This window comes from Nannobrachium achirus, assembly GCF_963921795.1.
Source record: "Nannobrachium achirus genome assembly, chromosome: 15".
NCBI lineage: Eukaryota > Metazoa > Chordata > Actinopteri > Myctophiformes > Myctophidae > Nannobrachium > Nannobrachium achirus.
In genome coordinates this window covers 36,355,181-36,427,269 of record NC_137822.1, presented here as the reverse complement: position 1 = coordinate 36,427,269, position 72,089 = coordinate 36,355,181, and the positions used below count along the sequence as shown (strand labels likewise).

The 72,089-nt window shown below is 42.9% G+C and overlaps 3 protein-coding genes across 3 annotated transcripts in view; 2 read left to right on the top strand and 1 right to left on the bottom strand.

The window, feature by feature from the left end:
- Window positions 1-35,457: 35,457 nt before the first annotated feature.
- Window positions 35,458-45,770, top strand: LOC308299812 (ATP-dependent DNA/RNA helicase DHX36-like; the record flags this gene model as incomplete). Its single annotated transcript, XM_080743597.1, has 2 exons — window positions 35,458-38,597; window positions 45,764-45,770. 2 exons carry the CDS (start codon window positions 35,458-35,460, stop codon window positions 45,768-45,770), a joined length of 3,147 nt encoding a protein of 1,048 aa, XP_080599723.1.
- A 7,142-nt stretch (window positions 45,771-52,912) lies between these two features.
- On the top strand, window positions 52,913-54,340 carry LOC308299811 (COP9 signalosome complex subunit 1-like; the record flags this gene model as incomplete). Its single annotated transcript, XM_080743596.1, has 1 exon — window positions 52,913-54,340. One exon carries the CDS (start codon window positions 52,913-52,915, stop codon window positions 54,338-54,340), a length of 1,428 nt encoding a protein of 475 aa, XP_080599722.1.
- A 6,445-nt stretch (window positions 54,341-60,785) lies between these two features.
- The window catches only part of shroom3 (shroom family member 3), a gene marked incomplete at both ends in the record, with an annotated part of 108,967 nt that continues 97,663 nt past the window's right edge, over window positions 60,786-72,089 (bottom strand). Inside the window, 7 exon segments of the mRNA XM_080743595.1 lie at window positions 60,786-61,220; window positions 61,590-61,708; window positions 62,160-62,325; window positions 62,754-62,847; window positions 66,942-67,087; window positions 70,387-70,675; window positions 71,376-72,089. The exon segment at window positions 71,376-72,089 is cut by the window's right edge and continues 178 nt beyond it. Coding sequence (XP_080599721.1) covers window positions 60,786-61,220; window positions 61,590-61,708; window positions 62,160-62,325; window positions 62,754-62,847; window positions 66,942-67,087; window positions 70,387-70,675; window positions 71,376-72,089 — 1,963 coding nt within the window.

Here is a 72,089-nt window from a genome sequence, read left to right as displayed (position 1 = left end):
TGCTCCATGGGAGAGGGAGCATGTGCAGTTTTCTCGAGGCCATTGGTTACTCTAACGGAGGCTCTCCATGACTTTTCCCACTCCGCAAAGTTACAATTTTGAACAGAAGATGATTGGTTGGATTTGTAGTGGAGTTGGTGGTTCATGAATTTCCAAGAACTGCTTGGCATATCATCCTTCGGCTTCTTGTCAACATGACCTTCGATGGGACCATTTGTTTGCTCAGTAGATGGTCCATGCTGACTTTCCTCTCGAGGCTTTGTTGCTTTCCATGAATCACTCCATTCTGACAAGCACAATGCCTCGTTTTGGTGCTGAGTCTCCACCAGTGAGCTGAACATGCCATATTTTGGATCGTCACTGCCTTTCTGTGAAGAGGAAGACTTCCCTGCTTCTGTCTGCCTCTGGGAATCTTTCCATGACATCTGCCACTCATCTGTGGACAGGTCGAGATCTAGGTCATGAGACTCGATCATCCTGTGAATATGGTTTTCCCAGAGGCTGAGGCCTTGGGGATCGACCAGATTAGGCCCGTTCGGCCAAGGTTTGACTGCCTCACTGTAGGGCTGCTGAACAGCGAGCCTCCAGCACTGGCCCCAGTCGGATGCGACCTCCTTCCCCTCTTCTGGCTTTGGAAGTGGCTTGCTGTACTTCCAGGATTTGGACCAAACCATGGTGGAAGGCTGGGTCTGGTCGATGGACGAGAGCAACTGTAGCTTGATTACATTCTTGTTTGGAAGCTTCTTCTTGTCCTTGCTCATGCTCTGGCTTGAAAGCGAACTGCTTCTACCCGTACTACCCAAGCTAGGTCTTCCACCGCCCCCGGAACTGGAACCTGTACTACCCAAGCCAGCTCTTCCACCGCCCCCGGAGCTTGATTTAAATCCTGGAGGAGGCTGCAGTGGCTTTTTGCTGGCGAAGGGATTGCTGTTGTTGTCTGTTTGCGCGACGTCTATAGTGGCACTTCTCTGCAGCTTCTTATTTGGTGATGCGTATTTCGTTCCCATTCTCACTTCCAAGCGTCCCTGCCAATCTGCATTAATGCTGGGGAGGTAAACATAGAACCAAAATGTTAGCAAGACCTAATACAAGAAAGTAGTGTTTATATTTTTCCTTTTTTTTTTTTTTTTTTTCAAATGAACATTTTAGAACATTTTAGAAGAAGAAGAAGAAGAAGAAGAAGAAGAAGAAGAAGAAGAAGAAGAAGAAGAAGAAGAAGAAGAAGAAGAAGGAGGAGGAGGAGGAGGAGGAGGAGGAGAAGAAGAAGAAGAAGAAGAAGAAGAAGAAGAAGAATGAACAAAATAATAATAATTATTAGTGTAATAAGGAATAACTGGAGACTTAAAGGGCAACCTTTTTTTTACAACAAGGGTTCATATTTTAGATTGTAATTAGAAAAGAGAAAAAATTGTTATAAAATGTTTTCATTTACAGCTTTCTATCGTTTTAACAATTTTAATTAACTTGATTTCAGTCAAAGTCATTAAAGTCTCTAAAATGATAGAAAGGAGTAAATTAAAACATTTTAACACTCATCTTTTCCTTTCTCTAATTACAATCTAAAATATGAACCCTTGTTGTAAAAAACTAAGTTGTCCTTTAAAGGAACACTTTCAGTAGCTCTGACTATTATTACATTTTTACATTTTGACAATTATGAGCTTAAAATGATTATCATAAAAATCTGCTGTAATAAGTGTGAATTCAGTTATAATACACTGAGCTTTTGGAGCTGAAGCAGACTGGGGAAGAGCCCTGCCGCTAGAGGGCTATCTCTCTCGGTCATGGCGGTAATTATTTGAATTGGAAATCCCATAGGGGAATCTTAGATCGCGTCGTATAAGAACTCCAAACGTCATCAAATGTAACTCAATGTCATAAATGACAGAGTCATTTTTGAAACACCATTTTTTTCAATCCAAAAAAAAGACTATATACTGCTGAATAAATATGCCATGTGGCTTCAGGCTCTGTTGTCCCCACATTCTAGATCTGGTAAACCACTGTGCTGTTTCAAATATAGGATGTCTGTTATGGCACTGTTGCTGTAAGTTATTGTTAGCTATATCCTTAAATAGAATGTTATAATCGATCACATTTAACTGCACCACTCAAATATACAACTCATGGTGACATGACTGCTTTGTAACTATTTTGAGCTGCCTGCTGTGTGTGTGTGTGTGTGTGTGTGTGTGTGTGTGTGTGTGTGTGTGTGTGTGTGTGTGTGTGTGTGTGTGTGTGTGTGTGTGTGTGTGCGTGTGCGTGTGTGTGCGTGCGTGTGTGTGTGTGTGCGCTACTAGACACACATCCTTGCAAATGACATCTGAGCTGTTCAACAGAATGCTCTACTTCCCAATCTCAGTCCTCATACCGACACTAAGTTTTCATTTCAGTCATTCCAGGGAGGGATCATATCATATCCCCTGCAGAATGCCTTACTTATCGAGAGACAGAGAGACAGAGAGAGAGAGAGAGAGAGAGAGAGAGAGAGAGAGAGAGAGAGAGAGAGAGAGAGAGAGAGTGACAGTGACAGAGAGAGACAGAAAGATCTATACATTTTCTACCTCCACATGAATCAAATAACAATTAACAATTAATTCGCTAATTAATGTGGTAGAGCCTATAAATAATTATGAAAATGGGGCATATATGCGCCTATTTTGATTATTGAAACAAATATGAGTAGGCTATACATACTTTCTTACTCTTACTCAAGCAATTATTGCAACAACTACTTTTTACACCTATCAACATCATTATTCTAAAGTAAATAATATTACTTGATTAAATCGTTTGGTATCAATACTGCAATGTTTCAAGTAAAATAAAAAAGATGACAAATGTATTGTTATCAAAATGTAATTAAAGGAACAAAAGTAATATCCTCTTTATGCAGAATATCCCATTTCAATACTGATGGTCTGGCTCAGGCATATAGACATCAAAGGGGGCTTAAGCCCCTGCCCTTTTATCTGTCTGTAAAAAGTGCCCTCTCCAGACCATGAATGCAGTTTTTACTATGGCGAAAGAAATGCAAATGCCCTCTTTCCATGCCATACCTGAAGGCAGCATTCTAGAGAATTGCCTTGTCCAAACTTGAATACAGCATCTTATGTTGAAAGAATTGCCCTCGATCTCTGTGTGGTCGGCTATTTTCGATATTTTCACCAAAAAGCCCTTTTAAAAATTCAGCCCCTGCCTCTCTAACATTCCCTGCACGTCCCCGGTCTGGCTATCGTGACCCACCTCTGCAGGGCGCTCTTTTGCACCCGCATCTCCTCCTGCTTCATCTTGTCTTCCGTCTCCTTGAGGCGGTTCTCCCACAGGTTCTTCACGATGTTGGCATCGCAGCCCATCGCCTCCGCCTTGTTGTCCCGGTCCCTGCTCAGTGACATCCTGGCAACAGCCACTTCAATCTTTCAAGGCAGTGGGTGAACCTACACAATTAATAAAGCATTGTTTATTTGGTCAGAGTCAGGTGCATTGTCACATCACATAAGTGTCTTGCTTAGGGACAAACATCGACATTGCTACCCTGGCCTGGAATCGAACCTGGGACAACCAGGGGCTCTTGGTTCCCCAGGCGGGCTCCCTAACCATTCAGCTATGCCACCCCTAAAGATATTAGAAATAATGGTGCGTGAACATAACAGCAGATGTATTACTTACTGTACAGACATCATCTAAAAAGGTCTTGTGCCAGGGACCCCCAGAAGAGAAGATGTATGTAAAAAATACAAAAAATCTAATCTTTCAAACATTTTCGATTACCTATCAAATATTTCCATGAATGGATAAAGTGGTTAAAATGATTGTGACACTACGTTAGCTACTTTAGCTGGGGACCGGAGTCGGACCCCCTGGATTCATATGTGACTCTATTTATAAGTCAGGAATGGTGCTGATCCCTGTTAATTAATAGCATCATTCCAGTCATGTTAAAAGCCCTTGATGCTGCAGTGTAGACAGTGTACTGTAAAAACCCTGAATAACTTCCACAGAGAAAGACATGCACAGCACTAATCACTACCAATCATGTCCAATATGGCAAGGATTAATTGGTTTTCAGTTGCTTACTAATTTAGCAAAAGTATGTGTTGTTAATATATACCACACCATCGCAATATATTTGCTGTGACTAAATAAAGTCAATGTATATTTCAATAATAGTTTTTTACACCAACATGAACTGAACATGCTTGCTATAATACCTACACACTGCAGACAGCAAGAACTAACATTTTCTTGTGTACAACACAAGCTCCCTTTCAGGGATTATGAACTCATTAAAACGGGGAAAGCATCTGTCTCATTTTCGATTTTAGCCACAGTATATTATCGTCTCTGTCGGGTGGCACACCTCATATGACCGAAACTGTTACTTACACAGGATTCAAATTCAGAAATAGCAAAAGTGAAAGATCTCCAACTCCAAGATTACGGATCTGCCACTTTAGATTATTTTGTGTGACGCTGTAGTTTGTTCAAGTAAGGCATTGCCATTTACTTAAAAGAATAATTAAAATACGGAGGTTTCTGCCCGACGATATAGGCTATAGCAACATTATTTTTCCAGAAAACTGTTAGGATTCAGAGGACATTAGTAGAGGTCGGGTCTCAATCGGTTGAAGTCCTATCATACATTCATGCAGAAGAACTACAGACATGCAAGTGCAAGTTCCTCCTTACCAGTGATTCCTGGCTGAGTGTGTGTGTGTGTGTGTTCTCTGCAAGATGTGTGAGTGCAACTTCAGCCTCGGCCCAGTGGTCACCCCTCCTATATACCAGGGACAGCACTTGACCTATAGCCGGCTGGGCGTGTCCTGACTCCTGACCTGACCTGACCTGATGGCGAGGGGTACAGCTAAAAATAACACGCTTGCATAGAAGGAACGCATAGAAAGCATATAGCCTACTGTACATACATGCTTAAAACCCCATTTAGAACGGGTACACATTATTGTGTATCATTATTTTATGCTTTAACTACTGAAAAATAGCAGATACAAGCTCGCAGCGCGGCACTCAGCGCGGCACCGAGTGCCGCGCTGCGAGCTTGTAGGTCTGCTATTTTTGAAAAAACGTGAAAATTAGAATTTTGACCCGATTCTATAAGTGTCTTTGGAATCCTTCTAAGACTTTTTGAAAAACCTATGTTTCTATGTCAGCAATCTGGCTGGCCATCATCAAAGAAAAGGTCCTTTTCACTTAACTGGAGCTCAGTTAGTCTGTTCTCGAGAGACTACTATGTCAGTGGTTAATGATATTATTTGGCCGCGGACCCCCATCTCAAAATGTCTAGTTCCAGGGACCACCCAGAAGCAAAATTTTAGTTACAAACGTTCGCTTTGAAAATACATATATTCAAAGATTTGCACACATTTTCACGACTTTTTCAAAAATAGCAGATCTACAAGCTCGCAGCGCGGCACTCGGTGCCGCGCTGTGAGCTTGTATATCTGCTATTTTTCACTGGTTAAAGCATTCAATAATTCTAGGCCTAAACTGATTCAATTGTATAGGCCAAATAGGCCAACATCACAAAAAGGTGAGTAACGTCTAAACAAATTCATACAGCACCACAAAATCTTGGTCACGGGGAAAGGACTTAATTATGTTGAAGTTGACCAAATTCAGTTGGGCCAATAGGGTAGGTATATGGCGGTGGGAATGGTACTGTAACATTCTGTGAACAGGCTGCATTCTTTCTGGCTGTCTATGTGCTTCTGAACACATTTTCTAGTTCCAGAATGTCTTAACATTGTATGAGGTTGTAAGTCATTATAATAATAACTCAATATCTTGTCATAATGACTAACGTTTTTGATAAAAAATAATTACCGGTATTTGGTGATCACAGTTATCTGAAATTGACAGAACACGAAGCCTGTGTTAATGCATATAAAGTCAACACACATGCATGCATGCACGCACACATGCACAAATAGTCTGCTCTGCACAACAGTAACCCAGCTCTGAGGTGGTATTTGGGAGAGGTCGTATTTAATGACCTTGGTCATAAAGACTTCATCTAGGCTAAAGTCAAAGGTGCATGACATCTCTAATACAGACACAGATGCCAGGCATCAGTTTGTAGCCGATGTCGCTTTGTCCCACTTGTGAACACAACAATACTGTGAATTCGGTTCCCACAAATCATACATGGGCAACTGGCGGCCCGGGGGACCTTCACTTAATGCGGCCCGCTGGTTAATACCGGAATAGTTGGAATACTTATATATTATTGATTTCAGCTGTTATAATTCCAAACATGACCGCTTTAATTTCGTCAGTCTATTTAGTAGCTTAATGACTAGTATAGTAGTATTAAAATGTTTGTTTTTTTTGAGCGGTGCAAACCGCTCCTATGGACCGCCTTTTTACCAAAATTATGATGTCACTAATGATGATGACATGAGTTAGCTAGACCAATGAAACACTTCGATTCTGTTGATTTGTCCATGATGTCATAGGCACAGAGGCACCCGATTGGTTCACCCTGATTTAGAACGCGCTTAGGCCGCAGAAAATACGTCATAAAAAATTATGTCATAGGCACAGAGGCACCCGATTGGTTCACCCTTTAGGTCGGAGAAAATAAACATGGTGTCCAATCAAATGCTTACTTGATTATGAATTGACCAAACTGAACAGACCAATGAATTTGAATTTCAAAATTGTATTAAATGAATATCACCCATAAGCGGAGAAAACAACCACACTTTTAGACAGACTGTGGATAATTTCACAGGTTGTGAATGATAGGCAAGTAATACAAGTTTAAAATACAAATAAACAGCTTTTGAAAAAAAATATGATGTCACTAATGATGATGACATGAGTTAGCTAGACCAATGAAACACTTCGATTCTGTTGCTTTGTCCATGATGTCATAGTCACAGAGGCACCCGATTGGTTCACCCTGATTTAGAACGCGTTTAGGCCGGAGAAAATACGTCATAAAAAACGATGTCATAGACACGGAGGCACCCGATTGGTTCACCCTTTAGGCCATTGAATTTGAATTTCAAAATTGTATTAGATGAATAAATATCACTGATAAGCGATAAAATAACCACAATTTTAGACAGACTGTGGGTAATTTCACAGGTTATAAATGACAGGCAGCTAATACAAGTTTAAAATACAAATGAACAGACTTTGAAAAACTAAAATATTCATCTTCTGGCCTCTTCTGGCCTCTCTGGAGATCGACTCTCTGTAGCTCAAAATTGTATTAGATGAATATCACTGATAAGCGATAAAATAACCACACTTTTAGACAGACTGTGGATAATTTCACAGGTTATAAATGACAGGCAGCTAATACAAGTTTAAAATACAAATGAACAGACTTTGAAAAACTAAAATATTCATCTTCTGGCCTCTTCTCGCCTCTCTGGAGATCGACTCTCTGTAGCTCTACTTATTTTGGAAAAGATAAGTATCCACACGCTTCCCCTCTGCTCCAAGGCTCCACCATGGTCACCTTGCCCTTTGGTTTCCTCTCCCAGTAACTACCACAGATATAAAGAGATAGATGCCTCGTTCGCCTCTACAGTTAATTGGAGCGATGTGCAAAGGTTCTAGTCCAGACATCCTGGAAAAACTAAGGGAACGCTGTCAGTCAAAGTACTATATACCATCTATTGTGATGTAGACATGACATCATGTATATGATTGAATAGAATTGGTTTGTATTGATGATATATATTGTGAATGTTAACCTAGTGATTGTGAATGCTAACTTGTCGATGCTGATAAATGCTGACTTGGTGATTGTGAATACTAAACTGCTAGTGTTGAAATTGGCTAATGTATTGTTAGAACAGCTAGCTATTGATTGATCATGGCCACACACACACACACACACACACACACACACACACACACACACACACACACACACACACAAACCATATTTATATGTAATGTGTGTAATAATACAAATATTATTTAATATCTTCAATTTAAAAGGGAAAAGCATTTATGATTATTTAAAGAAAAGGCTTGAAAATCGAAGTCCACAATATATCATACTCCCTAAATATTTTTGCACCGCTCACTTCGCACGGGTGCGATATTTTTTAGTATATAACAAAATGCGTTTGAAATGAACCCAAAATGTTACAAAAGAAGCAAAAATAGCCAATCTACAAGCTCAAAACGCATCGCAGCACGATGCGTTTTGAACTTGTAGATCTGCTATTTTTGCTTCTTTTGAATGAGATACTAGAATGACAAAGTAGGACAGCAATATGCAATGTGGCCCTCTGGAGTGAAGGTGGAAATATAGTGGCCCTTGCCATCATCAAAGTTGCCCACCCCTGCTCTAGGCTAAAGTCAAAGGTGCATGACATCTCTAATACAGACACAGATGCCAGGCATCAGTTTGTAGCCGATGTCGCTTTGTCCCTCAACAATACTGTGAATTCGGTTACCCCAAATTTTATGAAATAATCCTTAACATTGTGAGTCAGTTACTGTCAGTTGATTTATGGGGTGGGGTGTCTTCCTTGGCCTACTGGGTTACTGACCAGCTTGTTGCTGATTGGTCCAGTCAGTGGTTTCCAAGATTAGACAGACAGAGAGGGGCTGCTGGACATAAAAAAGAACGGAGAAGACCTTAAAAGAAAGTGACCGGTGGTCAGCATGTCCAGTGTACATACTGTACTGTACAGTATGTACACTGGACATGCTGACCACTGGTAAAAATAGCCCTTCGTTATCTCCAGCGGACTTACATGCATTCTGTACATTCTGACTTAGACCCCCTGTACATCATACATACATGTTTCCGCTGTATTTACATTACATTGACATGTAGGTCTATTGTTCATTAATATGCAGTGTCCCGTCTAAATGAATAAAGGAAGCTGGCTCTTTCTTTGTAGTACAAGACCAAAAAATTATTTTAGGCCCTAAACAATTCAGTGCTTGCATTATAAACCAGCCTTTTTAGTTACCACTGTGCTCTGACTTCTCTGGTGCATCCTCTTATTAGATCATCAACATTTATAGGCAATGGCTCGCACACAGTGACAAGAGTTAGTTTTCTCTTTCTTTATTGTATCTTTACATGCTTTATAAACCAAACAGTAGTACTTTGAAGTCAATTCAAGACAGGAATTCAGTGTAAATATCGGAGAACTAGAGTGATATGATGCAACTTTCTTGGTATTAATAAGGACTCGAGCAGCATGCAGAGACGGAATCAAATGCTGGAATTTATTCAACCCCTCGTAATGAAGACAGAACAGTTCATATAACAATGTCATTGCTCTTTAGCATCTTGCGTGCATGTTTGTGTGTGCTTCAGTGAGTGCGTGCACGTGTGCCTATGCTAAACAGCATCATGGTCTGATATGAATGATGTCACGCACCACACAGGCCAGGCATGTGTTCATGTGTGTATTCATTCATCCAAGATAAGGATAACTCTTTGTATTGTACCGTATATCCTCATGAACTACAAATGAATGATGAATGAGAGGTGTTCAGCACTCTGTTAACCGTAGCATCCCTAGCCTGGCATTGCCAGACTCATTCACACTGCGTGGGCCGGCAGGGGGGGGTGGATGAGGCGGTCTGGCAACTCTAGGCAATAGCATCCCTATTCTGGCCACGCCATAGGCCAGTCGTTCTCCACCTGTGGATCGGGACTCCCAGGGAGGGTCCCCAAATTATTTTGGGGGGTCCCGGTCCCCATATGATTAACTTAATGGGCAACATTGTTTTCTCACTCAACAGTAAACAAACTAACATAAAGTTTAAGTGTATAGAGAGTATCTGCACATTTCTAAAGTTACAATTTAAGGCCTTTTTAATACCTCTAAAATGACAAACTAAACATTTGCCAAATTGTTAAATATTAGAGACAGAAATTGTGAAAATAGTAGGACTGCTATTTTCACAATAGAACAGTGTTTCTCAAATGGGGTACATAGGGGTATACTACAGGGGGAAGTTGAGAGAAAATGTCAAATGGAAAAATGTATTTCACTGTTATGTTTAATGATGATGTATGTGTTTCTGCTCTGTAAAGCTTTAAACCAAATTAAGTAAGCATTTTGACTAGCACAACTGTTACTGAATAGAAAACAACGGGATACTTTCTTTTATATTCAACATATTGACGAAAAAACTGGACTTTTGATGTCTTTCTAATCAATACATTAGATACATTGATTAGAATGTACTGTATTTTCAGTAAAGGGGGTACTGAGGCCCAAAAAGTTTGAGAACCACTGCCCTATACTATTTGGTTTGGTGATTAAATTAAACCCCATTTGCCTGAATGTCTTTTTGTCAACACAATATTGTCTTGCACACTTTCACTTGTGCAATAAAACACATTGTCTTGTCTAACTTTCTGTTCATATGACCCATGCTCATGAGGTGCTTGTCCGTCCTCCAACATCTGATAAGAAAGGAATACTGTAAAAAGTCCTGAAATAAATTCCTTACAAAAAAAAAAATCTTCACCAATGTGTTTGTAAAGGTGTCTAGTAACACATCCCACAAAGACTGAAATTCAGTTTCCCTAGGAGAATCCGTTACAGCTGATGAAAGTTGGAGTCCCATTAAATTAACTATACAGGATAAAACACATCAAAATAAATATGCTTTAAGTAGCATGTGAGGGGTCAAACTAGGGGTTTTTAATGATTCTGAATCCATTGCAAGCATTTGTTTTGCACGGAAAACATTCCTTGGGGTCAAGGCGGCTCCCACAAAACTTTGAAAAGTGATGGCTCATCACTAAACAATAATTGTATGGGGGCTGTTTCTACCCCAAGGAATGTTTTTTGTGGGATGTGTTACTAGACACCTTTACAAACACATTGGTGAAGACATTTTTTGGTAAGGAATTTATTCCAGGATATGAAACTATTTCTGACAATATTCCCTTCTTATGATGATCATTAATGCCTTAGATTAAATAATGTTATTTTAAACAATATATAATCTATTCTGAACCTTGTTCATTTTAAAGAGATGGTCTTGGAGGAGTAAAGTAAGTACAAGTCAGACATTCTAAATACAGAAAATACAAAAGTATTGGTATCAAAATGTACTTAAAGGGATATTTCACTTTAAAAAAAAACTTTTGGTCATTTTATCGTCGAATCAGGCTTTTGTTGACCACCCTTGACAGACCACAGCCAGGTCACATATTAGGAGGTTAGTATGAAAACCAGAACAAAGTTTGAAGTTACAATGTTTGTATGGGATGAATATTAAATATCTAAATACTGAATCAAGCAACTTAAAATCTGTTCAGGGTGGTCACAAAACAGTGCAGCATCACTCAATGCTGCCACCATCTGGCGGAGTCAGGTTACACAAAACCTGATTAGTCCATAAAATTACCAAAAGTAGTACCAAAAGTAGGCTAAATATACTCATTATGCAGAATGTCCCATTTCACAAGTTTTCAAATGTATGAAGCTATGAGCTTGTAGATTGGCTATTTTCAAATGGACGAAATGTACAGTATATAGGGTTGAAGTGGTTGATGTATTGTTTTGTAATAATAATCAAAATCTAAGAAAGTAATCAGTTACTGAGATAAGACAATAACAAGGTAAAAGGATAATAAGATAACAAGATTGAATAAAAGAACGCAAAAACCTCACAAGTGAGCTGAGTTCCTTTAATTGACAGAGAAAGTTACTACAATATATTGTATATATCACACTTTGATGCCCAGGTGGCTGCTCAATAAAGAGTCCAGTGTACTTGTAGACTCAAATGATTGGCTTATGAATGCGACAAAAACAAGTCCTTTTTTGGGATAACTACTCTTTTAAACTCCGCCTTCCTGGTAAACTAATAAATGCATGCATATATAAACAAATCAGATACTAGTTGGTTCAAGTGCCAATACTGTGTTCAAAATGTTGAGTGGCCAGGCATAAATTTACTTTGAATTGAAGCTATTTAAACTGGAATACGTGTATGAGAAATTATTATAAAACGATAAAGCATTCACTTTCATTAGTTAACCATGTGCTGTATCTACATGGCCTTCCTCGTGGGTCCATTCTGTGTTGGGTATGGGGGCAGGAGGAACTTCCACGAATCGCCCCATCCAGAGAGGTTCTTGACAGGTGCCCGCATCTTCTGGATCTGCGGCCGAACAACATACCTCCAGGACTCATACCATTCTTCAAAGAACTTGTTATCTTCTGTTGGGTCTGCCTCTTCCGCTGCAACCTTCTTCACTGGGGCCGAACTCGTCTTGGGACGTGGCTGTGTTTTGCGAAGAAGGTGACCTCCGGCCCATTTCTTTGGGTCTGGTTTCCACTGGTTGATGTTGACATACAAGTATGGATACTTCATGATGAGATTTCTCGACATGAGAACCCATGGGTCATCTTGTTGCTTGGACTTGGACCGACCAGATTTGTCTGTGGCGTGACCGCTGGGGCCCATCAGGAACTTGTATGACTTCCCCCAAACCTTGAAGTATTGGGCGAAGAATTTGTGCTCCGAGTGATCTTTGCAGATGGAGACATAGAGGTGCTGTCTTCTGCTGCGCGTGCCTCTTATGAACATCACCATGTGACGGGAGGGATTGGGAGAGCATTCTACCCAGGATTTGTCAACGTGGGGCATGGGGTTGGCGATTCTAAATGACATTCCCCATTCAGATGCCTGCTCGATGACGGGGGCAACTGAAAGCTCATTCATATGGCTGTCCGTGCCCGAGGAGCTGCTAAGCAGGCATGTTGCCTTCCATGACTCGCTCCAATGCTTCTCAGGAAACCTCTCCCTGAAGATGTGGCTGTCAAACGATCTGCTCATCTTGTCTTTGGCTTTCTTTCCATGTCCAATCACCATCGACGCCTCTGTCCTGCTGTGCTGGAGCAGCTGCTCATCCAGGTGCTCTGTGTGGAAGCCAGACTGCCTCCAGGCGTCCATCCACTGGGTGAGGGATGGTCTGTCATGGTGGAACTGAGAGTCGGAGACCATCCAAGATTCCTGCCAGTCGGCTACAGACCTCTGCCTTCTTCTCTGCTCATGTTGGCCTGGTTGGTGGTGATGGTGCTGGACCTCTGGCTGGTTCCGGGACCTGGGAATCCTCCAAGACTCATCCCAGATATGTGCTGTAGTCGGGCCATTTTTGGGCATCATCATGGGCTCTCTAAAATGGATCTCCTCCATGGCACGGTTGGGACGGACTCTGGGAATAGTAGGCCAATCCTGCTGCCAAACCTCAGCTTCCTGAGCCAGGGGTTGATTGGTGTACTTCCAGGACTCTTTCCACTCAGACTCGTCAGGTCTTCTCTCACCACCCTTGCTAGCCTCTCTGAAGGGCCTGGAGGGCTGAGGCCTCGTTCGTCGTCTCTCCAGCCTCATGTAGTGTTTCAACGTCTTCCAGGAGTCTCTCCATTCAGTGCCAGAGGATTTACTTTCAAGATGTGTGAGGCGAAGCAACATGCTGTGCGTGAATTGCATCCTGGGTTGGTAAATCACCTCATGTCGTGGGTCTGTTCTCTCAGTCAGGGAAGGCTGCTCCTTTGGTTTCTCCACCTTCTCAACTTGTGTTTTTGCCGGCGCAGCCTTTAGCACTTTCTTTATTTCCTCACTTGGTTCTGAGTCGTTCTTGGTCATCTTCCATGAACTTTCCCACTCGGAAAGAGGCTTGGGTTTATCACAAAGCAGTGACTTCGACCAATCTCTGTACTTGCTCTCACGTGACGCGGACATGTTGATGATGACCTTGTGAAGGGGCTCTTCTTCGTTGTCGTGAACATCATGAATATCTTTCTGATGCTCCATGGGAGAGGGAGCATGTGCAGCTTTCTCGGGGCCATTGGTTACTCTAACGGAGGCTCTCCATGACTTTTCCCACTCGGCATGGTTACAATTTTGAACAGAAGATGATTGGTTGGATTTGTAGTGGAATTGGTGATTCATGAATTTCCAAGAACTGCTTGGCATACCATTCTTCGGCTTCTTGTCAACATGACCTTCGATGGGACCATTTGTTGGCTCAGTAGATGGAGCATGTTGACCTTCCTCTCGGGTCTTTGTTGCTTTCCATGAATCTCTCCATTCTGACGAGCACCACACCTCATTTTGGTGTTGAGTCTCCTCCAGTGAGCTGAACATGCCATATTTTGGATCGTCACTGCCTTTCTGTGAAGAGGAAGACTTCCCTGCTTCTGTCTGCCTCTGGGAATCTTTCCATGACATCTGCCACTCATCTGTGGACAGGTCGAGATCTAGCTCACGAGACTCGATCATCCTGTGAATGTTGTTTTTCCAGAGGCTGAGGCCTTGGGGATCGACCAGATTAGGCCCATTTGGCCAATGTTTGACTTCCTCACTGTAGGGCTGCTGAACAGCGAGCCTCCAGCACTGGCCCCAGTCAGATGGGACCTCCTCCCCCTCCTCTGGCTTTGGAAGTGGCTTGCTGTACTTCCAGGATTTGGACCAGACCATGGTGGAAGGCTGGGTCTGGTCGATGGACGCGAGCAACTGTAGCTTGATTAAATTCTTGTTTGGGAGCTTCTTCTTGTCCTTGCTCATGCTCTGGCTTGAAAGCGAACTGCTTCTACCCGTACTACCCAAGCGAGGTCTTCCACTGCCGCCGGAACTGGAACCTGTACTACCCAAGCGAGGTCTTCCGGAGCTTGATCTAAATCCTGGAGGAGGCTGCAGCGGCTGTTTGCTGGCAAAGGCATTGCTGCTGTCTATTTGCACGACGTCCACAGTGGCACTTCTCTGCAGCTTCTTATTTGGTGATACGTATTTCTGGCCCATTTTCATTGCCAAGCGCTCGTTCCATTCTGCATTGATGCTGGGGAGGTAAACATAAAACCAAAATGTTAGCAAGACCCTAATACAAAAAAGTAGTGTTTCTTCCCAGGTGTAGTGTTTGTGCCAGGTGTTCCACTACAAGGACCATGGGTAGAGTCGAAAATAGTTAAACGTGGTACTAAAAAGTATCAACTCCAGAGTAGATCTGAGCTATAGGCCAAAAAGGGCCAAACACTTCATAATGAATGATCACTCTGATTTTTCATTTAGACCACCAGGATATAGTTGTAATACATGATAATAGATTATATTGTGTTATAACCACTATTATAATCCATTATAGTGTATTATAATTAGGATAGTTGTAATGCAAATTTATATTGTAATATAATCACAAGTAAAAGGTTAATTTTGTTTCTTACCGATATAGGGGTACTGGTGTGTAATGGAAAATGTAGATGTTTTTATGTGGTGCGGTTTAGTGCTGTGTAGTGTTGTGCTAAAGCTGCAGTGGAAAAGGGGCCTTAGATCACGTTGTATAAGAACTGTGCTAAAAATGACTCATTTTGTAAGAAAACATCTTTTCTTTCTCCAAACGTCAACAAATGTATAGGCTAACTCAATGTCATAAATGACACAGTCTTTGTTTATTTTTGGAACACCCATTTCTTCCAATCCAAAAAAAAAAAAGATATATAATACTGCTTAATAAACATGCCATGTGGCTTCAGGCTCAGGGACGTGCTGGCCATTGGGAAAAGCGGGACAACTCCCGAACGGCCGGTTCATTCCCCATTAGGAAAAAATGTAAAATAAAATGTCGTCCTTCGTTCCATTTTGGGGGCTGGGCGGCCAACAAAGTAAATCGCTGTCGGGCAGAAACCTCGTATCTCCAAGTTTCAAATTTGTACATTTTTTCGCAAAGCAAAGCCCTGCTTCATCATACAAGCTCTACAAGCACACAACGCCTCGCGGTGCGAGGCGTTGTGTGCTTATGTAGATCGGCTGTTTTAACTAGTTTAAATCATTTTTAAAATGATAAATACAAAACATGGTTTGGAAATACAAGGTTTCCACCCGACAAAAACGAAATATAACTCATGTAATTGGCCCTCTGGCTTGTCACTTGTCATGATCTGAAATGGCAAATCTTTGAGTAGCAGCAGCGCTATAGAGAGAGATCTCTCTATAGCGCGCAATGAGGGGCCTCTCCAACTCTTTTCCTGGGCTGAATCAGGGGCCCAGCATGTCCTTGTTCAGGCCCCACCATAGGATACATGATGCCACTGACTGGACATTCTAGATCTGGTATACCACTGTGCTGTTTCAAATATAGGATATCTGGTATGGCACTGTTGAAGGAAGAATAGTTAGTGGCTGATGGTTAGCTATATCCTTAAATAGAACGTTAGAATCGATCACATGTAACTGTAACTGTAACCACTCAAATACACAACTCATGGTGACACGACTGCTTTGTAAATATTTTGAGATGCCTGCTGTGTGTGTGGTGCAAGTATCCTTGCAAATGACATCTGAGCAGTTCAGCAGAATGCTCTACTTTCCAATCTCAGCCTTCACACTAAGCTAAGCTTTCAGTCATTCCAGGGAGGGATCATATCATATCATATCCCCTGCAGAATGCCTTACTTATCAGCTATCATTGTTACATAAGATAGCTTTGACAGAGAGAGAGGGAGAGAGAGAGGGAGAGAGAGAGACAGAGAGAGAGACAGAGACAGAGAGAGAGAGAGAGAGAGAGAGAGAGAGAGAGAGAGAGAGATAATAGTGTTGTATTACATTTCCATCTTCCCCAAGAAATATTAAAAATAAATAAAAAAGTTATCGAAAAAAACATGGCCAGCTGACGTATTAGGAGGGTAATATGAGTCACCAGAAAAAAGACGGGTGTTTTTGATGAATCTATCATGGTTAAAATTGAGTTTGAAGTTACCAGTAAGACTCCCTAATCGGGAGATAAAATTTTAGAAGGCAATCGTAGCCAATCAGGAGGGAATATGGAAAATGGGACAGATCCATATTGATGACATGACTTTAGAGATACCGTGTACCGTGTGATTTTAGGCCAAAATCTGTTGGAGCAGTGTCAAAAAAAATGTTTTGTAAAAATCGGCCTGATGGTGGCGCTAGAAGAGTTACAATGGGCCCTGGACAGGAAGTGTCTGATAAAGTGAATATCAAATATCTAAGTATTTAATCAAGCAAATTTAAAACTGTCCAGGGTGTTCACAAAAGCCTGAGTAGAAGATAAAATGACCAAAATATTTTTTGAAAGTGGAATATCCCTTTAAGTACAGTTACTTTCCACCACTGATGGTCTGGCTACTATTACCCACTTCGACAGGGCGCTCTTTTGCACCCGGATCTCCTCCTGCTTCATCTTGTCTTCCTTCTCCTTGAGGCGGTTCTCCCACAGGTTCTTCACGATGGAGGAGCCCACGCAGCCTAGCGCCTCCACCTTGTTGTCCCTGTCCCTGCTGTGTGACATCCTGGCTCCTTCAAGAGCTCTGCAACAGCCACTTCAATCTCTCAGGGCAGCGGGTGAACCTACACAAACAATAAAGCATCGTTTATTTGGTCAGAGTCAGAATCTGGTGCATTGTCACATCACAGGTTTACAAAAGTAAAGTGGGTGAAATAGGTTTTCGTGCACACTCTATTGTTTTGTTATTTCCTTAAAAATGAGAAAGGGAAGAAGAGGGGGGGCAAGGGATCAATCAAAGAAACAAAGAATGTATCTACATATTTACACATAGTTCTTGAGATAAGATATAATGGTGCCTGAGCATAGCAGCAGATGTATACTGTATTGTACTGATACTGATAGGCCTCCTATGGACGTTAGTTAAGGCATGAGAAAACACACACCAAAAAAAGTCAGTGCGTTGTACATTAAGGTGCAAAATGGCAGAGCGTGTCGATCACATAATCCAATCCATAATCCATCATTGAAGTAATGTCATCTAAAGCAACAATTCTAAAGCAGCTGGTTCTCAAACCTTTTCATGTCAAGGACCCCCAAATTGATTATGAATTTGGCCAACAGACATCATCTGAAAAGGTTTTGTCCCGGGGACCCGCATAAGAGAAGATTTATGCAAAAATGCATAGAAGTCCAGATTTTTCAAACATTTTCGATTACCAATGAAATATTTTCAAAAATCCTGAAATCTTTATCTATTTCATAAATGGATAAAGTGGTTAAAATGATTGTGATGCCACATTAGCTGGGGACCCCCTGGATTCATATGCGACTCTATTTATAAATCAGGAATGGTGCTGATCCGGGTTAATTAATAGCATCATTCCAGTGATGTTAAAAGCCCTTGATGCTGCAGTGTTGAGTAGACAGAAAGACATGCACAGCACTAATCACTACCAATCAGAACAAATGAGCATTTATGAATATTATAAAGGATTAATTGGTTTTCAGTTGCTTACTAATTCAGCAAATGTGTTGTTAATATATACCACATCATTGTAATATTTGTCAACACATTGAGAAAATAAAGTCAATGTACATTTCAATAACAGTGTTTAGGCCTACACCAACATGAACTGAACTGAACATGCTTGCTATAATACTGCAGACAGCAAGAACTAACATGTTCTTGTGTACTACACAAGTTCCCTTTCAGAGATTATGAACTCTAAAACCAGGAAAGCATCTGTCCCATTTTCAAGCTTTTTTTTTGCTACAGTATATTATCATCTCTGTCGGGTGGCACACCTTACTGTTACTTTTCAGGATTCAAATTCAGAAATAGCAAAAGTGGAAAATCTACAAGATTACGGATCTGCTACTTTTGATTCTTTTGTGTGACGCTGTAGTATGATCATGTATAATTGGCATTGCCATTTACGGAAAGACATATATTAAAATATGATTTAAGAGGTTTCTGCCCGACAGCAATGATATAGGCTATAGCAAAAAAAAGAATTAGTAGAGGTCAGGTCTCAATGCGTTGAAATCCTATACATTCATGCAGAAGAACTACAGACATGCAAGTGCAAGTTCCTCCTTACCAGTGATTCCTGGCTGTGTTTGAATGTGTGTGTTCTCTGCAAGATGGTTGAGGGCAACTTCAGCCTCGCCACAATGGTTACCCCTCCTATATATCACAGCACTTGACCAACTGCCGGATGTACATGACCTTTAAGTAATTTAAGCAAACGATGGCGAGGTGGCAAGGGGATAAGGCTGGCGACTGGCGAGGGGGCGAGGGGTACAGCTAAAAATAGCATGCATGTATAAAAATGTAGCTCCTAAAGCTCCTTAGGATGTACAGTATGTACAGCCTGCATACTGTACATGCAGCCTATGTTCCCTCAGCCCTATATTTTGACTCTTGTCAGTCTGTCTGAATATATCTATTGTTTCAGTGGGCATGGCGGACGTATTCAAGCATATCTTTGTATGAGTTTAACATGGGCTAAGGAAGAACTGATTAGAATTGTACAAGCCAAATAGGTCAAAATCACAAAAAGGTAAACAAATTCATACAGCGGCACAAAAATCTTGTCCAGGAATGGTCACGGCCGGGGAAAGGAACAACTGATTCACTTAAATAAGTTAAAGTTGACCAAATGCAGTCGGTTAGGGTTAGGGTATGTGGTGCCGTGGTGGTATGGCATGGCATGGCAACATTTTGTGAACAGGCTGCATTCTTTCTGTCTGTCTGTGTGCTTCGTGAAACTGAATCTTTCCTGAACAGAACAGAAGTGAGCAGAGCTGGGACAGGTCTGGGGAGGCAGGCTTTTATAGGGCGTGTACACCGGGCCCAGGTGCACACCATCTGAGTAACGGCCGTCAATCAAGTGCTGCTCCCCAGAGGACAGAAATGAATACAAAGCAAATAGACAAATCTTAACCATAACCTATGAGTGCAACCTATCATAACCATACAATCTATGGGGCTTTTAAGCCGTGACATCATTTTGTAGTCAGACCTGAGACCTCCAAGCAGATGTATTGTCAATATCTGTCCCACGTTATTTCAACAGATCCGAGACAAAAATAACGACTAAAGTATAATTCTACCACTTGCCTTTCAACAACAAAGAGAAGAAAAATGTGTAAATAGTAAAAAGATTCGCTTTTTTGGGGGACAAAAGTTCTCCTCTGCCTACAAAATGATGTCAGACTTAACAGCCCCATAGTGCTCATAGTGAGGGGACCGTCACACAGTTATCTGAAATTGACAACACACACACACACACACACACACACACACACACACACACACACACACACACACACACACACACACACACACACACACAGGTACAATGATACAATGGGCATGTCACTCAGCAATCTGTAGGTACGGTATAAGTAACAGCGTCTCCGCCATATGTGGCGGCTGCCAATTATAGCAGACACAGCACAATACTTTGCCAGCCTTTTTGCCTCCTTTTTGGGCATCCCGAGTTGTTGAAACCCTCTAACGACCAGCCTGTGCCTGTGGGTATGTCCTATTAGGCCTATAACAGAGCTCTGAGATGGTATTTAGGAGAGGTCGTGGTTAATGAGCTTGGTCATAGAGGCTTCATCTGGGCTAAGGTCAAAGGTGCATGCCATCTCTTATACAGATCGGCTATTTTTGATAACGGCATCAAGCTGTGGGTGATGTTGAGGAACAAAATGTTCTGGTGAGTGTGTAAAGAATCCAAGTCTTAAAAAGCAATAAAAACTGTTAAAGAGAAGATTCCAAGTCTATTGTAGGCATGTAAATGTATACATAGCATGTGTTTATTTGGCAGGCTACATACTTAAGTGCAACTAAATATATCACTTTAGATGAGCTAATACTGTATATGCCCAAGCGAGGACACACATATCCCAACAACAAGATGTACTGTACAGTACAGTATGCTCTTTCACACACACACACGCACGCACGCACGCACGCACGCGCGCACGCACGCACACACACACACACACAAACCCACGCACGCACGCACACGCACACACACAGAGAGAAAATAACAGATCTACAAAGTGACACTGTGAAGTTTTTTCGCTCAGAAATATCTGAGCGAATTTCGGAGCATGTAAATTCAAAAATCTACCTTACCAGCCAGTTGCCCGAGAAATGCCTTTGCAACAACTATATTAATGGCAAGTATTTCCTGACCTACAGCTTTAGGTCTAAAAATCCAAACCAACACAAAACCGTAAAATCATCTGTGTCATGTTAGTTTTCAGCGTTGCCTATTAAAAAATAGATACAGATATACACGCTCACAGCGCGTCACTTTGTGCAAGACTGCAAGCTTGTACAGCTGCTATTTTTGTTTTATTTATTTTTTTCCCACCTGTGAACGCAACAATACTGTGAATTCGGTTACCTCAAATGTAATGAAATAATACTTAAGATTATGAGACAGTTACTGTCCGTTGATTTATGGTCCTTGGTCTACTGGCCTACTGACCAGCTTGATGCTGATTAGTCTAGTGGTTTCCAAGATTAGACAGACAGAGAGGGGCCGCTAGACATAAAAAAGAGAGTAGAGATAAAGTGACAGAGAGACAACATGCATCAGTATGTACAGTACTGTACAGTATGTACACATGAATTGCTACACAAAACCTATTTGTGTGGTAGTGGCTGTGTAGTCACGTGTAGAATTGTGTAGTAAATCTGTAATTTATACACTATATTCATGACACACCAGTAGAGTTTTGTAGTGAAACAGTAGTGTTTCCAGTTGTAATTAAGCAGAGAAGTGGGGAAAAACTGTTAAAATGCTACTGCTTCTTTAAATAGTGATTATGTAGAGATAGACAGTACTACTTGCTTGTGAAGTGAATATGTAGTCACAACAACACTACATATTTTACATAGTGATCAAGTTTTTTACTGCTTGCTCATATAGTGAATATGTAGTAACAACACTACAGAAACACTATATTTTAACTAGTAAGACGCCTCAGGGCGACAAGCGACCTTGCCATAAAGGGTGAGGTCGTGCCACAGTGATGTGGACATCAGTGAAGTGGACATCAGGGATCTCCATATATGGGCATAAAGGCATTTCTCCATATATAGGCATAACCCTGGCATCACAGGGATCTCACTAACAGGGCATCATTAATATCGATGACATCAGGGAACCCTATGGGCATGAAAGGGATTCTGTTAGTGTGACATCACAATGAAGCCAGAGCGTGATGTCAGAGTGATCAGAAGTGATAAAACACTACAAATGCAAGGATGTAATAATTCCAGGTACTGTGAAGAGATACAGCAGTACATGTGTAAGCATTGTGTAGTAATTCAATAATAAATGTGAAGGAATAAGTATAGCTTTCCCAAAAGCCAATAATAAGGCAATTAATGAAGTAATTAAGTAGCAGTCGTGCAGTGATTTGAATTGGCATTATGTAGTAATTATTCAGTAGTGATCAGTAGTCGAATCACCCAATTCTCTACTCATTACTATTGAAATCACTACATAAATCACTACACATTGGAATAGCAATCACGTAATGAAATGGTAGTTTTTGTGTAAATATTTAGTAGTAGTGATGATGAGTATAGTGATTCAATTGTTTTTTTGAAGAGGGACTAGCTCACAGTGCTATGGCTACCGTGGTAAAAATAGCCCTTCGCCATATCCAGCGGACTCACATGCATTCTGTACATTCTGACCTAGACCTCCTGTACATCAGTGGTTCTCAAAAATATGTGTCCACGTCCAGTGAATTTACATTACATTAATATGTATTATTCATTCATATGCGGTGTCCCAACTATAAAATAAAATAAAGCAAGCAGGCAATTCCCACTTTCTTTGTACAAGATCAGAAATGTATTTTAGGCCCTAAACAATTCAGTGCTTGCTTTAAACAAGCCTTTTATGTCACCACCGCGCTCTGGGGCATCCTCTTGACTTAGATCAACATTTATAGGCAATGGGTCGCACACAGTGACAAGAGTTAGTTTTCTCTTTCTTTGTTGTATCTTTACATGCTTTATAAACCAAACAGTATACTTTGAAATCAATTCAAGACAGGAATCCAGTGTAAATATCTGAGAACTTTAGTGATAATGATGCAACTTTCTAGGTATTAATAGGGACTCGAGCAGCAGGGATGGAATCAAACCCTTTGAATTTATTCAAACCCTTGTAATGGAGACAGAACAGTTCATATAACCATGGAATTGCTCTTTAGAGATTTAGAGATTTGGGTGTAGAGGGGACAAAGGAGGGGGCCAAGTATACACCCAGGCACGTGCACACATAGACATCAAAGGGGGCTTGAGCCCCTGCCCTTTTATCAGTCTGTAAAAAGTGCCCTCTTCAGACCATGAATATAGTTTTTACTATGGTGATAGAAATGTCCACTTTCCATGTCATACCATGTCATAGGCAGCAATCAAGAGAATTGCCTTGTCCAAACTCTCCTGAACTTGACTGAAGCATCTTGTCTTGAAAGAATTGCAATCTCTATATAGAAATCTATGCCATTACGCCACATCTCCAGTATTGACTTGATTGTGCTTTAGTGTGGTATCAAAAAAATAGCCAACCTCCAAGCTCACAGCTTGGAGGTCGGCTATTTTTTATATTTCCAACAAAAAGCCCTTTTTAGAAATGTCAGCCCCTGCCTCTCTAACATTCTCTGCACGTCCCTGGGGTCCCCACATGATTGATTTTGAAAGCGAATGACCTGAAAAGGTTGAAAACCACTGTCCTAGGGGACCCCGGACAATGAAGTGTATACAGTATATAGGCCAGGGTTTAGGTGATTAAATGAAAACCCCATTTCCCTGAATGTCGACACAATCGTGTCTTGCACACTTTCACTTGTGCAACCATGAAATAGAAAAAAAAACTGTGGTGTTTTGTGTAACCTTCTGTTCATATGACCCATGCTCTTGAGGTGCTTAATTGTCCGTCCTCCAACATCCGACATTATGCAATTTACATGGACCACGTTATTTGACACTTGCGTAGTAGTGTGCCCCTGTAGCTTAAAGTTATATTATTTACCTTTTCATTCATGCCTTAAATTAAATAATGTTTTTTTTCTTTTTCTTTTTTTTTATAATAAATAAACCATTCTGAACATTGTTTATTTTAAAGAGATGATCCTGGAGGAGGACGTTCAGACACTGCTGTTGAAGGCTAGTTATTTTGCAGTAGTGAAAAAAGTTCTCAATTTCTTTACTTGAAGAGAAGTATCAATACTGCAAGGTATAATCACTCTGTTACTACTTTGCAAAAGTCCAGAATTCAAAATGTATTACAAAGTACAAAAGTATTGGTAGCAGTACTCATTATGCAGAATGTCCCATTTCAGTTTTTTTCCTTCTTTTTTTTCCTTCACAAATGTATGACATAAAAAAAAAAAAAAAAAAAAACAGCAGATCTACAAGCTCACAACACGAATGTGAACTTGTAGACCAGCTATTTTCAAATGGCTCAAATGTATAGGGTTGAAGTGGTTATATTTCACTTTCAAAAAACCTTTTGGTCATTTTATCGTCTAATCAGTGTAATTTTGTGACCACCCTGGACAGTTTTTTTGTTGCTTGATTCAGTATTTACATATTTGGTATTAATTTCCTATAAAACCCCATTGTAACTACATTTTAAATATGATAGATTCATCAAAAACACCTGTTCTTTTTTTCTGGTGACTACTGATGCCCTCCTAATACGTGAACTGGCTGTGAAGAAAAGTTTTTTTCAAAGTGAAATATCCTTTTAATGTATGTTTTGTAATAATAATCAAAATCTACAAAGTAACCAGTTACTGAGATAAGACAATAATAAGGCAACAGGATAATAAGAGAAAAAAAGAACGCAAAAACCTCTCGAGTGAGCTGAGTTCCTTTAATTGAAAGAGAATGTTACAATACATTGTATGTAGATCACGCTTCCTTTTCTTAAGTCCAGGCCATGCAACTTTCTTTTGAAACTACACCTGGCAGACAGTTATCCTCGTCACTCCTTTAATTACTGTCATGACCAATATGTTTCCATCCTCTGTTGCAGGAATAAAACACTCAACACTCAAACACAGGTGCAGTAAAGGAGTAGTTTACCCAAAAAAGCTTACCCATAAAAATGACTTATTTTTTAACAATTACATGTCACGAAGCCTTGAATTCATGGAGATTATTATTATTATTTTTTGTTTGTTTTTATTTTGTTTTGGTCACATTCCTATGCAGATAATTTGATGCCCGGGTGCCGGGTGGTTGCTCAGTAGGAGACTCAAAGAGTCCAGTGGACTTGAAGACTCTGGTCATTGCCAGTCATCAAATAATTGGCTTATTAATGCAACAAGAACATTTTTTTTTTTTGGGTGAACTACTCTTTTAAGCTCTGCCTTTCTGGTAAACTAATAAATGCATGCACATGTAAACAAATCAGATACTAGTTGGTTCAAGTGCCAATTTACTTTGAATTAAAGCTATTTAAGTTGGAATACGTGTATGAGAAATTATTATAAAATTGTTAATGATATAGCATTCACTTTCAATAAGTTCCTCAAAATATAACCAGCGTCATGTGAGGCGAGTTAACCACGTGCTGTTGTCTACATGGCCTTCCTCATTGGTCCATTCTGTGTTGGGTATGGGGGCAGGAGGAACTTCCACGAATCGCCCCATCCAGAGAGGTTGTGGACAGTTGCTCGCTTCTTCTGGCTCTGCGGCCGAACAATGTACCTCCAGGACTCGGACCATTCTTCAAAGAACTTGTTATCTTCTGTTGTGTCTGCCTCTTCCGATGCAGCCTTCTTTACTGGGGCCGAATTCCTCTTGGGACGTGGCTGTGTTTTGCAAAGAAGGTGACCTCCGGCCCATTTCTTCACGTCAGGGTTCCCCTGGTTGATGTTGACATACAAGTATGGATACTTCATAATGAGATTTCTCGACATGAGAACCCATGGGTCATCTTGTTGCTTGGACTTGGACCGACCAGATTTGTCCGTGGCTTGACCGCTGGAGCCCATCAGGAACTTGTATGACTTCCCCCAAATCTTGAAATATTGGGCGAAGTATTTGTGCTCCGAGTGGTCTTTGCAGATGGCGACAAAGAGGTGCTGTCTTCTGATGCGCGTGCCTCTTGTGAACATCACCATGTGGTGCGAGGGATTGGGAGAGCATTCTACCCAGGATTTGTTGACGTGGGGCATGGGGTTGGCAATTCTGAATGACATTCCCCATTCAGATGCCTGCTCGATGACTGGGGCAACTGACTGCTCGTGCATATGGCTGTCTGTGCCTTGCTCAGTCATGCCCGAGGAGCTGCTATGCAGACATGTTGCCTTCCATGACTCGCTCCACTGCTTTTCAGGAAACCTCTCCCTGAAGATGTGGCTGTCAAACGATCGGCTCATCTTGTCTTTGGCTTTCTGCAAAGGCAGCTTCCCCCTCCAATGTCCAATCACCATTGACGCCTCCGCCCCGCTGTGCTGGAGCAGCTGCTCATCCAGGTGCTCTGTGTGGAAGCCAGACTGCCTCCAGGCGTCCATCCACTGGGTGAGGGATGGTCTGTCATGGTGGAACTGAGAGTCGGAGACCATCCAAGATTCCTGCCAGTCGGCTACAGATCTCTGCCTTCTTCTCTGCTCATGTTGGCCTGGTTGGTGGTGGTGGTGGTGGTGGTGGTGCTGGACCTCTGGCTGGTGCCGGGGCCTGGGAATCCTCCAAGAGTCATCCCAGATATGTGCTGTAGTCGGACCATTTTGGGGAATCACCATGGGCTCTACGAAATGGTTCTCCTCCCTGGCACGGTTGGGACGGACTCTGGGAATGGTGGGCCAATCCTGCTGCCAAACCTCAGCGTCCTGAGCCAGGGGTTGATTGGTGTACTTCCAGGACTCTTTCCACTCAGACTCATCAGGTCTTCTCTCACCACCCTTGCTAGCCTCTCTGAAGGGCCTGGAGGGCTGAGGCCTCGTTCGTCTTCTCTCCAGCCTCATGTAGTGTTTCAACGTCTTCCAGGAGTCTCTCCATTCAGTGCCAGAATATGTACTTTCAAGATGTGTGAGGCGAAGCAACATGCTGTGCGTGAATTGCATCCTGGGTTGGTAAATCACCTCATGTCTTAGTTGCTCGTAGCGGGGGTCTGTTCTCTCAGTCAGGGAAGGCTGCTCCTTTGGTTTCTCCACCTTCTCAACTTGTGTTTTTGCCGGCGCAGCATTCAGCACTTTCTTTAACTCCTCACTTGGTTCTGAGTCGTTCTTGGTCATCTTCCATGAACTTTCCCACTCGGAAAGAGGCTTGGGTTTATCACGAAGCAGTGACTTCAACCAATCTCTGTACTTACTCTCACGTGATGCGGACATGTTGATGATGACCTTGTGAAGGGGCTCTTCTTCGTTGTCGTGAACATCATGAATATCTTTCTGATGCTCCATGGGAGAGGGAACATGTGCAGCTTTCTCAGGGCCATTGGTTACTCTAACGGAGGCTCTCCACGACTTATCCCACTCCACATGGTTACAATTTTGAACAGAAGATGACTGCTTGGATTTGTAGTGGAGTTGGTGGTTCATGAATTTCCAAGAACTGCTTGGCATACCATTCTTAGGCTTCTTGTCAACATGACCTTCGATGGGACCATTTGTTGGCTCAGTAGATGGGGTATGCTGACCTTCCTCTCTGGGCTTTGTTGCTTTCCATGAATCACTCCATTCTGCCGAGCACAACGCCTCATTTTGGTGCTGAGTCTCCTCCAGTGAGCTGAACATGCCATATTTTGGATCGTCACTGCCTTTCTGTGAAGAGGAAGACTTCCCTGCTTCTGTCTGCCTCTGGGAATCTTTCCATGACATCTGCCACTCATCTGTGGACAGGTCGAGATCTAGCTCACGAGACTTAATCATCCTGTGAATGTAGTTTTCCCAGAGGCTTAGGCCGCGGTGATCGACCAGATTAGGCCCGTTCGGCCAAGGTTTGACTGCCTCACTGTAGGGCTGCTGAACAGCGAGCCTCCAGCACTGGCCCCAGGTGGATGGGACCCCCTCCCCCTCCTCTGGCTCTGGAAGTGGCTTGCTGTACTTCCAGGATTTGGACCAAAACATGGTGGAAGGCTGGGTCTGGTCGATGGACGCGAGCAACTGTAGCTTGATTAAATTGTTGCTTGGGAGCTTCTTCTTGTCCTTGCTCATGCTCTGGCTTGGAAGCGAATTGCTTCTACCCGTACTACCCAAGCGAGGTCTTCCACTGCCCCCGGAACTGGAACCTGTACTAGCCAAGCGAGGTCTTCCGGAACTGGAACCTGAACTATCCAAGCGAACTCTTCCGGAACTGGAGCCTATACTATCCGTGCGAACTCTTCCGGAACTGGAGCCTATACTATCCGTGCGAACTCTTCCGGAACTGGAGCCTGTACTATCCTTGCGAACTCTTCCGGAACTGAAGCCTATGTCGGAGCCTGTGGAGCCTGTACTGTCCAAGCGAGATCTTCTGGAACCGGAACCCCAACTATCAGTGCGAGCTCTTCTAACGCCCGTTCTATCTTCCAAGCGTTCCTGCCATTCTGCATTAATGCTGGGGAGGTAAACAAAACCAAAATGTTAGTAAGACCTAATACTACTATAGCCAGGAATATAATATATATTAACAATAATATTAACAATAATTAAGAATAAGAATAACGAATAAGAATAATAACAATGATGATTATTATTTTTGTTGTTGTTTTTATTTTTATTTTAGTGATAAGGAATAACTGGAGACTTAAAGGCCCGCTGTATGATACAGTAGGTCACATGGTCTCTCTGAAAACGGTCTGAAACAGTCTGAAACTCATGTAATCTGCCCCTCGCCCCCCAACAACAGCTGACTAGTACAGTAAGTAGTCTAAGTACAGTCAATTAATTTGATTGGCTTATAATTGCTCATTCCCACAATGACATCATAAAAATATTAACTTATATTTTAAGATGACTTCTTAAGGTGACAGTACCCCTTTAGGTGACAGTACCCCTTTAAAGACACACTTAAAGTCAAGGGAACACTTTCAGTAGCCCTAACTATTATACATTTTTACATTTTCAGATTATGAGCTGAAAATGATTATCATAAAAATCTTGTGTATACACTGAGCTTTTGGAGCTGAAGCAGACTGGAGAATATCTCTTTAGTGTAAAGAACCATAGAACACTGCCACTAGAGGGTGCTATCCCTCTGGGTAACAGCGTTATTCATTTTTATTTTTTAATCAGAAATCCCATAGGGGAATCTTAGATTGCGTCAGGTAAGAACTGTAGTATAAACTACTCATTTTGTACGATTCTTTTCTTTCTCCAAAAATCATGTAGGCTAACTCAATGGCTAACAACAACACAGAGTCACATAGGCCAGTGGTTCTCAACCTGCGGGTCAGGACCGCCAGGGGGGTCCCCAAATGATTTTGTGTATGGGGTCCCTAGATGATTAACTTAATGTGCAACATTGTTTTCTCACTGAACAGTAAACAAACCAACATAAAGTTTAAGTGTATATTTCCAAAGTGACAATTGAAGGACTTTTTGAATCCCTCTAACATGACAAATTAAATATTGGCCAAATTGTCAAATAGTTGAGGAAGAAATTGCAAAAATAGACGATCTACATGCTCACAACGTTGGTATGGCACTGTTGCAGGAAGAACAGTTAGTGGGTGAAGGTTAGCTATATCCTTAAATAGAACGTTAGAATCGATCACATTATCTGCACCACTGAAATATACAACTCATGGTGACTGCTCGTGTGTGTGTGTGTGTGTGTGTGTGTGTGTGTGTGTGTGTGTGTGTGTGTGTGTGTGTGTGTGTGTGTGTGTGGTACTACTAGACACACAAGTATCCTTGCACCTGTCATCTGAGCTGTTCAGCAGAATTCCAATCTCAGCCCCTCACACCTACACGACGTTGTGAGCTATTCATACTACTTCTTAAGCATTTGTTTTCTAATTTATGGAATTTCTTAAATTTTTCATTATTTAGAAAAATCATTGCATTTTGTATAAGATTCATCCGTTTTTTGAAAATGTTTTGAAATAATAATGCAAAACAAAATGTATACCAAAAATGAAGGGACCCATAAAAATGTGTGCGCTACCCACAAACCGGTCCCCAGTCCCAACCCAGTGTTTGCAATGGGCTACAGTATAACACTGTTTCCCAAACTGTGGGTCGTGGACCGATTTTTATGGGTCCCTTCATTTTTTGTTTCCTACATATTTGCTTTTAATTATTATTTCAAAACATTTTCAAAAAACATTCCCAAAAAAGCTAAATATTTCATGAATTAAAGACATTTCATTATTTTATTTTTTTCCCACAGTAATTTCATGAAGAAATCAAAGAAAAATCAAAGAAATTCCATAAATTAGAACACAAATGTTTAAGAAGTAGTGAAAATAGCCGATCTACAAGCTCACAACGCGTCGCTTCGTGCCGCGTAGTTAGCTTGTAGATCTGGTGTTTTCACTAGTTTGGGTCTCAGGGCAAACGTCTAATGTCTGTTTTGGGTCACAAGCTAAAAGGTTTGGGAACCACTGGGCTGTATGTAATACCCACTATTGCAGGGCGCTCTGTTGCTGCCGGATCTCCTCCTGCTTCTTCTTGGCTTCGGTCTCCTTGAGGCGGCTCTCCCACACGTTCTTCACGATGGAGGCTGCACAGCCCAAGGTCTCCACCTTGTTGTCCCTGTCCCTGCCTTCTGCCATCCTGGCTCCTTCAAGAGCTCTGCAGCTGCATTGTCACAAAAATTGTGAAATTTGATTTTGTGCAAGTTATATCGTCAGAGTCAGTAATCAGCTACATTGTCACATCACAGGTTTACAGAAGTAAAGAAAATGGGGTGGAAATTAGTTTATGTTTTATTTCCTTAGAAAGAATAAAGGAATCAAGAGAAGAAGAAAAAGGGGGGCAAGGGGAAAGAATGATCTACATATTTACACATAATACCTGAGATAAGATATTATTAAAGGAGTAGTTCACCCCCAAAATGACTTTTTTTCTATTGATTACTTATGCCATGGAGAGTAGAGTTCAATAATATTTTTTGTTTTTTTTTCACAAAAATTTGATTAGAGTAAATTTACCCCCATTGATTCCGGATGGGGACCCGTTTCGAAACAGGTCCCCATCCGGAACGAATGGGGGTACATTTATTATTATCATTATTATTGAACTCTAGTCTTCATGGCGTGACTAATCAATAGAAAAAAAGTAATTTTGGGGGTGAACTACTCCTTTAAGGTGTGTGTGCATAGCAGATGTACAGTATTCTGTATGATATGGACATTAGTTAAGGTGCTAGAAAAACACACAAGAAAAGTCAGTGTGTTGTACAGATATTAAGGTGCAAAATGGCAGCGTGTGTCGACCACATAATCCAATCCATAATCCATCATTTGATAAGTAGATTATAGCTGCAGTAATGTCATGTAAAGCAGTTCTCAAACATCTTCATGTCAAGGACCCTCAAATTGATTATCAGACATCATCTGAAAAAGGTTTGTGCCAGGGACCTTATGTAAAAAAATACAACATTTTCCATTACTTTTCAAATATTTTCAAAAATCCAGTGGTTAAAATGACTGACACTACGTTAGCTACTTTAACTGGGGGCCACCTGGATTCATATGTGACTATTTATAAATCAGGAATGGTGCTGATCCCTGTTAATAAATAGCATCATAGCAGTCATGTTAAAAGCCCTTAATGCTGCAGTGTAGAGCAGGGGTTTTCTAAGTGGGTGACGGGGCACCCTGGGGTGCCGTGACGGCAGTCCAGGGGTGCCGCAAGATAATTTGATAATATTTTGAATTTATTTGGACACTTATTTTCTGTCAGTTCTAAGCAAAATGGCTATTATCTCAACGTTTTCCTCGCAACATAATCACTAAAATGTCGTCACTGTCAGGCAGAAACCTCGTATCTCCAAGTTTCAAATGTGTAGACCTACGTCTTTTGGTGAAGCAAAGCCCTGCTTCATCATACAAGACTGTCACATGAGGCGTTGTGTGCTTGTAGATCTGCTGTTTTCACTAGTTGAGTACATTTGATAGATGATAAATACAAAACGAACGGTTTTGGACATTTACACCTTACAACGACGATATGCTATAAATATAAGGTGCTGGGAGTGAAAATTATAATGTAGGGGTGCCTCGGATTAAAACAATATTTATGGGCTGCCCTGAGACAAAAAAGTTTGGGAACCCCTGGTGTAGAGCGCGCACACACACACACACACACACACACACACACACACACACACACACACACACACACACACACACACACACACACACACACACACACACACACACACACACACACACACACACACACACACACACACAGTTGCTTACTAATTTAGCAAACGTATGTGTTGTTAATATATACCACACCATCGCAATATATTTGTGTGAAAGTCAATGTATGTTTCAATAATTGTTTTTACACCCACAATTGAACATGCGTGCTATAATACCTAAACACCGCAGACAGCAAGAACTAACATTTTCTCGTGTACTACACAAGTTCCCTTTCAAGGATTATTAACTCATTAAAACCGGGGAAGCATCTGTCTCATTTTAGATTTTAGCCACAGTATATTATCATCTCTGTTGGGTGACAACCTCATATGACCAAAACTGTTACTTTTCAGGCTTCAAATTCAGAAATAGCGAAAGTAGCAGATCTACAATCTCAGAAAGGGCCGATTCGCGCCATGTTCCGAGCTTGTGGTTCTGCTACTTTTGATACTTTTGTGTGACGCAATCAGTCATGTTGCCATATCTTTTTTCTTTTTTACTTTTACTGAACTGACGCCACTGCGCTGTAGCGTGATCAAGTAAGGCATTGCCTTATAAAAAAAAGAAAAAATGATATAATAGTATTAGAGAAAACTTAAAATAATGAGATGAGGTTTCTGCCCGACAGCAACGATACATAGCGACATAGATTTTTTTCTTCTTCAGAAAACTGTTACGGTGCGTGTTAACGGCGGGCGATGGACGGCCCTATTTTCCGGAAGTGCGGAACATCGTCCAAAAACATGAAAATATTCCATATCTTGATGAGGTAGGCGATAGCCAATCAAATTCATGTGTTGCTTTGTTTACGTCAGGAACGTCCACTAGGAGATTTTTATCGCCCAGTGTAGCCGGCTGTCGCCCGTTGTTAAAACGTAGGATTACATTCATGCAGAAGAATTACAGACATGCAAGTGCAAGTTCCTCCTTAGTCCTTACCAGTGATTCCTGGCTGTGTGTTTGTGTGTGGCTGTGTGTGTGTTTTAAGCAAGATATGTGAGGACAAATTCAGCCTCACAACAGTTTTATACCCCAGGGACAGCACTTGACCTACTGCTGGATATACGTGACCTTTAAATGTAAGCAAGTATACATGTACAGCTAAAAATAACAAGCATGCATAAGATGTATCTCCTACATAACACATACAGTAGCCTACATAACTGGGTAAAATCTCAATATTTCTACGTCCCAATAGTTCGACTAAAGGGTTAGGTTTAGGCATAGTCTTACTGAGGTTAGGGTTAGGGTTAGGTTTGGGCATATAGCATTTACCAGGTTAAAGTTCACCAGGTTAGCATTCACCAGCGTCAAACTAATGGGACGTCGAACAAATGTTACGTCGCAATATCGACACGCTCCCACATAACTGTACATACAGCCTGCCCCCCCCCCGGTCACAGTAACCCATATGTCCCTTGTGACGCCCCTTAAAACAGCTGACACTGGATGTGTGTGATATGGGTGTGATATAATAATGCCCATCCTCAAAATGGCCCAAATAATCGTAAGCTCACAACACTTCGCAATGTGAGTACGTAGAAGTAAACGTCTCTGTTCAAATCCGGAATATTACAGAATGCAGATTCAGGCTGCACAATAAAAGTGATGGAAAAAGTACTCGCATGTTTTACTTAAAGGAGCTATAGTCAACTTTTTCATTGTAGGGCCGACACTTTGTTTACATACTAGTCTATAGACTAGAATGTAAACAAAGTGTCGGTCTGACAATGGCCAAAATGATTATTTTATCATTATTTTACGCTTTTTGTGGTAATTCTTTAATAGAAACACATATATGAAGCTTATTTTTTTATAAAATATTTTCAAAACATTATTTTTATTTTAGCATCCGTTTTTCAAGAAAAAGTTGACTATAGCTCCTTTAAGCAAAAAGGAAACTGGTAACCGAAGACTTAGCCTAACCTTACCTCCCCCTGACCCTTCTATTGTAAATACCATTTATTTTTGCATCGTGTTTTCTGCATAGTAGGCCTACTGTGTTTTATCTGTCTGTCATTCAATGTTATATGAGTTAAAAAAAGGATATCAATGTAAAATATTGCTGCAAGCAGCGATAAAGTGGCCAAGCCAGGAAAAAGTAGTAAAAAAAAAAAAGCAGCAAGGGAAAAAATTGCAGGAAAAGTGGGAAAAGAAATCAAAGACAAACTAGAAGCAGTGTTCTTCCGAGAACAGGTCTCCGGCAGGTCAGATAGGTTGGGTTTTTTTTGCCTCTTGGTGGCACTATAATAGGCCAATGTGAAAAGGGCGCCACGTGTTCTTGGGCCTTTCATGGCAATCGGAAGCTGCATGCGTGATTTGAGTCATTTTGTTCCAAAAATGTGTTTTGCAAAAGTTGACCCGCTGGTGGCGCTATAACAGGCCAATGTGAGAAGAGTGGCATCTGTTGCGGTGGCTCGCTCAGCAGAGCTGCAAAAGACAGACTGACTGTTGGAGATACCGTTAATAAATGACAATGAAACAATACCTACAGTACAGTGTGTGTGTGTCCTGAGGCATTCTGGGTAGTCCGTCCCCTGTCCAATGCAACAGGATGCTACAATATGTTTGGGGTGGGGGCCTGCACTTGTCAACCGAGCGGGAGGAGTGGGACAGAGGCAGGTGACCCAGTAGGATATAACAGCAGTGACGACACAAAGAAATGTCTGGAGAAATTAATTGGCACATGACGATTAATTTGGGGATAAAAATAGTTACCCTACCCTATACTGTTACCCTAGCTAAATAGTTGGCCAGGGTAACCGTTTTTTTGGGCGGTGCTAACCGCTCCTACGTATGGCTCCGTGTGTAGGTCTCTATGTCCGTATGAGTGTCCGTATGAGCATGGAACTCCATGTATGGAGATAACTAATTTTTAAAGACATGGTCTAATAAAGGCGTGTAACTTCATATTGATGACATCAGTCTTGCCCAAATGTGGAGGGAGCCGAGGGACGGTAGGTTACTTCCTTGGCCTACTGGCAGAATGCACAAAAATATTGTGCTGATCGAAATTTGTGTGATTAGCTGTGGACACACACAGACATGACAGACCCTCTTCTAGATGGCTCGCCTACTTGGAGCTACGCTGTTAAAACAAGACAGGGTCTAATTCCCTGTGGATCTCTTACGCCATGTTGATGACGTCAGTCTTGCCCAACAATGGTTTGCAAGATTAGCAGTGGATGGAACGGATGGACACGCAACTGGTCTTCTAGGCGTCTAGAGGTGCCATGCTGTAAAATATTCCATAATGGCTGGTGATGTCATGGTATGTCACAAAATGTGTGACATACCATGACATCACCAGATCACCGGATCATTTAATGATCTGTATATCAGCTCAAAGGCCTCACCGCATACCATTTGTACAACACGGTAATAAATATGGGTGATGAATATAATGATGGGTGGGATAAGAGGAAAAGAAAAGGAAGCTCGGGATACAGGGACGGATACAGGGAAGGATGGGGAAAGGGTGATAGGGGTGGTCACCATGCTGTAAAATCTCCCTATCCACCATCTAGTTATCGGGGAGACCAGTCCAAGAGAGAGCGACAGCGTCCGCCACCACACCTGAAGGGACGCGAGATTGGTCTGTTTTACGCAAAGGCTGGAGCGGTCAGGAGGAAGCAGGATGATCGTAGCTCACGAGCGGTGGTGCAGATGGATGCGGCCAGAGAGCAACATATCAAAAATCTGCTTACCTCTATCCAGAATGACCACTCCGCCCCTGACACCCACAGCAGGGATGACAGACCCACCACATCTGCCGACTGGCACGCAACTCATAGTTATGGTCACAGATACTTTGATGGAGATGCCCCTGAAGAGAATGAACGGAAGATGGAGGTGGAAACAGAAGTGTTGGAAGTAGAACCGGAAGAGAGAGTTAGTGCAGCAGAGGAGAACAGACCTAACAAATCATGTTACTTCACTCAGATGTCAGTCAAAGATGAACCCCCTAACATGTGGGATGATGTTGCAGATGAGGACAAAGGGAACATCCTAGGGAAAGAGGAGGATATGGAATACCTGTTTCAGGATGTGGTCAGAAATGAAACACAGGACGACTACTTGAAGAAAGATCTGAACAGCAAGAGAGGAGACCCCAAGTACCAGAATATGCTGAAGTTCAGGGAAAAACTCCCGTCTTACAGCAAGAAAGAGGAACTGGTAGAGTTGATCAACTCTAACAGTGTCGTGGTGGTGAGTGGGGAGACAGGCTGTGGAAAGACCACCCAGGTCACCCAGTTCATCCTTGACAACTACATCAATCGAGGGATGGGCTCCCTCTGTAGGGTGGTCTGCACTCAACCCCGAAGGATAAGTGCTATCTCTGTAGCAGAGCGTGTGGCAGCAGAAAGGGCAGAAACTGTTGGGAAATCTTGTGGTTATCAGATTCGCCTGCAGAGCCGTTTACCACGGAAACAAGGTTCTGTGCTATTCTGTACAACAGGCATTGTTCTTCAGTGGTTACGCTCTGATTCATTATTGTCCACGATCAGCCACCTTGTTCTGGATGAGATACATGAGAGGAACCTCCAATCTGATGTTCTCATCACCATCGTGAAAGACCTGCTCATGATCCGACAGGACCTCAAGGTCATCCTTATGAGTGCCACACTCAATGCCGAAAAGTTCTCCAAATACTTTGACGACTGTCCAATGTTCCACATCCCAGGGTTGACGTTCCCAGTGGAGGAGTTCTTCCTAGAGGATGTGGTGGAGATGACCAGGTATCACCCCCAGAGGCAGGACAGATGGCCCTCAAGGAACAAAAGGTTTAAGCAGGGGCACCAGTACCGACCGGAGAGGGAGCAGATGGAGGCTGAATATGAATACGAGAGCTTCCCCTCCTTTATGCGCACATTACAGGGTAGATACCCTCACAAAACCATTGAGACGCTGGAGATGTTGGACAATAATGACAACATTGACCTGGAGTTAATCAGGGAACTGATTCGTCATATTGCACTCAACGAGAAGGAAGGCGCCATCTTGGTCTTCCTGCCTGGTTGGAGTGACATCAGTAGTCTCCATGACCTTCTAAAGGATCAGCAGATGTTCAGATCAGATCGGTTTGTCATTATTCCACTACACTCCCTGATGCCTATGGTGAACCAGACTCTGGTGTTCAAGAGGCCTCCCCCTGGTGTAAGGAAGATTGTGATTGCTACCAACATAGCTGAGACAAGCATCACCATTGATGACATTGTGTTTGTGATAGATGGAGGGAAGATCAAAGAGACCAACTATGACACAGACAATAATATCAGGACCATGGCAGCTGACTGGGTCAGCCTGGCCAATGCCAAGCAAAGGAAAGGGCGTGCTGGCAGGGTGTGTCCAGGAAAGTGCTATCACTTATACAACAGTCTGAGGGCTAGCCTATTGGATTCCTATCAACTCCCAGAGATCATGCGAACACCACTGGAGGAGCTCTGCTTGCAGATCAAGATCCTGAAGCTGGGGCCTATAGGCGAGTTCCTGGCGAAAGCCCTGGACCCTCCCACTGAAAAGGCAGTCAGTCTGGCCATTAAACACCTCACACACCTGAATGCCTTGGACCATACTGAGAATCTGACAGCACTGGGCTATCACCTGGCTCGTCTGCCTGTGGAGCCTCACATCGGGAAACTAATCCTGTTTGGAGCCCTGCTGGGCTGCCTTGACCCTGTCCTCACAATCGCTGCCTCACTCAGCTTCAAGGATCCTTTCTTCATACCTCTGGGCAAGGAGGAGGTGGCAGACAGGAAGAGAAAGATCCTGTCCAGAAATTCGAAAAGTGACCATCTAACTATTGTCAATGCCTTCCAGGGCTGGGAGGAGGCTAAACGTCGTGGAGCCAGATATGAGAGGGACTACTGTTGGGAAAACTTCCTGTCAGCCAATACACTCCAGATGCTGCACAGCTTGAAGGGTAAATTTGCCGAGCTCCTAATGTCAACAGGCTTTGTCAGTAGCAGAAACCCCAAAGACCACAAATCCAATGTCAATGCAGAAAATGAGAAGTTGGTCAAAGCGGTGATTGTGGCTGGATTATATCCCAAGGTGGCTATGATAAGACCGATGTACAGCAAGAAGAGGCCAGGGGTTAAGGTTTACACTCAGCCTGATGGGAAGGTGTGTATCCATCCCAAGTCTGTCAATTTTGAGGAAACTCAGTTCAACCATACTTGGCTCATCTACCACCTCAAGATGAGGACCAGTTGTATCTTCCTGCATGATTGTACAGAGGTGTCTCCGTTTTCGCTGCTGTTCTTTGGCGGAGACATCACCATCCAGAAAGACGGAGATGATGAGACCATTGCTGTCGACCAGTGGATCGTCTTCAGGTCCCCCAAGCGCATCGCTCATCTCGTCAAGAGTCTGCGAAGAGAGCTGGATTCGCTGCTTGAGGACAAGATGCATAGCCCTGCTCCTGTGGATTGGACTAACCGCCAGTCCAAAGACTGTGCCGTTATTACAGCCATTGCCGACCTCATCACCACCCAGAAGTCCACGGATGACAGCAACCTCTCAAGGTACAGAAGATCCAACCCGATCTTACCCCGACTCTCACGAATAGCACATTCTGACATACTGGATTTCAATAATGATTTGCTCTTCAAACCGAAATCTTGGTTTGGACCGTGGGTTTAATAATAATAAAAATAATACGTTTTTGTGTATGGGCAGGCCTTCTTTTTTCTGTACCTGTCTTTCTTTGTAATTAGATGATCTCGAGATCCCATGCTACTTTTGTGCCAATGCTTGCAATTTTGCTGTGGTGGTAGGATTTTGGGTGTCACTGTGTGTACCTGTCCTCGATGTGATATTGAAATTTCAATAAAAAGATTTGAAGAGAATCAATAATCAAAAATAGCTGCAAGCAGCGATAAAGTGGCCAAGCCAGGAAAAAGTAGTAAAGCAAAAATGCAGCAAGGGAAAAAAGCAGGAAAATCAAGAAAAGTGGTAAAAGAAATCAAAGAAGAATAGAAGCAGTGTTCTTCCGAGAACAGGTCTCTGGCAGGTCAGGTAGGTTTTTTGGCCTCCTGGTGGCACTATAATAAATAGGCCAATGTGAAAAGGGTGCCACGTGTTCTTGGGCCTTTCAACGCAATCGGATGCTGCATGCGTGATTTGAGGCATTTTGTTCCAAAAATGTGTTTTGCAAAAGTTGACCCGCTGGTGGCGCTATAACAGGCCAATAAAGGTGGCATCTGTTCCTTGACATAGTGGGAATGGGCGTGCAAAATTTCACGCAGGCTGTGAGGCATGATTTGAGACGTTTTTGTCCACTTCATTGCTGCTTGCAGCTATATTTATTATTAATATTATTATTAATCCTTAGATTGCATGTAGAACGTTTCATGCAAATTCCTCGAAAATCCCAGAATAAAAATGGGTTTAAGCGTTTTACAAACTGCTCAAAATGGCGGAAAACCTAAGGGCAGAGCTTACAGTATTTTCCGGACTATAAGGCGCACCGGACTATAAGGCGCACTGTCAATGAATGGTCTATTTTCGAACTGTTTTCATATATAAGGCGCACCGGACTATAAGGCGCACATAATAGACGTTGTGTTATGCATCCAACAGATGGAGCTGTGCTAAAGGGAATGTCAATGTCAATGAATGATCCATATATAAGGCGCACTGGACTATAAGGCGCACTGTAGTTTTTTGAGAAAATTAAAGGCTTTTAAGTGCACCTTATAGTCCGGAAAATACGGTACTTGACAAAGACACAGATGAGTCAAGGCACGCGTGTAAGCAAGTTGCATGTCTTCAAGCCAACGAGGCATGACTTAAGCCTGTTTAAAGTTTGAATTTTCAAATGCTTTGCATAGCGCTCCCCCTTTGGCCAATTGGAATAGGATTGGTTTCAGAGGTCAAAAGTCAGAGCAAGTCAGAGCATGAGCTATACCTGTTCAAAGTTTGCACTTTCTAAGGCTTCCTACAGCGCCACCCTTTGGCCAATTGTTGCGAGCTTCGTGTTTTCGCCGTCTGGCATAGTCCTCTACCATAGTTTTGTAAAAAGCGACTGCACCGTTGCGAAAAGTGGCGGAATAGAAACACCAATATCAATGAGTGGCTGCAGCCACTTCGTGGCTTGGCCACTAATAAGCCATGTGCTTTCCTGAGCTTATCCTTTTAGTTGACCTTGTAACAGTGTACTGTACTGTCATGAAACTGACCTTTTCCTGTATGCAAACTTCTAATAATTACTTCAATCAATCAATCAATCAATCAATCAATAGAAATTCTCTGTTACAAGTAAAAGTCTGTATTTCTAAATTTACTTGACTAAAAGTACAAAAGTATTGATATTGGTCAGTAAAAACAGGGAGATGTGTAAGGCCGCAATCAGACATACGCGTGAGACATCTTCTCCGTATCGTTTGAGAATGAGGGGCGGAGGGGGAAGTCCAATGCATTTTCTATCTAAGTCACGTGGTTTCATGTCATTGCCATCTCTCTTGCTCAATCGAAGGCTGTCTTTTGGCCAAGAGATTTGCAAGAGACAAAAAAAACATGTGACCTTCATTGACAATGTATTGGACCTCCCCTCCTCCCCTCATTCTCAGACGATACGGACATGATAGCTCTCGCAACTGTTTGTAGCGCGCCTCAGAGTGAGAGCGGTGAGTGACGTAATGTTGTAGTTTTCTGACATTAGAAAACTACACCACGGTGAGTTGCTACTCACCTCACCTTGGAGTATGAATTAAACTTATATCGCCTCTGTCCGGTGGAGGAATATGTCCAAAACTGTTACTTTCCAGTATTCAAATTCAAAAGCAGCAAATTGTAACAGATCTGTGGTCGGTCGAGCTTGTAGATCAGCTGCTTTTTATAATGAAATCAAGCTGGGTGCTTGAGGAACAAAATGTTCTGGTGAGTGTGTAAAGAATATCCAAGTGTAAAAAAGCTATTAAAAAACTGTCAAAGAGTCACATACTGTATACTCTTTTACACAGCACCTCAACTTCCCAGCTAGCATCCCTAACATTCAGAGAAAATAACAGATCAACTTCCCAGCTAGCACCCCTAACATTCAGAGAAAATAAAAGATCTACAATGTGAACTTTTAGATCGACAATTTTCATCAAAGACACTAGGTATGTAGACTGTAGAGGGACAAAATGGAGGGGACAAAGTATGGACCTGATCAACTAAGTAATATTTAAATGGTTAAGATCCAGGCATGCTATATCAAAATCTTCTTTTAAAATACCCCTTAATCCATTACAACCAGGAAAGCATCAGTGCCATGTTAGCGTTGCCCATTCAAAAATAGCAGAAGCTCAAGCTCACAGCACAACACTGCAAGCTTGAAAACATTTGAGACAACTGGGACCTGACTGTCAACTGAAGAAAGGAATGAACTTAATACAGGAGTTGACGAGGGAACAATTATCAGGTGCGCCTGTGACACAAAGGCCAAGCGTGGTTGGTTGCTGTTGGAAGTGTAGCCACAATGCATCATGAAAAGGGTAATGTCTCAGGGAACTGCATGATTGACTAGCTGCTAGACTTTGTTTTAATTCCATTTCCATTTATGCAATTGAGCAGGAATTGTGGGTGGGGGGTGCATCTCTCCATTCCGACATGTTTCCTTTCCGACAGACACTATCTATCTCTTACCCTAACCCTAACCTTAACCTCTATGGAAGTGTTGCCACTCCGACAATAAGAAGTCACTGTCGGAGTGGCGACATGTCAGAATGGAGAGAGCCCCCCGTGGGTGTGGTAAGAGAACAGGAGGGGAAATAATAGTGAAACAAAAACATTGAAGCACTGAAAACAGTTTAGGCCAGCTCGACTTTGTAATATAATCAGCTTTATGTTGCTGGCTTCCACAATAGCTGAAAATGACTTGTCCTGTAGCCTGTTGCTTTGTCCCACTTGTGAACGCAACAATACTGTGAATTCCATTCCCCCAAATCTAATGAAATAATCCTCAACAAATAACAGTATGAGACAGCTATCAGTTGATTTATTGGGTGGAGTGTCTTCCTTGGTCTACTGGCCTACTGACCAGCTTGACGCTGAATGGTCCAGTGGTTTCCAAGGTTAGCCGCGTGGACACAGCTGCTACTCATAAAAAACAGAGGAGAGATTAAAGAAGTGACAGAGAGAAAACATACAGTATATGTACACATGTATCGTACACTGGACATGCTGACCTACATGAGGCAGCACTACTGTAGCTCATGGTGCTACTGTGGTAAAAATAGCTCTTCGCCATCTCCAGGACTCACATGCATTCTGTACATTCTGACCTAGACCTCCTGTACATCAGTGGTTCTCAACGCCCCCAGGGGTACCCACCCAGATGGCAATGAATTGACAATTTAAAAATAAAACCATTACTGCATCAAAAGTAATCAACTAAATTGTCAAATAATATAAGAAAGAGGCAAAGTTATAGAAAATAGACACTACTCTACTCACAACGCCTCACAATTCTTTAATACGTTTTTAGCTCTCTATGTTTGCTTAGTTCTTGCTTTTTATGTATTTGATAAATGCAACGAAAATGTTTAAATTGGCCTTCACATTATTATGAATTGGCCCCGGTTTACTCGGGGACCATGCAAGTTGGGAATTATGTAAACTAGCCCTTACCCGTTCAAAGATATGAGCTCCAAAATGATGTGCAGTGTGTGGGTTATGGGATGTGCACTGTGCACACAGTATATGAGGGATGGAAAGTAACTTTAACTGGTGCTTGCATGATGTAGGAGCATCAATGTAAGAAACCCGCCTCACAATTCTTTAATACGTTTTTAGCTCTCTATGTTTGCTTAGTTCTTGCTTTTTATGTATTTGATAAATGCAACGAAAATGTTTAAATTGGCCTTCACATTATTATGAATTGGCCCCGGTTTACTCGGGGACCATGCAAGTTGGGAATTATGTAAACTAGCCCTTACCCGTTCAAAGATATGAGCTCCAAAATGATGTGCAGTGTGTGGGTTATGGGATGTGCACTGTGCACACAGTATATGAGGGATGGAAAGTAACTTTAACTGGTGCTTGCATGATGTAGGAGCATCAATGTAAGAAACCCGTTTCGTTTAATGGCTACAGAGATACTGTCCCCCCCCCCCCAGCCCGCCCGCCCACCCGCCTGCACACACACCCGCCTGCCTGCACACACACACACACACAGAGCTGGTTAAACATTTTGCCTCAAGCTAGATGCAGAATAGATGTGCCTCATGCTAGATGCAGAATAGAGAGTAGATACACCATAAAAATGCTAATATACAGCATACGATTTGTGAAAGTGACAAACGGGCTTCACAGTTATGTCAGGTGTGTTCATATGCTTATGGTGATGCGATTTCAGATCAATTGCTCCAGCCACTGAGGAGAAACGCTGTGACAGACACTCAGACACTCACTCAGACACTCACTCAGACATTCGCAAAATTATAGTATAGATGGAGAACGACTGGGAATGTATGCTCCACCCAGTTATGCAATACCTGTTGATTTGGCATGTGTCCCCAAATGTGTCCGTGGCAAAGACACTCATTGTTTATGTCAGTGGCAATGTTGACTGTTGTCTACCTATAGTAGCTAAAAAAACATCCTTAGATATACTGTACAGCAATGCTCTAAGTGTGCCAAATCTCATGTTTTTACCGTAAAATGCAAAGAAAGTTATTTGTATATCTGCTTGATTGTAAGGACATGTGGTGAACATAAGATTGCTGCCCTTAAGATTGGGAGATGTTTTATTCGCAATTGGACTTACCCTTTTTCTTAATTCCATTAAAACCGGTAAAGTAAAGTGTCATTTTAGATTTTTGCTATAATTTATATCGACATGAGTTTTTCAACAAGAAAAAAAGAAAAAAAGAAGAGTAGTTCTCACTTTGTGCTGCGCTGCGAGCTTGTACATCTGCTATTTCGTAACATTTTTGAAATGTCTTGAAGGTTTTTGGTGTCCGCGACCAAATATATCAATTTGGGGGTCTTGCCTTGGTGGCACTAGAATTGCCCCTATCCATGCCAAACTTTGCACACACACTCCTTGGCTGGCAAACCACAACCTCCGCCCCTGATTTCTCACATGCCCCTCTTCTAGCGCCGCCATGAGGTTGCTAAGGCCAATTTTTTTGTATACATGCGACCTGGCAGCCACTTATCTCTCGATCAGTGAGTCTTACTGGTTTTAATTTATTTTTGTATATGTTCTGTATCGTAATGTAGTTAGTTAAGTTAACTTAATTGTAATTTATTTTTTACATTAATGTTATTTTCCCCTACTTTTAAGTGTCTAATGTGTGTACTTTATTGTCTGTATATTTTGTCTTTTGTGTTTGTCTCGTGTCAAAAAACAAACCATTAATTAAATATTTAAAAAAAAAAAAAAAAAAAAAAAGAATGGGGGCACACACCAGAAAACAAGAACAAAATAAGAAAGACTATGGGGTCACCATTCATCAATGTCACTATAAGGTTCATCATGTACATTGATGTCATGTCTCCAATTCCCTGTGCAGTCCGACAAGACGTCTTCCAGCTGTTGTTTTGGTTGGACACTGGACAGACCAACCAACTACCATAGCCATCCTCAGACGGTCATCAAATTATTGGTTTTAGGAATGCAACAAAAACAACAATGAAAAAATCTCCACGAATTAAACGCTTCATGGGGTGTGTAATTGATTGTAAATAAGTCATTTTTTGGGGGTGAACTATGTCATGTTAGGTGGACCTAAACTCAGCAGATGTAGGCTAGTCTCTTTATGTGTAAGGCTATTGCCTTGTGCTGAACCACAATCGAGTCTTAGAAACAGTCAGTCAGTGAGTCCTAGAAAATGCCATTAATTCCTGTGGTAGGCTACATGTCCAGACCCCCTGATCTCCCCACCCCCTCCTATCACATGTTAACTCATACGTTTTACATACACACACACATGCATGCATGCCCAACATTCCAGAACTCCAAATAACTGCACCCAATAGCGTGAGGACAGGCTGTCTATTTTCAGTCCGAGGTCACCAAATGGCTTATCTCTAGGCAGAACACCACCGGCCACTGTAGGACAAACTGCTGTTGATAGGAAACTGAACTTCAGTCTAGGTGTGCAACAGTTAATCAAACTAATTGTTTATTTAAAAAAAGACAAAATGATAATAGATAAGAACAACTTCCCCCTTTTTCAAGCTATCTTCATATAATTGGTCCTCACTAATGCACATGATGAAATAAAAATGCCCACCCGGTCTGTGACTCATAGGAGGGCTGTGGACACTTTAGAAACCCGCCTACCAGTGACATCATAATCATTTTTCCTTTTTACGTGAGAACGTGAGAACAATGGCTTCTATTCCAGGAATAAGCATGAGGTTTCTATTAGCTTCGATTCACTGATAGGCAGGTATCTGAACAGTCCACATTCCCTCCTCTGAGACACAGAAAATGGTGCCATATATGTATTATGAAAATAATATGTTGAAAAATGTATTTTTATTTCTTGTGAAAGTTGTTTGGCAGCTTTCGGTGAATGGCAGTTTCATTTACTAGCTATTGTGAAAACGGAATTGCTTTGTGCCAACTGCCACTGCATAGTGCATGAGAACTCTCTCCCTGGCTTATACGAGATGCACGTGGCTCTGTGTCGGCATTGTTCATGTGTGTTTACGAGTGTCCACTGTGTCTAATGTGTTTTTGTTTGTATTGCAGATATTAATTCTATCACATTATGCTGCTGTAATGCGCCAAGCCTCAATTTCCCTTTGGGATTAATGTTGTATCTCTCATCTATCTCATCTCTTTGTCTGTCTGTGAGGAAGAGCCCTACTGTTCTGTTCCCGCAAACCAAGCACCACAAACAATGCTGTTACAGTAAATGTAGGAAAACAGGAAATGTGGGGACATACAGGGGCCGGGCGTCACACCAAATTCTGGGCCCTGGGTACAAGGATTCACTGCGGGCCCACCATGAATGTTAATTATTGAAAAATAGCAGATATACAAGCTCACAGCCACGCTGTGAGCTTGTAGATCTGCTATTTTCTGAAAAATCGTAAATGTGTGCAAGAAACCTATGTTTCCATGTATGTCAGTGGTGCTCAAACCTTTTCATATCAAGGACAACCAAAATGATATGTATTTGGCCACGGACCCCCATCTAAAAATATTTAGTTCCAGGGATCCCCCCAGAAGTGTAATTTGAGTTACAAATGTTCGCTTAAAAATACATATAGGCCTATTCAAAGATTTGCACACATTTTCACAACTTTAAAAAAAATAGCAGATCTACAAGCTTGCAGCGCAGCACTCGGTGCCGCGCTGTGAGCTTGTATATCTGCTATTTTTCAATAGCTAAAGTTACTAGGGCCCCTCCACCTTGGGCCCTAGTAACTCAGTCCTAAATACATATAGGCCTATTCAAAGACTAGGGCCCCTCCACCTTGGGCCCTAGTAACTCAGTCCTAAATACATATAGGCCTATTCAAAGATTTGCACCCATTTTCACGACTTTAAAAAAAATAGCAGATCTACAAGCTCGCAGCGCAGCACTCGGTGCCATGCTGTGAGCTTGTATATCTGCTATTTTTCAATAGCTAAAGTTACTAGGGCCCCTCCACCTTGGGCCCTAGTAACTCAGTCCCCGCCCCCCCCCCCCCCCCCCCCCCCCCCCTCCCTTGTGACGCCCCTGGGTACATATCCCAGATTTGCCAACAGATAGTACTCATTTCTTACTCGTTTTTTTTTTTTTTGCTGCCTGCTCACCTGGGGTTAATGTTCTCATCAAGCCCAGCACACAGGCCCCATTTACACTGGCAGCCAAATCCAGCCAGAATCAGCTCTGAGCCACATCCAGATATTTGTTAAAATGAGTCTAACAGGTCACATGACTCATTTAAACAAATCAGATTCCAATCTGGATGTGGCTATCTGATCTGCAGGCTGGATTTGGCTACCAGTGTAAATGGGGCCATAAAAGCCCTGGCTTCTCATTTAAGCCCTTGCCAGTTTGTTTAGTTGCCAATGGGGGAAATGATGGGCAACTATGCCTCAGCTTCTCAGATTTTGGCTTGTTTCCAGCATTGTTCTAACTCCTTTGTCTCCCTGTGTCTCAGATTGCCCAGTACCCCCACACCCGCTGCTTGCCTGCCAACCAGCCATGCATACAGCCATTCCATACTTTTATTCATTATGATTTTTATTTTGTGGAATAAAATATTATATTGCTTGTTAATCTGTTTCTGAGTTCTGCTTTTGGGTCCAGTATTAGAAAATGGACTTGGGTAAAAGTACAAAAGAATTAGCATTATGCAGAATGTCCAATCTCACATTTTTCTTTTTCTTCTTTTGAAAATAACCAATCTAATAGCCGAGTTATAGAGCTTATAATTAGTTATGTATGATTTGCATTCATAATCTAAATCTACAAAGACTGGAAAGTGATGGAAAATGTGTAATTCTATTAGACTGTAGCTATTTGCAGAGCATTTGCAAGTGCAAAATCTGCCATCTCTTGCTTCACTCTTCACTTTCACTTCTGCAAGGAAATAATGACGATTTCACCACAGAGTGAATTTATGTCTCGTGCGTGACTTCCTCACATTAATGTGGAATCTCCCTAATTTATCACACTGACTTGGACAATACCCAAGCTAAACTTAGTTTCACTTTTGCTGCATTTATGCTGATCTAGGCACTGGTTGTGCTATACGTCATACAGTGTGTGTGTGTGTGTGTGTGTGTGTGTTTGTGTGTGTGTGTGTGTGTGTGTGTGTGTGTGTGTGTGTGTGTGTGTGTGTGTGTGTGTGTGTGTGTGTGTGTGTGTGTGTGTGTGTGTGTGTGTGTGTGTGTGTGTGTGTGTGTGTGCGCGTGTGTGTGTGTGTGTGTGTGTGTGCGCATATCCAAAGATACAAGGGCATTCCAAAGCTGTAACAGTGGTAATATTTGCAGGCCTATTTTGCCAAGTATGCAAATGAATAACAAGAAGGGACTGCACGGACGAAGGTCCCAGTGATGTGTAAGCATTGTTGATGTGGGCTGTGCCACTGTGCCAACCATCAAGTCAGTTATAAGTCGGGCATCACACTGGCATCTTCCAAGCCAAGAAGACTCTCTCCTCTGACAACCACCTGCTGCTGTTACGTCCGGTGAGTTCACTAGAATATCGTCATTGTTGTTGGTACCTTGTGTTCGTTTAGTATTCATCATTTTCATGATTTAAACCAGTGAAAATAGCTGATCTACAAGTACACACCGCTTCGCACCACTAGTTTTGTGCGGTAGTCTTGCATGATGAAGCTGGGCTTTAATAATAGTTTGAAACTTGGAGATACGATGACTTTCAACCAGTGTTATTTTGACAGCACTTTGTGATGTCTTTTGAATAAAATGTAATTTAGTTTTAGTCATCTGAAATGTTTTATTTTTTGTTGACTAAATTAGGCGACTAAACCTGTAGTCATGTAGTTTGTGTTGTTAACACTAACTACCAACCAGTGAAAGTAACTGTGTTCATGTACTCAAGTATACTTAACTTAAGTACACTTTTGAGGATTTTTTGAGTATTTCCAGTAATTCACTTTTACTTCTACTCCACTACATCTCAAAGGCAAATATTGTACTTCTACTCCACTACAATTATTTGAAAACTTTAGGTAATAGTAAAAATAAAATAGACCTTAATAGTAATGTAGATTTGATGATTATTAGCCTACAAAACGTGCATTACCCATTTCAGTTAGGCTATTTGAAAATAGCCAATCTACATGCCAATACTTTTGTACTTTTACTCAAGTAAGTTTTGAACAGCAGACTTGTACTTGTAACAGACTAATTCTACAATAGGGTATTGACACTATTAAGTAAAAATGTGAGTACCTGTAATTCTTCCATCACTGCTACCAACTGAATTATTGCTACCAATGGCCATGTCATTTAATGTTTATCTTCTGCTTACTTCAGGCTGCATCAATAAGGGATGAAAGAGAAGATGCTGGCCTTCGCTGTGCTCTGCTCACTCTGCGTTTGGACTTTGACTGTGGATGCAAAGGCGGTGAGATATATAATACCTTAGAATAGAATAGTCCAACATTGACTCAGTTATTCTGATGAGTTAGGGAATGGCCGGAGAATATGTAAACAAAGCTGTGAACATGTATTCATGTGTGACCCATTAAAGGGACATATACAGTATATTACTTTTAAATCACAATAAACTTGAAGATGTACAGTATTTGTTATTTTTAATGAAAACCATCTGTTGTTGCTTTCTGTATATCATTAATGTGTAACTCGCCAACTAATGAGTTTTGTAATGTGTTTTCACAGCTGCTTATACAGGACTGGACAGAAGACAATTTCAAAAGACCTGATGTCTCCACACCGGTCCCTTTGATGACTACAGTACCGGACACTATGGAGGCCCCTTCAAAGGGCCCCCATGTCTCCACAACGGGCCCTATGATGACTCTAGTACAAGACACCTCGGAGGCCCCTTCAAAGGGCCCCAGTGTCTCCACACCGGTCCCTATGGTGACTCCAGTACCAGACACTAAAGAGGCCCCTTCGAAGGGCCCCCATATCTCCACACCGGGCCCTATGATGACTCTAGTACAAGACACCTCAAAGGCCCCTTCGAAGGGCCCCCATGTCTCCACACCGGTCTATATGAGGACTCTAGTACAAGACACAACGGAAGCCCCTTCGAAGGGCCCCAGTGTGTCCACACTGGTCCCTATGATGACTCTAGTACCAGACACCACAGAGGACCCTTCGAAGGGCCCTAGTGTCTCCACACCGGTCCCTATGGTGACTCCAGTACCAGACACTAAAGAGGCCCCTTCGAAGGGCCCCCATATCCCCACACCGGGCTCTATGATGACTCTAGTACAAGACACCACAGAGGACCCTTCGAAGGGCCCTAGTGTCTCCTCACCGGTCCCTATGGTGACTCCGGTACCAGACACTGTAGCTGTCCCTGAAGTGCATTTTAAGCCACATAACATGTCTATTAATGCGCCTGTTAAGTCCCCTGGTGTCACTATGCAGGTCTCCTTAGGCCACTACAAGCTCAGCAGCATCTCTCTGGGCATGGCTTCTGTCTCAGTCGATGACATGTATCACGGATGCTCTGACAAGATGCTCATCAAGGTGAAACGCAACTTCCTCCGTGAGAGCAGCAAGAAGGAAGCTCTGTTCTCCAAAGTCACGGAACGTTGCGCCACACAAGCCTTGAGGGTGAAAGACTCCTATGACTCACTGTCATGGGATCACCTAAAGGCTCTCTGTGCGTACACGGCAAGCGCTTACGCGGACTTGAACGAAGCCGTTCGCAAGAGCAAAACAACATACAACACAACGTTTGAGTTTCACGCGCTCCACTTCCTGCTGACCGATGCCATCCAGCGTCTGAAACAGAATCAAAGGAACTGCTACACTTCCTACCGAAGATCCAAGCGGGAATTCGTAGGGGAAGTGGGTCAAACCATGCGGTTTGGCTCCTTCGCGTCAAGCTCCCTCAGCACAAACCTGGAGCATTTTGGGAGAAAGACCTGTTTCGAGATACGCACGTGTTTCGGTGCCTTCCTCAAGTCCTACACAGAGTTCGGCGCAGACGAGCAGGAAGTGCTGATCCCGCCCTATGAGATGTTCACCATTGTCTCCGTCGACAGGTCAGGGAAGAACCATCTACGTTGTGACAATTTGTACAAGCTCCAGACGGCTGGCATTCACAGCAGCCTGAACTGTCAGGTTGCAGGATTGACATGACAGTCCAGTCGTCTCTTATCACCATAGAAGCCAGTTGAATTCTGCAGGTCTTTTGTGAAAATGTATTCACCCATTTGCTGCCAGTGTTTTGGACAATCAAATGTAGCTTGGTCTGAGGGCCAGAACAGAAAGGTTTCTATGTACACATGGGGTTCAGTGTGTGTGTGTGTGTGTGTGTGTGTGTGTGTGTGTGTGTGTGTGTGTGTGTGTGTGTTGTATGAAAAGAGAGTTTGTATTTATGTATTTATTTAAAGATTGACATATCCGGAATAGCTTTAGTATAGCTTTATATATTTATATTGTAACCTTTCATTATGACCTGTGGGACCTGGTGCTAACTTTTGGTCCCAGAGCTACCAGTCCTCAGTGTGGTTCTAGCCAGTGCAACCTGAGCTTGTAGATCGGGTGGGTGCGCCAGTGATTATCCATACCTTTTCACACCACCTAGCAAAGTGTCCAATGTCCATAGAGCAGTCTGCCCTGACCAAGACCAAAGCCTATACTTCAGAAAAAAAGAAATTAGTCTCTTATTTATTTTTGGTTAATATTATACCATCCTGTCCTTTTTGTGTAAATTGTTATTTAGTATCATTAGTATTAGGAGCATCATTATCTAAAACTCCCAACGTAGGGAAGACAGCTGGATCCATACTGTACATAGACTGTGAAATACTGTACAGTAGCTGCTTGTGAATGAATGAAATGATGTGTCTGACCACAGTACTCTCTGTATGTGTGATTAGATAATATATCTATACTGTCCACTGTACTGTACTCTCTGTGTAATTAAATACTATATATATACTGAGCACTGTACTGTCTGTATGTCATGTTGAACCTTATGGTTGTACTGCATATGCAGGAAATAACAGTGCCCTCTGTGGAGCCGTGAATTTGAGCAGTTCCAGGTCTATGTTTTTGATTGAAGTGATTTGTAATTATAATCAAAATCTACAAAGTATTTACAAAATAAATAACTTTTGAACGGCTCTTTGAAAAGAACGGATCCCAGAGATTCGGCTCACTTCAAAGTGACATAAATCCCATCCAAAAAATCGGCTCACTTCAAAGTGACATAAATCCCATCCAAAAAATCGGCTCACTTCAAAGTGACATAAATCCCATCCAAAAAATCGGCTCACTTCAAAGTGACATAAATCCCATCCAAAAAATCGGCTCACTTCAAAGTGACATAAATCCCATCCAAAGAATTGCGCATGGGCAGATCCTGTTCATTCTTGACTGGACAGACACAGACTCTGGTGAGACAGGACACACATTGCCACTCAGAGGGAGCTCATGTGCTCTGCACACGGCTCCAAAAACATACATACATTACATATTATTTAACTGATGAGCAGCTACAATACAAAATATCCTAAGTGACGTGTACAGTAGTAGTGTGAGTTTAGTGTAGTGTAGTGTGACTAACAGGAAAGGCAAAGAGGAGGGAGTTGGGGGCAAAATGATAATTGGCCCAGCTGGCCTCCTTGAGTCGTCTCTGCAGTTAACATCCTTTGTTTAAAATGGCTCGGTTTAATTTCAAAGGACCCCCATAACTCTGAGGAGAGTACAAATGGAACCAAATGAATTGTATTTGGTTCCATTTGTACTCTCTCTAACCCCCTCAACAACCTCAAAGTGCTTTTCAGGATGGGGGGTCAACAGTTCAAATATGATTATTTTGGGAAGTCCCCAGTTCAAATACGATTAATTTGGGGGGTCCCCAGTTCAGAAATTATTAATATGATGATGATGATGATGATGATTATTATTATCTTGGGAGGTTGCAGCCTGAAACGATTGAGAACCACTGGACTAATGTACCAGGGGAAATGGTGATGGCTACCCAGAATGCAATGCACAATGTCGTCTGTGCCTACTCTCTATTGTGTCTTCCCCCCGCAACAAGGTGTGGCAATAATGATACAGCACTGACGTGCTAGTGACGTATGGCTCATACGTCTGGCTGCATACGTCACTACGTGGGAGTCCATATATATATGTGTGTTGCTTGCTGGGGCAGAAACGTAGGGGACAGAGAATACGTGACAGAGAAGCATCCTGTCTCCAGTGTTAACAATGTATTACGAGATGTCTGGACCCATGGACGGCTTCCATGGAGCTATGGACTCAATGCCGATGGACATGGACACGCAGGACGACCAGGAGAACAACGCGTCGGACACCAACTACATCGTACAGAACACAACCCTGGACTTGGAGCAGTACGCTGCCAGCTACAACGGCCTGATGAGAATCAGGAGACTCCAGTACGTGGCCGAACACTGTCCCCTGCTCCGCGTCGAGGCTCTCAGGATGGCGCTCGCCTTCGTCCAGAACACCATGAACGTGGGCGTGTACGAGGAGATCCACCGCAAGCTCGTGGAGGCCAACCGCGAGGCCCAGGGCGTGGCAGACACCCCTCCCCTGGACACGGCCTGGATCGACGCGGCCAGGAAGAACGCCACGCACAAGATGGAGAGGCTGGCGAAGCTGGCCGGCGAACTCAAGAAGGGAAACCAAAGGGACACCAATGAGAGCATGGGGCAAGTGTACGATGACCTGACTGAACATTACCTCGACTGTGGTGACCTCCCTTCGGCCCTCAAGGCTTACCCCAAAGCCAAGGATTACGTTACCAGTGAAAAGCACATCATTAACATGTACCTTAACAACATCAGGGTCAGTGTTTACCTCAACAACTGGGTCCACGTGCTGAGCTACATCGGCAAAGCAGAGTCCACTCCAGCAATAGCTGACCGAAAAGGGGAACAACGGGACAGTGACCACCACGTGGTCCTGACCAAGCTGAAATGCGCCGGTGGCCTGTCGGAGCTGGCCGCTCGAAAGTACAAAGCAGCCGCCAAGTGCTTCCTGCAGGTCTCGTTTGACCACTGCGACTACCCGGAGGTGCTCTCTGGCAACAACGTGGCCGTGTACGGAGGACTGTGTGCGCTGGCGGCGTTTGACAGACAGGAGCTCCAACGGAACGTCATCAACAGCAGCTCCTTTAAGTTGTTCTTAGAGCTGGAGCCCCAGGTCCTCGACGTCATCTTCAAGTTCTACCAGTCCAAGTACGCCTCCTGTCTCAAGCTGCTGGACGAGATGAAGGACAACCTCATGCTGGACATGTACCTGGCCCCTCACGTCAGAACGCTGTACGCGCAGATCAGGAGCAGAGCCCTCATACAGTACTTCAGCCCTTACGTGTCGGCAGACATGACCAAGATGGCCCAGGCCTTCAACACCACGGTGCCGTCTCTGGAAGACGAGCTCACACAGCTCATACTGGAGGGGCTCATCAACGCACGCATCGACTCCCACAGCAAGGTCCTGTACGCCCGCGACGTGGACCAGAGGAGCACCACCTTCGAGAGGTCCCTCCAAATGGGGAAGGAGTTCCAGAGACGAACCAAAGCCATGATCCTCAGGACGGCTGTGCTGCGCAGCGAAATCAAGATCAAGAGGGAGGGAGGGGAGCACATGTCGATGCACTGGGAAAACGATTTAGATAGATAGATACCTTTATTATCCGAAATTCTTGACCCCGATGCTCCCCTTTGTCGGACATTTTCAGATATACTATGGAGTGTGGAGGAGGAAAGGGACAAGATTAGATTACATCAGATGAGATGCTTTATCGTCCTTGCATATTTTAAACGTCAAAACTTTGGCAGCAATCCACTCCCATGTACCATCATGAAAGCATAAAATCAAGGATGTACAAAAAATATTCATTTCATAATTGTCAAGTAAAAAGAGACTTTAAATATTAGCTTAAGTAATTTGCCCTTAAGCAACAATTCATTCCATTGCGGACACTTGTTAATTTTTTGTTTGTTTTGAGGAGTGGGGAGGGGCAGAGGGGTGTAGACAATCAGCAGGGAGATGTTGGTGAGGGAAATGGGTGGTGGAGGAGTGGGAGGTGAAAAGCAGGTGGAGCTACATTCTCCCTGCTGGTGCAGCAACAGAGAAAGCTAGAAGAACATGGACACAAATTAGTAAATCGGGTGATTATTATTATTAATATTTTTGAGCGGTGGTAAACCGCTCCATAGAGTGGCTGTGCGTGTGTCTGTAGCCTTTTTCCTCAGTGTATTGCCATAGTAAAACGTGTGTGTGTAGCATAGAGCTCCATAGAGTGGCTGTGCGTGTGTCTGTAGCCTTTTTCCTCAGCGTTTTGCCATAGCAAAACGTGTGTGTAGCATAGCCTGTACATCCTAGTCTAAAGACGTTATGCAAGCATGACCACCGCTCACTTCACATTGGGTGTGATTTTTTTTTAATGAAAGAACAGTTGAGTAGGGTCTGCTGTGCTGTGTGTTGGCATCATGGTAGACTTCTTGCCCAAATCCTTCAAAAAAAGACCCTGGAGCCTCAAATTATACCTCTCCGCCCTGTATAAAAAGTCTAGAAATGTGATCCACATTAAGGGACGTCCTTACAGAATATCACCCAGACCCTGGGTGTGGGTTCCACCCCAACTTCTGCATGGAACCTCTCTCAGGAAGCTTTCAGCTATATTTGTAGATTTTAACATTTAAAATCTAGAATTTAAAACATTTGCAATCAAGAAAGAGGGTGGGGAAAAACACGGTTTTAACTGTTTTAATATATATTCTCTATTACAGCACAGCATTGTGCAACCGTTGTGCATTTGGGTAACACTTGGACAAAAAGTGAAAACACATCAAAATACATTAAAACCATCATGACTTTTGTCATCCACAGCACAGGGCGTGTTGTACAAGCTGCTTTACAAAATGAGATATTCAGTGGAAATCTTTGGAGCACAGACATTTCAATTTGCACACCTTCATGTTTGACATTTAACGTCCTTATTTCTTTTAGGGTTGGGCTTGCTTTTGTGAGGCTGGACATATAAGGCATAGTTACGTCTTCCAAAAATGTATGCTTTATTTTTGAGAGTCCAATACAATAGAGAACAACCCATTAACCCATTGAGACCTGGAATAATACTATGCTTTAACTATTGAAAAATAGCAGATATACAAGCTCACAGCGCGGCACCGAGTGCCTCGCTGCGAGCTTGTGGATCATATATTTTTCAAAGCAAACTTTTGTAACTCAAATCTCTAGGTTCCGCGGCCAAGTACATATCTGGGTCACACGTTGGCTAGCATTCAAAAATAGCAGATCTAAAAGCTCACAGCTGCGAGCTTTGTACATCTGCTGTTTTTGAACAATCTTGAAAGAGTGAGACCTACTGATTTAGAAGGCATTTGTAGAACCTGCCCTCATGTCTTAATGGAATAAAAGGAGAAACAAAACGTCGGAGGTAGGAGAGAATGAACCCCTGGCGTTGCAATACAGCGGTCAATACACTAAAGCAGTGCAATCCAAACTTATGGGACCGCGAGGATAACAGGGCCCCCAAATAATTGGCAAAAGAAATTACGATTTTAATGATAATATATCATTAATATAAAAACATATGCTAGAAAATTACATGGTATTTCTTTATTCTTTAAAAACTTGAAAAATGTCTTCATTTGGATACCGATAAAATAGGAACTTAGCTACGTTGGCTCCATTGATCCATCGATCATTAAAATAAACATGAAAATGCACACGGTTGTCGTGTTACTGTGAGAGGTCAGATGGGTTTGGGAGCGAATGCTTTCAAGATATTCGAGTGTGCCCTGAATCTGATCCAGAAGAGGTTTGGAACTGCTATACATGTCCAATGACCTGAATATTTTCATCTTAATGCTTTTTTGTTATGCAATAGTGCCTGTAAGGGCTCAGTTAGGGCCGGGCCTTAATTTTCTGAGAAAGAGAACTCTAAATGATGACCCCCATATGTACTGTATTTATTGTTACAGTATGTTCCCCACATTTTAGTGTCTGTCTGCAGCTAATCTCGCAGACTACTACACCGGTCAGCCCCTACTGTCTTCGGCTTGCTCTAGTAGTGTGCTATCCATAGCTACAGATTGCATAGGGAAGACAAATTGTAAATATGATTTTTGTGTTGGCCAACAGTCGTTCAACAAAGTAGCCAAGCTAAAACCCCACCTTCAGAAGGCATTTTGATCACTCAGTGGAGAGAGACAAACTGCAAAAAAAAAGTGCTATAATTTTGACAAATACTAAACAGTAAAAGACAGGATAGAATTTAGTGTCATATAACAGCAGCCTAAATCAATAGACAGAATCATCCTGGCAGTATAGAGTAGGCCTATCTCAGTGCTAGAGTCATAGACAGCTTTGTTTACAAACATCTAGGGATGTGGGTGCTTGGGGTTCTTGAGGGGGTTCCATCGTTGCCCCCAGCAAAAGTAGTTTAACATAGCATCACAATAATTTTAACCACTTGATCCATTTATACATTGGGCTATTCAAAAATAGCAGATATACAAGCTCTCTTTTGAAACATGTTTGGAAAATTTGGAATGCTTTTGATTTTCGTTTAACATAAATCCGGTATCTGTCTGACAACAACGATTTGCTAACCAAATGGCCTTGGCCTAGCCTAGTAAACGACCAACTTCCGTTCTCCAGGAGGAAATGGTTTCCGGAAGAGGACGGGTACGAGGCTAGCCTTGGCCTGCGGGCTGAATAAACACCTGTGAAAGATATGTAACCCTACTATTTATTATCAGAGATCTGTTACACTGCCCTACAAAAACACACAAAGGCAACTACTTGTGTTTGTTTTTGGAAAGGCCTTAGTGTACTGTGAGTCGCGACCAGAGTTGCCATATCTGCCTTGTGTAAGTGACTTTAGGCATGTTTTTTCTGTTAAAGTCGCTTGTAAATATTGGTAGTTCTTGGGTTGAGTTTTTTTGGGGGAGATGCTTGTTTCCAAAGTGTATTTGCTTATTTGGACATGTTCTAAAACCAGCGGTTCTCAGACATTTTCAAATGAATATGTATTTGGTCCACGCACCTTTACAGCAAATCTACAAGCTCACAACACGACACATTTCAAATAGCCGATGCATATACACATAGGCTTAAAGTGCTCATGTGGCCATTCTAGTCACATCTTTTGGGCTTGTTTTCACTGAATAACAGATTGAATAACAGGCGTATTTCTCTCGCAAGATCTGGCAACGTCGGTCATGACTGGAGTTAACCCATTTAGGCCTAGGATTATTGACTGCTTTAACCAGTGAAAAATAGCAGATATACAAGCTCACAGCGCGGCACCAAGTGCCGCGCTGCGAGCTTGTAGATCTGCTATTTTTGAAAAAGTCGTGAAAATGTGTGCAAATCTTTGAATATATGTATTTTCAAAGCGAACGTTTGTAACTCAAATTTTGCTTCTGGGTGGGGTCCCTGGAACTAGATATTTAGAGATGGGGGTCCGTGGCCAAATAAATATCATTTTGGGGGTCCTTCACATGAAAAGGTTTGAGCACCACTGACATAGTAGTCTCTCAAGAACAGACTATCTGAGCTCCAGTGAAGTGAAAAGGACCTTTTCTCTGACGATGGCTGGCCAGATTGCTGACATAGAAACATAGGGTTTTTTCCAAAAATCTTAGAAGGATTCAAAAGACACTTATAGAATCGGGTCAAAATTCTAATTTTCACGATTTTTCTAAAATAGCAGATCTACAAGCCCGCAGCGCGGCACTCGGTGCCGCGCTGCGAGCTTGTATATCTGCTATTTTTGTATATTTAAAGCATAAAATATTGCGTCATAAAGTGTTCAGGCCTAAATGGGTTTAAACACATGAACCCTAGCATCCCTATTCTGGGCATGTCTTAATGGGTGAGATTTCATATCAACATATTTTATGGCAGGAGAAGACACTGCTGGTGTAACAGTGATACTTTTAGAGTGGCAAGAAGACATTTCTTCCCTCAGTTATCCTACTTTTGTAGCCACTGTTTTTTGAGTAATGTTCCTTTTCAGACGGGGCTCAGTGGCCAAATACATATCAATTTTGGGTGTCCTTGACACGAAAAAGTTTGAGAACTATACTGCTGTAAGCCAAAACCAACTGCACACTCCACAAAACAGGTACCAGAACCGGTACTGCAACAACCGGTGAAGACAACATGACCCGAAGCCTTGGCATCCTTGGATAGAGCGTGAACCAAGTGGTTAAGATTTCATATCAACAGATTCTATGGCAAGAGGAGACACCCACCACTGGTGTAGCAGTGATACTTTTAGTTGTGTCAGGAAGACTTATTTATCTTTTTATCCTACTTTTGTAGCCACTGTTCTTTTGAGTAATTTTGGAACAGCATGATCATTTGGCTCATATGGACACGTCCTTTTATCCCATTAAAACCGGGAAAGCATCTGTTGGGTGTCATTTTAGATTTTAGAACGTTAAGAGCACGACTGATTTAGAAAGGCATTTGTTAGAATGGGTTTCAGGTCTTAATGGGTTATGTAACAGGGTCTCAGACTGAAACTTAGGCACTATAGTGTAGCTGCAGTGAGACACATTGAAAAAACACTTGAAAGCATCTCATTCTTTTTCTTCCAGCTCTCGTTGTAGCAGGGAACGTTCAACAGCATGTCCATTTCCATTAGAAACAATAAATAAAAGAAGCCCGCGATCTAGAGAGAAAGGCTCCGGTTAAAATGAAAAATAAAGAGCGACCTCAAAGACCGCAAAATAGGTCAAAGGGAAAGGGAACTAACTGTGAACTATGAATATGGTGAGTACTAGACAATATCACCTTGGTCATACGACCACAGCACTCGCCAAAGAAATGACAGATTTTGAACTGAAAAGGCGAACCGTCATATTTTCAGAGAGTGGTTGTATGATTAATTATGGTGAGTAGGGGGGGCACGGTGGCACAGTCGGTAGTGCTGTCGCCTCACAGCTAGAAGGTCCTGGGTTCGATTCCTGCCGGGGGACGCTGTGGGCGCTGGGGGCGTGTGCTCTCATCTGCGTCATCATCAGTGCCCATACTGTACCCTATAGGTGGGGTTGGCAAAAGGGCCTTTCTGTGTGGAGTTTGCATGTTCCTTGACTCTATACTGCCTCCCCCTGGCCAGCCGGGGTGCCTAATGGAGGGGAAACAACCAGGGAAACTCCTCCCTGTCAAGTGAAAAGCAGCGACTTGGACTCCTCATGCATAGAAGTTGTCTCCCCAGGTTGGCAGAGGGAGTGTAGCGCCCAGGATTACATTCGATAATTGACAACGGGTGAAAAATGGGTTACAAAATCGTGGGTTTAAAATTTAAAAAAATAAAAAGGTATGACTAATAGCTCTCGGAGCAGTGGCATACAGTGGAACATTCCTCATTAAAAAACTTTAAAAAATTAAAATCAGCTGGAGTAACTGGAGTAATTCACCCGGCAGGCATCCCTGTTTTAGACATGCCATTCTGGGGCGAAAAGATCTCAGGAATGGCCTTATAGGCCTATTTGAAATCGATACTCCCTCTCCATGCTGGTGGGACCAGAGACATGGGCGTAGTGGCTAGACGACACAGAGCTGGATATTTTGACGATGACACACAAAAAGAAGAAGAAGAAGCCGGTGTCGCACACAGCGAAGAAAGCACACCATGCGCCAGCTGTGAGCGTGTCCGTCATCATGCGTGTTTAGAGGTCGAGGCACATTAACAAGGGCTCTTATGTTGGAAGAAGTGGTGACTCTAGTCAAGTGGTCGCCCTGCTTTTAAAGAAAGAATCCTTCATGTAATAATAAAAGAAGCTCCGAAGCAGACTCTGAACGTAATGCGTTTTCTTCAGAGCAGAGAAGGGGGCAGAGGCGTCAATTGGGTATGGCAAGGCATGGCATTTGCCATACCTTGGCTACTGTAAATGTTTTAATTCTTAAAGATAAATTCATCATGCCTGTTGCTAAGGTATGGCAACATGACTGGTGTCTTCAAGACACCAGTCCTGTTGCCATACCTTATCTTTTGCTGAACTGACGCCACTGGAGGGGGGGGGGATAGTTTGTCAGTTCTATGTGTACATTAGCGCCCCCTGTCTGTAGCAGCACGTCTGCAACATCACAGCGACGTCACCGTGGTGGTGGCACGGACCGAGTGGCCGTGGCCCGGAACTAAACCAGGAAGCAGCGACGACGAAGGTAACGGACGATGATGCTGGTGGTGGTCGATCGGACCGGACGCTATCAGCGACGCCGACCAGCCGCCGCAATTCCCCGACGACGACAGTTCCTCCGGCGGAGGCGGCAGGCTCTCGGACAGCCGCGTCAGGAGCTCCTCCCCCTGCCGGGCGAGATCGTCCAGGTGCCGCTGGCGGATCAGCAGCGAGGGCTTGGCGCGGACGTAGCGGCGGTAGTCGCGGAGGTGCGGCACGGTGGCGAGGCAGCCGGACAGGATGGAGTGGACGGCGCGCTGCCGGCGCTCCAGGTTCTCCTTCAGCTCCCTGGCGTCCTCCGTCTGGCTGATCAGCTGACTCCTCTTCTGCTGCAGAGAGTCCTGATGCACAGAGAACATCTGGAATGAGCACTTTTTTTTAATAAACTTTTATTTACACATGGTAAAAGTCCAGTTGAGCTACGGTAACACTTTAGTTAAAGGTCGCCACTATAATTAGGGATGCACCGAAATGGAAATTATTGGCCGATAGAATCAGAATCTACTCTCTTGGTAGGCTGTAAATAACTAACACACCAACATAGCGAGCACAAAATGTATGCTTATCAACAACAGATAAATATCGGTTAATGTCAGCTTTATTTATCGATATTGACCAATAATGGCAAACATTGACGGATACAAGCAGCCACAGACAGACACACAGACAGACAGAAAGGAAGACATAATAATCCAGGTGTGTTCCCTCACCTTCTGCTCAGTGTCGTCCTGGGAGGGTTCCTGTGTGTCCAGAGCTGACAGAGCTCTGTCTATCCGAGCCAGACGACCACACAACGACAGCAACAGGTTGACAATCTTCTCCAGGTCACCTGAAAGAGTGCAACACATCATCACATCGTCACTTTATTTCAGTGGTTCTCAACCTTTTCAGGCCACGACCCCCAAAAATAATCACATTTTAACTGGAGACCTCTCCACCCTGACGAGCACTAAGAGTTACATTTTTATAAGGTTCTATTGTGAAAATAGCAGATCTACATGCTCACAACACCTCGCAATGCCTATGACGCAAGGTGTTGTGAGCATGTAGATCGACTATTTTCACAATTTATGCCTCTAATATTTGACAATTTGGCCAATGTTTAATTTGTTATTTTAGAGGTATTATAAAGTCCTTAAATTGTCACTTTAGAAATGTGCAGATACCCTCTATACACTTAAAACTTTATGTTGGTTTGTTTACTGTTGAGAGAGGAAAACAATGTTGCACATTAAGTTAATCATCTAGGGACCCCCCAAAATAATGTGGGGACCACTGACCTATGAAGGAGCGGTATTTGTCCCTCTCGTTGGCCTTGCAGTGCTCCTGCACCAGGGAGTCCAGACTGGAGCCCAGGCTCTGGTGTGACCTCTGCTCCTCCGTCAGAGCTTCCTTCTCCTCCCGCAGACTGGCCATGTGCAGCTGCAGTGCCTCACACAGCTCCATCTGGTGGACAACGAGGGGAACGGCACGAGGATGAGAAAACATTAAGTCCAGACCCTTACTGGACAGGCTGCTGTATGTAACCAGTACTGTGTAATACCTACAAGCTGTGAGTTCTCAAAGTGGGTGCCTTGACGCAGAATACTTTGATAATGTTTGGAATTTCATATGACTTCAGTTTAACCAGTTAAACCCTCTATACCACTGGTTCCCAAACAGTGGGTCGGGGCCACTATAAATTAAAGTATATAACGTATCTCTTAGAGAAATAGCAAGCATGTGTGTCGCGATGAAGCCGGTCGATTTGACATAATGGCCCAAGTACATGCCACCAAAACCGTGGGAGGAATAACGCAGCAAAAAAAAGGTTTACTTAGAGAAGATGGAAGATGGAATAAAGTCGGACAAGTACTATAGTCTGGTTGCCCTACCTTCTGTGCGTTGAGGTCTTTCTCCTCCTCGTCCAAATCTGTCTCCAAACCTCGCTCTGCAACTGGACTGTGAGCACGACCGTCATCTTGGATTCTAAAGAGGAGGGATTAATAGCGTTTACAACACTCTCTCTCAACATCAGGTCTGATGACTGATTGAGTCCAGGGATGTGCAGACTGCAGAGAATGTTAGAGAGGCAGGGGCTGAAATCTCTAAAAGGGCCTTTTGGTGAAAATATCGAAAATAGCAGACCTCCAGGCTCACACGCAACGTGTTGTGAGCTTGGAGGTCAGCTATTTTCAGTGCTTAATGCCACACTGAACTAAGCATAATCAAGTGCATACTGGAGATGTGGCATAACGGCATGGATTTCTACACAGAGAGGGCAATTCTTTAAACATAAGATGCTGCATTCAAGTTCAGGAGAGTTTGGATGAGGCAATTCACTGGAATACCACCTTCATGTATGGCATGAAAAGAGGGGCATTTGCATTTCTTTCACCATAGTTAAAAACTGCATTCATGGTCTGGAGAGGGCACTTATTACCTCAGTCGGTGCCATATTCGCCAACAAAGGGTTAAAAAAATAGTGTGCACGCTGGTGCACACATTCGTGCACAGATCATGCACTATGCATGTGCATGCTTTTCACAGCTTTCAAACAAAAAAATCCGCTTGGAAATCCGTTCAGGCATTCAGGAGAAAGGAGCCCTTATGTTTTCTTCAAATGTAAACAAACATGGCTGCCATGTTTGAAAGATGGGGTTGGTATGGGGGTTAAACATGCAATTTCGCGATCGCGATCATGCCTAGTACACTGTTGGAGGTCCAAAAAAAATGTTTTAAAAAAAAAAAAAATCAAATTTTTTTTTTTTTTCTTTTTTTTTAAAAGACGTTCAGAAGACGTCTGGCAGGGAGGTCCATAGTGAAAAAGACGTTTTAAAGACGTTTTTATCATAGAAACTTCTTTTTTGGCAGGGTATGAGTTACAGACCGATAAAAGTGCTCAAGCCCCCCTTTGATGTCTATGTGTGATTGGCAGTGTTGGGAAAGTTCACTTTCAAAATGAACTAGTTCAAGTTCAAGTTCAACACTTCTAAAATGAACTAGTTCATTTCATAGTTCATAATTCTATATTTTGAACTAAAGTTCATGGTTCCCCAAAATGAACTAACTTAGTTATTTTTAGTTCTTTTTTTAACCATAATATGTTTATACTTTTGGCTATTCAAAAAAAAAAATATATATATATATATATATATTGACACAGCCCATATAGAACCACACACAGCAATAATTTCATCCAACTTAACATTGAGGTGCCCACAATATTTAGGTGCCCAGTGCCCAGTCTTCCTGCACCCTTATTGTGAAGGGCTGAAGGCAGAAGTTTCTAAACCTTGCGCACAGCAAGTTTCCGCATTGGTTAAAATAGCTGATCTACAAGCTCACGTTGTCTCGTGGATGCGACGCGTTGTGAGCTTGCAGATCAGCTATTTCCGCCGTGAACACACATACGACAAAGTATAGTCAGGCTTTACTTGCGAGACGTAACGAGGAGGAGATTCACAGTGCAGCTGCAGACAGCACCGCATATCAACGTTCACGAGGAGCTGCGTGCAGTGCGTGCTATTGGAGCATGTGAATGAAAAGAGAGACGAGAGGACAGACGGCCTCGGAGGCGCGGACCGCCGCATGAACGGCCGACGAACGCCGTTCACGGGCGTCAGAATGAATGCGTTCGACAATGTCGTTCATCAAGCGAAAACAAAGAACGTTCAGTTCACACGTTCGCCCAAAATATGAACGTGTTCATGAACGATCGTTCTTTGAACGCGTTCGGGTACAACACTGGTGATTGGGTCTGACAGGAGCTGAGAGGCACAGAATGTCAGGAAGACGTCATATTGAGGCCGAGCACCAAGCCATCAAGAAAGGGTCCACAGATGATAGAGAAGTGACGGTTTAAGGACTTTTAAGACCTTTTTAACCCATTAAGACCTGGAACGCATTATTACTTTGACCATTATTTTATGCTTTAATTATTAAAAATAGCAGATATAAAAGCTCTAGATCTGCTATTTTAGAAAAATCCTGAAAATGTGTGCAAGTCTTCAAATAATTTGACGCAAGTCTTCTAAATCCTTCTAAGGTTTTAGAAAAACATTTTTTTTCTATGTCAGTGCATGGTTCAAATATTTGAGTTACAAACGTTCGCTTTAAAAATACATACAGTATATTCGAAGATTTGCACACATTTTCACAACTTAAAAAAAGCAGATCTACAAGCTCACAGCGTGGCACTCGGTGCGGGACTCGGTGCGGCACTCGGTGCGGCACTGCAAGCTTGTAGATCTGATATTTTTCTATAGCTAAAGTATAAAATAATGAATGGGAAAAACATCTGTCAAATTGTCAAATAATAAGAAAGAGGCAAACATTATGAAAATAGACACTCTACAACGCCTTGCAGCGGCAACACGAGGCAGTGTTAGCTTGCAGACCTGCTATTTTCACAATATTTATCTGTGGAACCGAAAATGTAATGCCTCAACTCCTCCATTCTACAGCTCACAGCTCACAGCGACCGCACTGCCAGATGTAACTCACTGTAGCAGAGAACACATACAGTATATTAAGGTCATAAGGTCTGTGCACGTTCTGGCTGATCCACTCGAAAAGGCCCCAAACCAGAATATGTTCATCACAAGGCATCTAAAGATCAACTCTCTTCTCGCAAGCAGAAGCAGCTGTAACCCGCCTGTTACGCCAGGACTGTCCACCAGTCGGCGCCATTGTTCACATTTTGCAGATGGCTCTGCCACTTTTCAAGTCACTAACATGTCTACACTGTGTACATAGATCATCTATGCAGGATGTAAAGTAAGTACATTTACTTAAGTACTGTACTTAAAGGAGTAGTTCACCACTTTTCAACCTGTCTTCATATAATAGGTCCTCACTAATGTTCATGATAAAATATCACAATTTTTTTCTACTCAGTCCATGTCTCCTAGAAGAGCTGTGGGAAGTTCAGAATCCATCGTCTTGTGACATCATTTTCCCAAAAAAAAAAATTAATCAATATTTTTGAAAAAAATATTTAGATTTTTATTATCGCGAGAACAATGGCTTCCACTTTAACATTGCAACTTTTCAGGAATAGAAAGCCTGCAGTTTCTATAAGCCGGATTGGCAATCGATGATGTCACAATGATGTCACAAGACGATGGGTTTCTGACCTGCCCACAGCCCTACAGCCCCCCCCCAAAAAAAGAAGCTATTTTTGAGTGAGGACCAATTATATGAACGTAGGTTGAAAAGTGGTGGAGTTCCCCTTTAAGTACAATTTTGAGGTATTTGTACTTTACTTGAGTATTTCCAATTTCCAATACTTTTACTTCTACTCCACTACATCTCGGATCCAAATATTGTACTTTTACTCGACTACATTTATTTGAAAGTTACTAGTTATTTTGCCCATATAAATTATAATAATATAAAACATACATAAACCACTTTAGCCCTATTTTATACCATGGCTATTTGAAAATAGCCGATCTACAAGCTCACACCTTTTACTTCTAACTGAGTATTTCAATATTGCAGTATTGATACTAAGTGAGTACTTTTTCCACCACTGCATCGACGCCGTTACATCCTGAGCCGCGTCGCGTTTCGAGGCTTGTGCATCTGCTACTTTTGCTTTATTGCAGTATGATCAATCAGAGCATTAAAAAACACTAAAAGTTAAAATAATACGGAAATAAAAGGCTTCTGCCCGACAGCGACGATAAGCACACTAATTAAGTGGTTAAGAAAATGCTCCCTCCTCCCTCCTCTGTTTTTCTTTTACAGATTAAACCCTGGTGAACAGATGATGTCTGCAAAGAATGTTTCTTTTGATTTAAGGAGGTGCCAGACAAACACACGTCCACTAATGAGAATGTTCCTCACGGACAAACAGCAACAACATGGACTTGTTTCTTCTCCGTCTCCCTCTGCCTTTACTTTCAGACATACTGTTGTGCTCGAAATTATTCAACCCTCTGAAAATTAGGTTTATTAGTGTAGCCACTGTTCCTTTAACTTAGAACTTGTGAACTATGCTCAAAACTATACGTTTTGGAACATTCAGTGCTTTTGCAATTGTTTTATATAAGTCATAAGTCATTATTCAATATTACCTGTCATCCAATAGGCTGCTGTCCCTGCGTTGCCATGCCGACCTCCCGACCAATGGGCTGCTGGGGAAGAGCTGCTCCATGAGGTCCAGGGTGCTCAGCCCAGCCCAGGAGTCCAGGATGGAGGCCAGAGAGGGTTCCCTCTGCACCTGTAGGTGTCAATGTTATGATTAGAACTAGTTCATTCAGGATGGGGGCCAGAGAGGGCTCCCTCTGCACCTGTAGGTGTCAATGTTATGATTAGAACTACTCATTCAGGATGGAGGCCAGAGAGGGCTCCCTCTGCACCTGTAGGTGTCAATGTTATGATTAGAACTACTCATTCAGGATGGAGGCCAGAGAGGCAGACCTGCCAACCCTGGCAATTTTTTTTGAGTACTCATGCGCGGGCGGCGCCCGCAGCGCCCGCGCAGCGCCCGCGCAGCGCCCGCGGTGCAATTTTTGTTGTTTTCCCGCACAAAACAGCGTATATTTTGGGGGGTTCCATGCACCTTTTTGGGTGGGACCTTTACCAGTTATGTTAACGAAATTTCACACCAGAAAGGTAGCACATTGCATGTCTTGACTTACACTAGTAATAATGGAGGCAAGATGTTATAACAACCTTTTAAATAAAAATGCCATTTGGTCCTGAGAAAAAGTAGGCTAGTATTACCAGGCAATACAATAATGTTGCATTAGCAATTCTGTTGACAAATCTTCAATAAAATATACTAACTGCCCTTGCTCAGAGTTAGTTAACAATAGTCTAGCAAAACAGTCTATCACCAGTGACTATATGAATGAACATACATCAATATAATCATGTTATTAAAATTGCAAAATAGCTTTTCATTGTCAAGTAGGCTATTTACATAAACCTGTGTCTTTGTTAATTGAGCAGCCTAAATAAATCCACATTTCTGTGCATGATTTGCATCATGAAGTTGAAAGTATTCAACTCATGTAGGTTTCTATTCCATCCATTAATTGATATAATAGGCCTACAACATTGTGTATAGCTCACATACAACCTAGTCTGTATATTCATTCATATAGGCTGCAGGCTACTCATTGTTGATAGACCATTAATATCTTCATAGATTCACAGGTGATACATAATTTGTTCACTGTTAATGTTTTTGACAATACACATCGGCATAATTCATATACTCGAGTTAAAGTGGAACAGGCAGCCCAGTATTTTATCCAATCGTGGCCAATGTATGCTTCAGTTCATTGTACTAAGAAAGAACTGGGTCACACGTTTTGACATTTTCCGACTGGTTGCTCGCTGCAACACCGTCGCATGACGAAGTATAACACGGACTTCATACACAACAGCTCCAGGCGGAGCCGCAGCCGCTCGTTTCGTTTCACCAGCGTCGCAAGATAGGTTTAGGTTAGGCATAGTACAAGATTTCACCAATTCTCACCATCGTGGCTGCTATGACATGTGAATTCACCTCAGAGGAGGGTTTTAAAACTTTATTATTACCTGTTAGATCGTTGGCAGCACTGAGGGGGGGAACAGTCGATGTGCATCGACTCGCACGAAACCACGGCCCTTCTCCGTATCATCTTCGTTATACATTAATCTGATTAATATCGCCGTTATGTATCCGATCGATAACTCGTCGGCGCCGCTGTGAGATGCGTGCATGCTGAACTAAACCAAAACCTTCTTATTATAACCAAAACAAACAGACTCCGTTCGCCAATAGGTTAAATTCTTCTTCTATCGACAAAACGAGCATCGCTTCCGTTCTAGTGCTCCCCAGCGCCATGCGCCCCATTCACACACCATTCATGTGGTGCCTGGGAGGAACTACACGGCAGGGAGATCTTTTTTTTGGCCTCACTTTAAGCCACAACACAACCGAACACAACGCAGAATGTGTTGTGTTACCATCCCACGATAATGCGTAGCCGTTAGAGGAGTTTGCGTACCTGCGTACAGAGACTAAAAATGCGTGCTTACTACGCAAAATGCGTACAGGTTGGCAGGTCTGGAGAGGGCTCCCTCTGCACCTGTAGGTGTCAATGTTATGATTAGAACTAGTTCATTCAGGATGGGGGCCAGAGAGGGCTCCCTCTGCACCTGTAGGTGTCAACGTTATGATTAGAACTAGTTCATTCAGGATGGAGGCCAGAGAGGGCTCCCTCTGCACCTGTAGGTGTCAACGTGGTGATATTAGAGTTAGTTCATTCAGGATGGGGGCCAGAGAGGGCTCCCTCTGCACCTGTAGGTGTCAACGTTATGATTAGAACTAGTTCATGTTGTTCTGAACTTGTTTGTCAATTTCGTCTCATTTCGTTTTAATTTGTTTTTTTAAAGCCAGTTTGGTTAGTTAACTCTTATTGTGCCAATCTAGTTCGGGATAGTTTGGACCTTATTAACGTTCAGGGTGCCAATCCCGAACTAGTTTGGGAAGTTCTTTTTTTTTTTTTTTTCGAGCCGGGCCGCCGGCCGTCATCTGTTTACACGGCCCGCGAGAGCGTCGCGCCGCCGATATTTGCCATCCACTCCAATGCAATCCAGGATCTTTAGAGCTAATTTTCTCTGTTCCATGCATATCCATGAGGTGTGCAAGGTTTAATCACGGCTAAATCGCCGAAAATAGGGCTTCTAAAATGCTTGGTAGCCAATAGCTAACTTCAAGCTAACTTCATCCTGTCCCTGTTCATGCACAAAGGAAAGTGTTCAGGCGCATCATGGCTGCGCACGGCTTGTGCATATACAGCGTATGTCTATGGTGGATTCTATGGCCATTGGGTGCCCTCTAGTGGTGATTCTGGGCACTGAAAGGGTTAAGTTTAGTTTTTCGTTTTGTGGAAAAGGCTTAGTTTTAGTCTTTTTTTTTGGGGGGGGGGGAGTATTTAACTGTTTACACTGGTACTGTATGTTTTTCTTACCCATTAAAAGAGGGAAAGTGTGGTTTTAGATCTTAGCATTTAAAAAAGCAGATCTACAAGATCACAGCGTGTCACTTCATGCAGCACTGCAAGCTTGTACATCTGATTTATTTCAATTGTATTTTTTTACATTTTTGAAAAATCTTGAAATTACAACAGGTCGCGGTGACGCTGTTGTGAGATTGTAGATCTGCTATTTTAGAAAATGTACATATGATATGACACCTTGTGAAACAGGCCATCCTGCATAATATTATGTACTTTTACTTTTGTTCTTGCAGTGTTGATACTTTTACTTAGGGAATATTTAAGGGATATTTAACATAAAAAAAAAAAAAAAAAAAAGTTTGGTCATTTTATCCTCTAATCAGGCTTTTGGGAGCACCCAAACATCAGATCATGAAATATCTAAATAAATACTGAATAAAGCAACTTAAACTGTCCCGGGTGCTCGCAAAATCCTGATTAGACGATAAAATGACCAAAATGTTAGTGAAATATCCCTTTAAGTAAAGAAATTGAGTACTTTTCCCCTATAGAGATAGATACCTACCAGCTGACTGACCAGCACCTCCACTCGCTGCTCCCCCGCAGACCTCTCCCTCCTGGGCATGGGGAGGTACTGGAGGAGACCCCCGCTCTCTGGGTCCTCCTGGGAGGAGTCTGGGCCGGGAGGAGGAGGAGTGACGGAGGAGGAGGAGGAGGAGGGGAGGCGTGAGGAGGGGGAGAGCAGGGGCTGAGGGGAGGCCGGGGGGAGGAGGATGACCACAGGGGAGGAGGGGGAAGGGGAATGGACGGAGGGTCTCCTTTCTGAAGGCTCCAGGTCACCAACGCTCTCACAACTGATTCACGCAGGAGGGGAAGAGAGGGGAGAGAGACAGAGACACACAGAGAGAGAGAGAGAAAGAGAGAGAGAGAGAGCTAAGTCAGTGGTTCTTAAACCTTTTCATTTCAAGGACTCCTAAATTGACCCGTTAACTTAACGGCTGTTAAGGCTTGAGGCTGATTTGACCAAACCCCATCTCAAAAAGTGTTGTTCCAGAGACCTATTTCTTTATTATTATTCATGAATTTTTTTATTTTTTTTTATGAAATATGATATAATGAAAAGTTGTGACTTTTTAAGTTTGAATTTTTTTTAATCCTTTTGAAATATCTTTGAGGCTGGACTCACACATATGCGTGAAACATCTTCTCCGTATCGTATGAGAATGGCCACTGGGGGCGCCGTACTAATGCATTGTCAATGGTATGTTGTTTGGTTTTTTGTCGTTGCCGTGTCTCTAGCTCAACCACAGGCTGTCTTTTGGCCAAGAGACACGGCAACGACAAAACACCAAACAACCTTCCATTGACAATGCATTAGTACGGCGCCCCCAGTGGCCATTCTCAGACGATACGGAGAAGATGTTTCACGCAACTGTGTGTATGGCGCCTAAGGGGATATTTACTCACGACGCGACCCATACGAATTTGGTCTGCGACCCAACAATCCGTGCCGAGTCCGACCCACTGTTTGGGAACAACTGCTCCTAACCATACCTGTCACTGATTAGCTGCCCAGCGTCATGCCCGGGAGAAGTAGGAGGAGGGGGCAGAGGTGGGGCGTAGTCCTCTGTGATGTCTGTCTCTCTGATTGGTGGAGGAGGAGGAGGAGGCGGAGGCTCAAAGAACACCTCGTCAAAGCTGTCCCGAGACTGGCCTCCACAGGGCTCTGCGGGGTCCGAGTTGGACTCGGAGATCCGCAGAGAGGAGAGGCGGTGGTGGAGGGAATGCGGGGACACGCTGTGTCGCCAGGAGGGGTCCTGGGGCGCCTGGGCCGCCCCTTCCTCACCACGGCCTTCGTTCCCGCTGTCAAAACCGAGCGATCTTTCCTCGCGTAATCCCCCCCGAGCGTCGACTCCGTTCCCGGCGTCGCCCGACGTCCGTTCGGCGCGAGCGTTCAGCCTTGTCGTCTCCGTTTCTGGGTTCTCCTCCGCCGGTCCGGCGCTGAAGGCACTAGCTCCGTGAGCGTTGCTGTCACTATCGCCACCGCCAGAGAGTACTACCACCGTAGAGGAGGTAGCCTCCCCGCTGACGGCGCCGCAAACCTCTTTGCTGAAACCGCGGCTGTCGTCGCCCTCCACCGCGCTCATCCGCGGCGAACACGGGAAGGCGATGGCGTCCAGGTTGGCTTGGCTCAGCCTCTCGCTGGCGTGCCACCCGGGGCTGGTGCCGCCGCCGCCGCCACCAGGGGGAGGAGAGAAGGGGCACGGC